Source organism: Clarias gariepinus, chromosome 1 (genome assembly GCF_024256425.1).
Source record: "Clarias gariepinus isolate MV-2021 ecotype Netherlands chromosome 1, CGAR_prim_01v2, whole genome shotgun sequence".
In the NCBI taxonomy this organism is placed as follows: domain Eukaryota; kingdom Metazoa; phylum Chordata; class Actinopteri; order Siluriformes; family Clariidae; genus Clarias; species Clarias gariepinus.
Genome location: NC_071100.1, coordinates 51,870,362 through 51,937,500, shown reverse-complemented (window position 1 = coordinate 51,937,500; position 67,139 = coordinate 51,870,362). Strand labels below are relative to the sequence as shown.

The following is a 67,139-nucleotide window of genomic DNA, read 5'->3' as shown; positions in this document are numbered from 1 at the left end:
ACAGTTAGGTCTGGTCACAGTCGAACAATGTATAATGTGAATGTATATTAACTGTAGAGTGCAAGTAGGGACTCCGGCAGGACTAACTTTGACAGCATAACTAAAAAGGGAGGAGCCAGAAGGAAACACAAACATGAGGGGGAGAGTGGGGAGGACAGCATCTAAACACACCAGTTCACCATAATACTCTACATCCATGAGTCAAACACTGAGACTGTGTCTGAGTCCCGAACACTATTTGGAAGACTATTCCATAACTTTGGGGCTTTGTAAGAAAAAGCTCTGCCCCCAGCTGTAGTTTTAATAATACGCGGTACTGACAAGCAGCCTGCATCCTTTGATTGAAGTAGGCGTGGCAGATCGTAAGACACTAGCAGTTCACTCAGATACTGCGGCGAGACCATTTAATGATTTATATGTCAAGAGTAGTATTTTAAAATCGATGCGAAATTTCACAGGAAGCCAATGCAATGTGGATAAGATAGGGGTGATGTGCTCATATCTTCTGGTTCTAGTGAGGACTCTCGCTGCTGCATTCTGGACTAATTGAAGCTTGTTTAAGCACCTTGTTGAACAACCAGACAGTAAGGCATTACAATAGTCCACCCTAGAGGTGATAAAAGCATGAACTAGTTTTTCTGCATCATTTGGTGACAATATATTTCTTATCTTGGCAATATTTCTGAGGTGAAAGAATGCTATCCTGGTAATATTATCTACATGTGCTTCAAATGAAAGGCTGGAATCTATAATCACACCAAGGTCTTTCACTGTTGCACTTGATGGAACAGAAAGGCCATTTAAAATCACGGTGTGATCAAAAAGCTTACTTCTAGCTGCTTGTGATCCTATGACTAGAACTTCTGTCTTATCAGGATTAAGCAGAAGGAAATTAATTAACATCCAGTCTCTTATGTCCTGCACACATTGGTCAACTTTAGTAAACTGTTTTTTTTCATTTGGTTTTGCTGAAACGTATACTTGTGTGTCATCAGCATAACAATGAAAACTAATACCATGTTTACGGATTATGTTGCCCAGAGGAAGCATGCAAAGGGAAAAAAGCAGTGGACCTAAAACAGAACCCTGTGGAACACCAAACTCAACTTGAGAACATGAGGAATGGTCACCATCTAAATCTACAAACTGATAACGATCAGTCAAGTAGGATCTGAGCCAGGAGAGGGCTGTACCCTTAATTCCAACTACATTTTCTAATCTGTGAAGAAGAATACAAATCAAATCAAATTCAAATTTTATTTGTCACATACACAAACATACACAGTACGAGATGTAGTGAAATGCATTATACGACTGCCATTGACCCTAAAAGAGAATTTAAGTTTACAAAAAAGGAATAAATATAAATAAAAGAATACGATAGAAATTAAATAAAAAAATTAAATTAAACTAGGAAAAAATAGAACTAAAAATAAAAATAGAAATGTGCTAGGAAAAATAGAACTAAAAATAAAAATAGAAATATGATGTGCATAAAAATAGAAATATACTGTACATAGAAATATGATGTGCATAAAAATAGAAATATACTGTACAAATTGAAATATACTGTACTGGGTGTGCAAATATGCATAGAATAAAGTGTCTTTGTGCAGAGGTTATTAAAGTGTCTTTGTGCACTGGTCCAGGATGTAAACGTAAACATGCAGTGTAGTTGTGAAGGTAGGTGTGCAAAGTTATTAAAGTGTCTTTGTGCAATGGTCCAGGATGTAAATGTACAACATGTAGTGTAGATATGAAGGAAGGTGAGCGTGTAATTGTCCATAGTGTTCATGGATGTAAAAAGATTGATAGATTTGATCAATTATGAAAAGATTGTGTTAGTTCGTGGTTGTGGTTGAGAGACCTTATCGCCTGCGGGAAGAAGCTCCTCCTTAGTCTCTCTGTGTTGGCCTTCAAGGAGCGGAATCGCTTCCCAGACCGCAACAGAGTAAACAGTCCGTTATTGGGGTGGCTGAGGTCCTTCACGATCTTCCTGGCCTTGGTCAAGCACCGCTTGCTGTAGATCGAGTGCAGGTCAGGGAGCTCGATGCGGATGATGCGCTCAGCTGATCGCACCACCCTCTGTAGAGCTCGTCTGTCCTGCATGGTGCTGTTCCCGATCCAGGTCGTGATATTTCCCATCAGGATGCTCTCTATGGTGCAGGAGTAGAAATTCCTGAGCACCTTGGAGGGCAGTCTAAAGTCTCTCAAGCGTCTGAGGTGGTAGAGACGCTGCCGGGCCTTTTTTACCACGGTGTTGATGTGACAGGACCATGCCAGGTCCTGCGTGATGTGAACACCGAGGTATCTGAAGCTGTCCACTTTCTCCACTGGGCTCCTGTTGATGACGGGGGTCTGGTAGTTCCTCACCTGCTTTGTACTGAAGTCCACTATCAGCTCCTTTGTCTTACTGACGTTCAGGAGGAGATTGTTTCTCTGGCACCAGTTCTCCAGATTTCCAACCTCCTCCAGGTAGGCCGTCTCGTTGTTCGTGATCAGGCCCACCACAACAGTGTCGTCAGCAAACTTGATGATGGTGGTGGAGCTGGTAGTGGCCACGCAGTCGTGGGTGTACAGAGAGTACAGCAGGGGGCTCAGAACACAACCCTGGGGGGCTCCAGTGCTGAGAGTGAGGGAGGCTGAGACATCCTTACTGCCTGTGGTCTGCCAGTCAGAAAATTGGAGATCCACTGACACATTGATGAGCTGAGTCCCAGGTGCTCCAGCTTGGTGGTAAGTGTGGAGGGAATTATGGTATTAAATGCAGAACTGTAGTCGATGAAGAGCATTTTCACATAATTCCCCCTCCGAGTGTCCAGGTGAGTGAGAGATGTATGGAGGAGATGAGAGATTGCATCGTCCGTGTAACGGTTTGGACGATAAGCGAACTGTAGTGGGTCGAGTGTGTCTGGTAGTGAAGAGATGATGAAGTCTCTGACCAGGCGTTCAAAGCACTTCATCACTACTGAGGTGAGGGCTACAGGGCGATAGTCATTGAGGGAAGCAGGATGAGGTTTCTTTGGGACAGGAGCAATGATGGACTCTTTGAAGCATGTGGGGATCACCGACTAAGATAAAGAGATGTTGAATATCTCAGTAAACACAGGTGCTAGCTGGTCTGCGCAGGCTCTGAGAATACGGCCTGAGATGCCGTCTGGTCCTGCTGCTTTCCTGGTGTTCACTCTCTTGAAGGCTCTCCTCACGTCATGCTCGGTGATGATGAACGCGCTTCCGGTGCTGGCAGTGACTTCCTGTCTGCAGCCGTTAGCGCCGCTAGCATTAGCATCGCTAGCGTCTTTAGCTGCAGCCTTGAAGCGAGCATAGAAAGTGTTCAGCTCGTCTGCCAGAGACACGTCTGCGTTTATCATACCGGATGTTGGTGCTTTATAATCCGTTATTGTCCTTAATCCCTGCCACAGGCTCCTAGAGTCACTCTGTTGGAGTTGTGACTCTAGTTTCCTCCCGTAGCGCTGCTTCGCCTCTTTCACCGCCTTCCGGACGCTGTATGACGCAGCCTTATATGGTTCCATGTCCCCCGATGCGAGTCCCGTGTTGTAGGCAGCGGTGCGAGATCTCAGAGTGTCGCAGATGGTTTTATCCACCCACGGCTTCTGGTTGGGAAACGTTTTAATAGTCTTTTTTTCTACGGTATCATCCGCTAGTTTCCCGATGAATCCCACAACCGCTTCCGTAAACACGCTGACGTCATCGTCGGAGCTGTTTCTGAACATGTCCCAGTCTGCGTCATCGAGTGCGTCCTGTAACGCGGCCACCGATTGGTCCGTCCAGCGCGCGACCTCCCTCTGAACCGGAACTTCCTGTTTCAGCCTTTGTTTGTATTTTGGCATGAGGAAGATGGCGGCGTGGTCGGATTTACCAAACGGTGGACAAGATTGTGCCTTGTAGCCGTCCTTGACCGTTGTGTAGCAGTGGTCCAGTGTCCTTTCGCCCCTGGTGGGGCAGGTGATGTGCTGATAAAAGTTCGGCGCTGCGCGTTTGAGGTTGGCACTATTAAAGTCCCCCGCCACAATAAGCGCAGCGTCCCGGTGTTGTGTTTGTTGTTGTGTGAGTGCCTCATGCAGCTCGCATAAGGCAGTGTCCGTGTCCGCTTGTGGTGGAATATAAACGGCACTGATTATGACCGATGTAAACTCCCAAGGAAGGTAAAAAGGACGACACATAATGGACAGTAGTTCCAGGTTTGGTGTGCAGGAGCGTGTGAGAGGAACAACGCTCGCGCTGTTGCACCAGCTGGTGTTCACCACTAAACACACGCCGCCTCCCCTTGACTTCCCCGAGTCTCGTGTCCTGTCCATGCGGTGAACCGAGAAGAACTCGGCCGGCTGGATGGCGTGGTCCGGCACCGCTGGGTTCAGCCATGTCTCGGTAAAGCAGAGGAGATTGCAGTCCCGAATGTCTCTCTGGAACTTTATCCTGGCCCTGAGGTCATCGAGCTTGTTTTCCAGTGACTGGACATTGGCGAGCAGGATGCTAGGCAGAGGTGTGCGGTGTGCACGGGCTCTCAGCCTGTTCCTGACGCCGGCTCGTTTCCCTCGGGGCTGCCACTTCGCGTCGCGTCCTTTGTTGTCCCTCAGGATCTCACTCGGCCAGCTCGGATCCGGAGTTAAAAACGTCGAATTGTGAGTACATTGTACACCAATAGAAACAAGAGTGTCTCTATCATAACTAATGTACCCCATGGTGGTAATTTTGCCGGTTTTAAAAACGCTGTAAACTAACTTAAAGAACAAAAACAAAGAAAGGTGGTCGGAGCAGTCGTGACGGCAGCCGACCTCACCGGCGCCATCTTGAACTCTTAGAATACTATAGACTCTTGAACTCTATAGTATTCTATCTCGAATACTATGATCAATGGTGTCAAAAGCTGCACTGAGGTCGAGTAACACAAGTATAGTGACACAACCCTGATCAGAGGCCACTAGGAGGTCATTTACTACTTTAACGAGTGCTGTCTCTGTGCTTTTATGAGGCCTAAATCCTGACTGATACAGTTCATGTATGCTATTCCTATGTAGATATGAACATAGCTGTTGTGATACTACCTTTTCCAAAATTTTAGAGATAAACGGGAGGTTTGATATTGGCCTGTAATTGGAAAGCTGACAGGGGTCATGGTCAGGTTTTTTGATTAGTGGTTTAATAACTGCTAATTTAAGTAATTTAGAAACATAACCACTGCTGAGTGAACAGTTAATTACTTTTAACAGGGGTTCTGTTATTGCTGGAACTATCTGCTTGAGAAAATGTGTCGGTATAGGATCTAATTCACAGGTTGACGATTTTGAAGAGGAGATGAGTGAAATTAGTTCATTCTCTTCAAGGGGAGTAAAGTATTCTAGGTTCCGATCTGACATAGCTAGTTTAACATCTGCATAACTTACATTGTTTGGTTTCAAAGCCTCAATTTTTTGCCTAATATTTATGATTTTGTTATTGAAAAAGTTCATGAAATCCTCACTACTGTATGTTGTTGTTGTGGAGATTTCTGCAGTGGTCTTGTTTTTAGTTAATTTAGCTACAGCATTAAATAAAAATCTAGGATTATTTTTGTTATTTTCTATAAGAGTGGAGAGATATGTTGATCTAGCTACACTAAGAGCTTTTCTATAGTTCAGGACGCTCTCCTTCCATGCTATTTGAAATACTAACAATTTAGTTTGATGCCATTTGCGTTCTAATTTCTGAGCAGTTTGTTTTAGAGTGCGTGTGTGATCGTTATACCAAGGAGCGAGTTTCTTATCTCTAATTATTTTTCCTTTAACTGGAGCTACTTTATCTAAGGTGTAACGAAATGTCAGCTCTAAATATTCAGTCACTTAAACGAGTTCTGTGGAGTCAAATGGCGACCCAATCAAAGTTGATAACTGAATGTATGTTTAAGGCGGGAGCGTGGTGCTGTGATCTGATATAACTTCAGACTGTGGAATTGTAAATAAATTTCTTATAATTAATCCGAAGGATATTATTAAATCTAAAGTGTGACCTGCTTTATGAGTGGGTCCTACTACACACTGATTTACTCCTACCGAGTCCAGTATGGACATAAATGCTGTTCTCAGAGGGTCTTCTGGATTCTCAAAATGAATATTAAAATCTCCAGCAATTAATGCTTTGTCTACAGAAACGACTAGGTTTCAGAGGAAATCTGCAAATTCACAGAGAAATTCCGAGTACGGCCCTGGAGGTCTGTAAATGACAATTAGTGGAATCGACTGAGCTGACTTAATATAGTTAAATACACTTATGTTATTATAGAGAACTTTAAATGCATTTAATTAAAATCCATGTTTTTGTACAATAGTCACATTATCATTGTGAATAACTGCGACGCCTCCTCCTCTACCAGTTAACCGAGGCTGGTGTATGTAGCTGTATCCAGGAGGACTAGCTTCATTTAGAGCTACATACTCGTCCTGTTTAATCCAGGTTTCTGTTAAACAGAGTATATCAAACTCCTGATCTGTGATAATTTCATTAACTATAACTGCTTTAGATGCGAGAGATCTAATATTTAACAGTCCTAGCTTCAGATCAGAGGTGCCGGCTGTGTATTCAGTCTGATCTGAGTTTCTGGTATCTATGTTAATTAAATTACTAAAACAGACTTTCTGAGTCTTTCTAGATTTGTTTTTAGCTCGGGGAACAATCCTGTGTATGTGTGTCTATATGTGTGTGTGTGTGTGTGTGTATGTGTGTGTTTGTGTATGTGTGTGTGTGGATGTGTGTGTGTATGTGTGTATATATGTGTGTGTGTGTGTGTATATGTGTGTAGGTGTGTGTATATGTGTGTAGGTGTGTGTATACAGGATGTGTGTAGGTGTGTGTGTGTGTGTAGGTGTGTGTATATGTGTGTAGGTGTGTGTGTGTGTGTGTGTGTGTGCTTTATCAGTTAGTCTGTAATTCAGTAAAATCCTCTTGTTTACGACACACTGGTTTTTGTTGAAGCCGCAATCAGAGGAAGTAAAAGAGCACAACCGTCCGCTCTAAAAGTGGGTGATATAGTGTGTGAGAAAGTGTGTGTGTTTAAGTGTGTGTGAGAAGGTTTCTGAGTGTGAGAGTGTGTTTCAGACAGAAACAAGGTAAGAAAAAGGTAAACTTCTGGCTTTGCTGCGAGGAACAGAGTGTGATTTAGTGTTAAAGTCTAAACTAATCGCTTTAGTTGTTTATTTAATTATAATTATAAGAATAAGAAGAAGAATGCATTTTATTCATAAAGTCGCATTTCTGGTCACCCAAGGTTGCTTTCCAATTTTAGTAAAAAAAATAATAAATGATAACATTGAGAAGTAAATTACATTAAAACAATATTAAATAAAACAAGAGAGTAATAATTTAAAACATTTCATATAAGATTCAGGGATCTGTGAGCAGCTTTACATGTACGATAAACGCTTCTAAATAAAAGGCTCTTAAGTTGAAATTTAAATGTGGTTAGAGAATTTATGTTACAGATTATTTCAAAATATTTTTTTTATATTTTTATTTTATATATTATTTATAGCAGAAAAAGCTGAAGACTGTAAAACTTTCTGATGTTGGATTTTCACACCGGATTCAGTGTAATGTATTAAATATACATTAACAGTTATAAATTATATTATTACATTATATTAATATGTTTAGGAGAGAATTAAAAGATGTAAAATGTGTTAAAAAATTAGAGTTGGGCGTAAACGCGTTATTTCTGGTAAGTGTTTAAACATCAGGAAACGTGTGACCGTGATCATGTGATGTTCTTTATACAGAAGATCAGATTTAAACAGGAGACTCGAGTGCGTTTAAGAGCAAAAAACTGATTTAAACACAATTACATCAAGAAATATTGAAGGCTTTAAGTTGTTTTATTTAATGTGTGTTTAATGAAGAACTTTGTATTGAATTAAAGACATTCTGAGGATTTCACTGTTTCTGTAGTGCTCACAAACTTTTAAACTCCAAATATACCAAAAACTATTTATTATAATTGAATTTTTGTGCCAGTAAAAGTTTCTCATGCCGATGTTGCTGTTGCTTTCAGTTTCAGTAAAAATCTGTTCTGTTGTCGTGGTTTTTGTGGTTACTGTAGAGCGGAAACAAAACGTGAGAAAAGAGATTTTCACTTTAAAGCTCCAGATGTGGACTAGGATTTAAAACGATTTGATGTTGTAATAACACAGCTGTAAAAACTGCAGTGATGAAACAGCAGAGAGACGACAGACTGCTGGGGGACATTAATAAACAGTGAGATGCTTCAGGTCTGAGTGTCACTGTGACGGCGTGTGACTGCAGTCGCTCGGAGAGTTCAGGACTGAAATCACCGTGTGTGTAACCTTTACACAGTGCACTTCCTGTTAACTGAAACCCATTTCACCTTTGACCTTAGAGCTCACGGTGATAGGACTGATTTGTCTCGCTGTCTGGTGTCACCCAGACCAGGACGGGTTCAGGATCTGGTTCCTCTCAAGGTTTTTTCCTCATGAAGTCTCAGGGATTTTTCCGTCACCTCCTGCTAATTCAATTCAATTCACTTTTATTTCTAAAGCACTTTTAACAAAGCTCATTACTGTCTCAGAGACAAACTGATAAAAAACTGATGTAACTTATTTCCATTTTTTATGTTGCTTTGTGATAATGTTCATTGTTAATTTAATTGTATTTGTATATCGCTTTTAAGTTAAACTACATTTGACTGCACATCTCTCACACACACACACACACACACACACACACATGCAATTGCACATGAATGGACACACAGTAGTAGAAACACAGCAGATAATCTTGCTGTCTGTCTCTCTGCAGAATGACGGACGTTGAGAAACAGACATCATCAGAGAAGATGGAGGGTGGAGACGTGGAAGCTTCACTGGCCCCACCTCCATACCCCACCGACCCCGCCTCCATGCAGCCCCCTCCTTATGCCGCCCCTCCCTACCCCTACGGTTTCACAGTCTACCCCACTCAGCCTCTGGAACCGCCGGGTGAAGACGTTCCGCCTCCAGTGCAGGATGTTAACATCCAGGACTTGCCAGCAGGGGGCGCAGGTACCAACTGAACACCTTTTATGATGAGTTTTAAGTCTAATTTCACATAAAATCTGGCATTTTTAATTTCTTATTAAATTGAATGTATAATATGCCACATGTAAAACCAAAAGCTATCTAAGTGAGCGGAGCCCACATGCTCTCCCCTGTCAATCACAGCTACACACAAACACACTGAAATTGTCGTTAGCATGTCTCTCAGTCGTACCAGTGGGATTCAGGGATCGTGATCTCCATGGCAACACATAACCATGTTTTATTTTTTTCTCCAGCTGAAGATGAGATCAGAGCGTCCGCGTCAGCGTTCATTAGTTCAGCGTTTGATGATAAAACTGTGAGAAAAGCCTTCATCAGGAAGGTGAGGACGAATGTGGAATCATCTAAACTCCGCCCCCTTCACCCACTTGGCCCCGCCTTACCTGTATGTGTGTGTGTGTGTGTGTACAGGTGTTCAGCGTGGTCACTCTGCAGCTGTTGGTCACCTTCTCCGTGGTGTGTGTGTTTACTTTCTCGGAGAGGGTGAAGAAAGCTGTTTCGAAGAACATCTGGATCTACCTCAGCTCCTACATCATCTTCGTGGTGGTGGCACTGGCACTGTCCTTCTCCTCATCCCTCACCCGCAAACACCCATGGAACTTAATCTCCTTAGTACGTGTGTGTGTGTATGTGTGTGTGTGTATAACTTAATCTCTTGTAATATAACTTTTGAGCATTTTTTGCCTAATTAAAGTTAAAAACAGAATGTCCTCACAATCCAGACTAACTTTGTGTGTGTGTGTGTGTGTGTGTGTGTAGTCAGTGGTGACACTCAGTTTGTCCTACATGGTTGGTACTGTAGCCTCTTTCCACGACACCCCTGCTGTGATCATTGCGATGGGAGCCACACTTGTGATCTCCTTCACTATCATCATCTTCTCTGCTCAGGTAAACACACACACACACACACACACATACACACTCTGCTCTCAAGATGTTAAAATATGATGATACTCCCCGAGTGATAGTTTAAAGTAAAGTGCTCACCCTAACATCCAGAGATCTGGTTTGATTTCCGGTGATGCCGTAGCCTGCCACAGCCGAGGGCCTGGAGAGAGCTGATTGGTCGAGCTCTCTCAAGGGGGTGGGGTGGGCGAGGGCACTCTACACATCAATCACGGCTCTACAGCCAATCATGGGCATCTATGAGCTCACAGGCGGAAGGAGCGGATAGCGTGTCCACCGATGGTTCAGACGGTACATGGTTGAGAGGAAACACACGAGCGTCTTCAGCCCTTCCTAAGTGGCTATAACCTTAATAAGGGAGCCCCCTAGTGGCAGGGAATTGGACACGACTAAATTAGAGAGAAAATCAGGAGAAAAAAATACTTAAAAAAAAGTAAAATACCTAAAAAAATTAATTAATAAAAATATATATACAGTATATATAATGTGTTTGTGTTTTGTTTTAGACACGTTTGGATTTAACGCTGTGTAACGGCATCCTGCTTGTCCTAGCTGTGGATCTGCTCATGTTCGGGTTCTTCAGTATCTTTTTTTACTCTAACATCCTGCAGGTACTTTATGGCAGTCTCGGAGCGCTGCTCTACGCTATGGTGAGTCACCGATACGAGGAGAGTCGTTTACACTGAATTCTGATTAAACTCGCACCTGGTTTGTTTTATTTGTTTAGATATTTTTACTGCAAATCTGAACGAAGCTTCAGGATTAATTTCTTACAAACCTATGAAGACAGGATGCTTCTGTCTCCATACACAATCTCGTGCTCACGATTCAAAACAAATGTGATACAGTTTAAAATTCTATAACGTCAGTGTAGGGCTGCAGAATATTACACGTTGTATTCCTTTGTTCCTCTTTTTGCAATGGTTTGGAAAAAAAAAACAACCATATAAATGTTGTGGGACGCTGGAAGTTCAGTATAACAGGAGATGTGGAGAAGTTCATATGGAGTCCAGTTGGTTATTGGAAGCTCAGGTAGACTGTAGGAAACTCCAGTCCTGAACTATCGAGTGACTGCAGTCACGAGTCCTCAGAGAACAGCTGTCTGTATCAGCCGAGGACAGGACCGTCTTCATGGTAAAGTGGAACCGTCCCCAGTCACCACACGCATCCCAGACAGACCACGACCAGAAGAGGGACACCAGGACGAATCCGACAGAGGACAGATTGTGTGTTTTTGTCTGGATCAGGATTTGTCTGGTCTGGATCACTGGCAGCTCAGGAGAGACATGTATAGTGAAACAGATAATATTTCACAAAACCCTGATCTAAGATGGGTCTAAGAATGAACATAAATAAATATAAATACAAATATAAAATGATACAGGGAAAATAAATTAAATTTTTACAGTAAATTTGAGTATAAATTTATTTCAGTATTTAAAAACAAGTATATAAGGCAGGATATATATATATATATATATATATATATATATATAGGCAAGTATATAAGTTACTGTATTAAAAGGCGCCCTCTCCTAAAAGAGAGAAGAAAAACACTATATTCTATCCGTCTATTCACTTCTGTTATGGTCTCTCTCTCCATGTGTATCTCTGTCTGTGTCTCTCTGCCTGTCTCTCTCTCCCTGTCTCTCCATGTCTCTTTTTCTCTCCATGTCTCTCTCTCTTTCTGTCTGCTTGATGTTGAACACAAGACTAAAAATCTGTCTATCTCTCTGCAGTTTCTGGCTGTCGACTGTCAGCTGGTGCTGGGGCGAGATAAATACAGCCTGAACCCCGAGGAGTATGTCTTCGCCGCTTTAATCATCTACCTTGACATCATCACCATCTTCCTCTACATCCTCATCCTCCTCGGAGGAAGCTCCAAAAGCTAAACACTTCTGAACATCTCAGTTCTGTATCACGGATTACCATCATTATCGCCTGGTTTAATCACACACACACACACAAACCCTAGTGGAGAGGGTTTCACCACTAACTCCATGCTGGTTTCAGAAGCAGATCTAAAGCTTGAAGCTGGAGGTCCATCAGCGCTGTCACATTTTCTAACATTAATAATCACTTCGTCTGTACAGACAGAGTGTTTAACAGGGGCGAAGAGCACACTCACTGTCTGAGGGTGAGGGTGAGGGGTTGTGTGTGTAGGGGTGAGGGGGGGGGGGGGTGTAGGGGTGATGTTTGCCCTCACCATCCTCTGAAGCTACTGAAACTGGGTTTGATGTTTTCATTTTTTTTCTCATTTTAGAATGATTTTGCGCGCACACACACACACACACACAGTTACACACTTTGTGCTGTTGAACATTACGATGATCTCTTTCTCTCTAACAAGTTAAAAAACTGAAGCAGAGCGACACAGCTGCGTGTAAATCAGGTTTTATTATACAACCTTCACATGTGAACCTCGTGAGGTAAAAACATTAAAACTTTACAATATAAAGAACAAAATATAACTGTAACATGTTTATTTATCTCTTTTTTAAACATGTTTAATTTTATCCAAAACTTTCAAACCTGAACTGAGATTAAACATTTATTTCAGAAAACAAGTTCCTGTTTTATAGCTCTCAGCAAGCTACATTCACACACACACACACACACACACACACTCTCTCACACACACATCTCTAAAAGTTAAAGTTAAACTGGACTCTCAACAGGTACTTCATGCGAACCTGAGCAGGATCGTACACCACATACTCATTATAGAGGAGTGTGTATCCTGCGTCCTGGTCTATGTTGGTTTTCACTCCAGGACCGAGCGGAACCGTCGCACCGTCTCTGCGGAAACCAGAAACATAACATCTTTCTGTTTACACAAACTGCTAAAATTTAAAAAGTACAAATACAAGAAGGTAAAATTCCTTCCCAGTAAATCCACCAGTAACCCCAGTCCGGTTATGCCCTTCCTCTCCGTCCCCCACCAGTTACTCAGCTTGATTTATCCCTTATGAACACTTATAACTACCAGATGATTGATTTGAGCTCTAACAGCAGATTCCTCAGACAAGCGTCTGGACTCACAGTGTGGTGAAGTTGTCTGGGTCCGGCGCGGTCTGGCCCAGGCCTTTGGTGCTCCGTTTCCCAGTAGGCAGACTGGCAGCGTTGTAATCAGCACTCACGAGCTCGTTACAGTCTCCGAGAGCGACCTGAGATCACAAACAGCACACAAATCTCACAATCAAGTGGACGTCATATTTCTCCTTTTCACATCAGTCAGTCATGTCTCTGGCTCCCATAACCTGTGCTAGCTTGCTGTGCTAAGGAAGCTAGCATTACATCGCTCACAGCCTGTGCAAATCAGACATTATGGTTTTGTTAATCAGCTGGAACTCGATCGTCGTTGTGTATAAACACCGTACGGGATTAATCCTGGGTGAAGGTGTTGCTAAGATACGCTCAAACAGAGATGTCACTCGGGTGTCTGCTCAGGACACACACCTCGCTCAGCAACAGCAATCCTTCGGTGTTGTTCACGTTGGGGAAACAGTAGTTGGCGCTCTTAGACGACATGTCAGCAAAATAAATCCCTTTACCGAACTGCAGACGAAAACACACAGCTGTTACATTTTACACCATTACATGTATTTAAATTAAACAACAGCATCACACTTTTTACATCACAGCACTGCTGAACTGTGATTGGTCCATCAGCTCAACACTGTGCACTTCCTGTTAACTCAAACACTTTTCCTGTTGCATTTTCACCCTCAGAGCTCACAGTTAGAATATTTACAGTCTTACAATCCGGTTTCTCTCGAGATTTCTTCCTCATTAAGTCTCAGGGAGTTTTTCCCTCAGCACCGTCACCTCTGGCTGTTCATCAGGGACGATCTGATAAAACCATGGTTTATTCATTTAAATAAAAATCTTAATTTATATCGGGCCATTTTTATTGACATAAACTATTTTTTTACAATGTCCATTGTTATAAACACTACACAATCAATCGAATATTTTCATATATATAAATATAATCAACTCGGGCGGTTCAATGGCCGTTCCTCTATAATCCTACAGGGGGTGCACTCTAAACTATTTACACATTGACACGCAGCACAGCATCTGTGGTAGGTGTAAATTATTTGCAGCTTTGTTTAGAATTGTAACAAAAATATAAAATTGTGACAGTATTCCCGCGAGGGGAATCGGATCGAGACGGGGATGTGGAGTGATCGGATCAGGTCGCCCCGGTGAACCTCGTCCCTGATGTTTATACACTCAGTGTATTTCTCACCATGTACCCAGTGACTGGAGCTTCGGGAGGAGCGACTCTGAGACCCTGACTGAGGATCCCCACCCAGTTAGACAGACGAGAACCGTGCCACAGCAACATCCTGCATACACACACACACACACACACACACATTATCACATGCTTACCTTACAATAATTTATAAGAAGAAGTGTAAAATAGTACATGTCACCTGTTGTGCAGGGAGGACAGGAATTGGTCTCTCTCTCCGGCTCGATCTACACTGAAGACGTCCAGAACAGTCATGGTGTAACTGTTGTGTGTATCCGCGTGTGTCGACTGCAGATATTCTAGAATCACCTAAAGATGATTATAGATTAATTATAGATTAATTTAAACACCAGGGTTAGGGACGCTGAGGATAGACACCAGAGACCGAAAGGGGACGCTGAGGATAGACACCAGAGACCGAAAGGGGACGCTGAGGACAGACACCAGAGACCGATAAGGGAACGCTGAGGATAGACACCAGAGACCAAAAGGGGACGCTGAGGACAAACACCAGAGACCGAAAGGGGACGCTGAGGACAGACACCAGAGACCGAAAGGGGACGCTGAGGACAGACACCAGAGGCCGAAAGGGGACGCTGAGGATAGACACCAGGGACAGAGAGGGACGCTGAGGATAGACACCAGGGACAGAGAGGGACGCTGAGGATAGACACCAGAGACCGAGAGGGACGCTGAGACGCTGAGGATAGACACCAGAGACCGAGAGGACTGCAGATATTCTAGAATCACCTAAAACATTATAGATTAATTTAAACACAAGGGTTAGGGTGAGGGACTGGAGGACAAACACCAGAGACCGAAAGGGGACGCTGAGGATAGACACCAGAGACTGAAGGGGGACGCTGAGGATAGACACCAGAGACCGAGAGGGACGCTGAGAATAGACACCAGACTGAGTCTTAAGTGCAGCAACGCTTTAGTTGCTTTATGCATAGGTGGTGAAAACAGTAAACTGTGTGTGTGTGTGTGTGTACCTTGTACTCGTGTGTTTGTGAGTCGAGAGGTTGAAGGACACAGTTCAGAGCCCTGTAGTGTTTATCCAGTGAATGTTCATCACTTTCTGATCGGGACTGGACCATCTTCACTGCAATCTGTATATCACTCAGAGTCTGGGGAGGGGCGGGGGGCAGGTGTAAGTACTGTGTGTGTCCGCATACATGTGTTGTGATGTGTGTGTGTGTGTGTGTGAGAGAACTTTACCTCCAGCAGAGTGATCTTCTCCTTCAACTCATGTTCAGAGGAGATAACAGGCGGAGATCGCAAACTAGCAAAGAACACAGCAACATGAGGCACGCACAACCACTTCAGCTAGACTACCCTAAATCTGCACGCTCAGTGTTACTGAAAGTTAAATAAACACCAATTTACAGTGTTGACATTATAAACTGATAAACGTTATATTTTAATTAGTAAGAGTGAACATTGTGTAGTGTAGTTTCAGTGTAGTGTAGTGTCAGTGTAATATAATGTAATGTAATGTAGTGTAGGGTTGTAGTGTAATATACTGTAACGTAGTGTAGTGTACTGGAATGTAGTGTAGTGTAGTGGAATGTAGTGTAGTGTAGTGGAATGTACTGTAGTGTAGTGTTGTGTAGTGTAGTGTAGTGTAATGTACTGGAATATAGTGTAGTGTAGTGTAGTGTACTGGAATGTAGTGTTGTGTAGTGTAATGTAGTGTAGTGTTGTGTTGTGTAGTGTAATGTACTGTAATGTAATATACTGGAATGTAGTGTAGTGTAGTGCAGTGTAATGTAATGTAGTGTTGTGTAGTGTAATGTACTAGAATGCAGTGTAGTGTTGTGTAATGTAGTGTAGTGTTGTGTAATGTACTGTAGTGTAGTGTAATGTAATGTACTGTAATGTAGTGTTATGTAGTCTAGTGTTGTGTTGTGTAGTGTAATGTACTGTAATGTAATATACTGGAATGTAATGTAGTGTAGTGTAATGTAATGTAGTGTTGCGTAGCGTAATGTAGTGTTGTGTAGCGTAATGTAGCGTAGCGTAATGTAGTGTAGCGTTGTGTAGTATTGTAGCGTAATGTAGTGTAGTGTAGTGTTGTGTGTTACCCAAAGTCGTGTGGTATGCGAGTGTAAAACTCATTGCAGGCCTCCACAAGCTCTTTATGATTCTTTTTCTTTTTTAGACACTGTTCAATTCTCTTCAGAGAGGAGTATCCTGCTCGGATCTGCTCCACTGTCAGCTTCCCTAACACACACACACACACACACAAAACACAAAAAAACACAACCTCCATTACAAAATGAGACCATACATCTAAAGGAGTTGGAGTGAAGAGCGCACACACACACACACACACACACACACACACTAACCAAGAGGAGCTTTTTTAGTGTCGAACTTCATCTGAAGCACACACTCCTCCATGGCTTTAATGTCACAGATTAGGTCCATGAGAGACTGAAGCTTGACATCCAGCTGAGACTGTTTCATCACAGACGCAGTGGACACCATGTCCCTGCTGTCCACCTGCAGGAAATACATCAACAATGAGTACACACTGCAGCACAGACTCACCATTTAACCCTCCTACAAAAAAAGAAAGAAGGAGCTGTGCCTCAGGTCTGCGTCGCCCCCTAGCGGACAGAGAGTTCACTCCTCAGAGTGTCAACAGAAGCTTATTTATGATTTAAGTGGTGTTTTAAATGCGAGTGTTATTACAGGTTTATAAACATGTATAAATACATGTGTTCTTAACATTGTGTTTTTCTCACTTCGTCACTGCCACCGTAGTCCATGAACAACATGTCGTATTTCCCAGGAACTTTCTTGAAGTTTTCTCGCGCTGTCCACTCGTTTTTGGTCTTAGCAAAGAACCTGCGCGGAAAAATCACATACAATTACAAACACAAACACCAATTAAAGACATCAGATGGCCATATGTATGCGCACCCCTGACCTTGATGTATAGTGATGCGTACTGTTCCAGAATTTTGTGTACTAGACCCGATACAATACATTGACTTCTAAACCAGTTCCTGATACCAATTTTATAAAATCCATTTTAACAAAAAATATTAAACATTTTGGTACTCATTTTATATGTTTTAGTAACTTGACATTTTTTTTCCATTTATTTATTTGCAATAAACTGAATGCAGTGTTTGATTTGGCGAGCTCTCTCTGGCCATATGCTAAAGCGCCAACAGTATCCAAAGTTACAGGGCGTCAGAATTTACGTCACTGGCAGCACGCCTGTTACGGTGTTGCGCTGTTAGGTTTTGTATGAGTTAGGCATATTGGTTGTGTGTTATGTACGTCCCGTGACCCGTGAGCCCCGCCTCTTTCTCTCACGCTGTAATCAACACACTGACGCTGATGATATTTACTCCTTACATATTGTAATTTGGTACCAAATGACGAGACACTTAAGAGTATTTCACTGCATATCGTACTGTGTATGACTGTGTATGTGACAAATAAAATTTGAATTTGAGTATTCAAAAGTATCACAAATCCCCAGAGCCACGCCCTGATATCTGGTGAAAGCCCTTCGCAGGAATGTGGAATCAAACACGGGAATAAATCCGGAGCAGGACGTTCAACACACACCTGAGTCATAGTCAGGGGTGCACTTACTTCTGGACAATTTTGTTCACATTAAGATTTGAACTTTAACTTCTGTACAGTTTTGTTCTGACTTTTATTAAACTTGTTTTAAGGATTTACTTATTTATGAAAACGTCTTTGGCTTTGGCGAGATCATCACCACACGGCTCCAATTTGTTCTGTCCGACGTGTCCCACTGTGGAGGAGCACAACCAGGAGATCAAGGAGAACCAGGAGATCAAGGAGAACCAGGAGATCCAGGAGATGCAGGAGAACCAAGGGAACCGGGAGATCCAGGAAATGCAGGAGAACCAGGAGATCCAGGAGATGCAGGAGAAGCCCAGCGTGGGTCAGACACCAGTGTGATAAATTAGTGAATGTCACATCATTAATAAACACACAGCTGAGTGAGTTAACGTGAGCACTGCAGCCAACGTTCTGATTTCTAGTCAAGGTCAAAGGTCTAGAACGACTTTTGATAAGCAAATGACTTTCGTTAAACTTTCCTATAAAATAAACTAAAGCAACTTACATTCAAGTGTCTGAAAGATTCAAAATACCTCCAAGTTAGCATAAAAGTAATGGCACTGTTTGCTCCAAATTGTTTCTTGGGAATCTAAACAGTTTCAATGTTTAACATTAAAAAGCTTACAGGTGTTAGCACAGATACACATGATCACGCGTGAGAAACATGATTGTTTTTTCTATGACCAAATAATAATAATAATAATGCAGTTGCAAATAACGATGATGGGGCCCAAGCACCTGCGCCACCACCACCCGGGTACACCACGCAACCTGTGTGTCTATTGAGCGTGTTAAGACCTCCAAAAAGCCCCAGATGCTGATGTCACTCAATGTGAGGTCATTTAATATGATGTCACTCAGGAAGATGTTGGCCACTTTTTTAGCAAAGTTTTAGGCCTCGCCATGGCTGAACCATGTGAGATCTCAAAAATCCCTTGGCAATTTTGCATCCCCGATGTCCGTATAAATCTCATAGGAGGAGGACATCAGAATCCGATGGGTGCATTTTGTAAATGACTCAAAATAACTGACTTCCTGTTAAGTAGAGCCCATGACATTCAATGCATGTCAGCGCGATGAGAAGCCTAGAGTCCAAAACATCAGCTGCTCACATGGTGTTGGTAGAGGTGTGTGTGTGTGTGTGTCTGGTTCTCTTACCTCGGCCCCACCTCATCCACACGCTGTAGGACTGGGCGTGGTCGTCCTGCAGCAGCTGGATCAGGTAGTACTTATTATTGTTATACTGCAGGTTAGTCTGGAACCCAGAGGAGCACACGGAATACAGAGAACATGTGACCATTGTCAGTGTGAGAGGAACATCGTTCTGTGTGTGTGTGTGTGTGTGTGTGTGTGTGTGTGTGTGTGTGTGTGTGTGGAGGCACACAGTTAAAAAACCCTTGTTTAACTTGACCTGGAGATAACAGAACTGACCTGGTTTAGCATGACATCATAAACGTCATTCCCTTCACTGTAGACGTGAGCCTGCACAGACACAAAAAACAAACAACAACAAAAACACATCATTTGACATTCAGTTCCATCAACACTACAGCCTCAGCAGTGCACTCTGAGGGAACATGTGGCTCCTATACTGTGTGTAAGGGCTCGTAGATATGCTTTCATACACACTACAAAAGGCACTAAAATAACAGTGTACATATCTTTAGCTACCTGTACAACCAAGTGTACTAGACTTTTATACTCTCACACTACACAGGGCGCTTCATGTCCACTGGGAAAATAAACTCCACCTAGGCTTGTACACTCTTACGGAGGCTCTTTGATGTAATCCACTAGACAGTAGTTGGGTGAAAAAAGTCGATCCAGTGACGCATCACCATTCTTCTGTGTGCTGATTCATTTCTCTTCACACCGACTCCAAAATCTAATTTTTATATATATTTTTTAAAATAAAATTTTTATTTATGCGTGTTTGCATTTGAAGCAGTCAAATGTTGCTGCAGGTGGTGCTTTCTAAACACAGTTGCATGGCACAGCAGCCTGTGTGGTCTAAGAGTTAGTTTATTAAGTTTGTTGAAATAGTAACAAAAATCTGAAACTAAATATTAATATCTAATAGGGATATTTATAAACTCGTGATATCTCTGGGAACTCTGGTTACCGTGATGTCATATCGGGTCGCCCCAGGGGATTCCCCTCCCTGATGCACAGTGTGTGCAGTGACTCCGCCCACCCCTCCCCTGCAGTGCCCCTGGGGGCGGAGCTGTATGATATCACAGTGTGTGTTAGAATCATCACCTTCCCCAGTTTGACTTTGCACTCGGTGTCCACTGGAGCTTTTCCCTTCATCAGTACTGTCTTCACCACTTCTATACACACACACACACACACACACACACACACACACACACACACACACACGTTAATAAATGACACGTGGCAGGTACACTCAGGACACACTTCCTTGGTCTTACAGTAGTGTGTGTGTGTGTGTCAGTAAATAGGAACTTTATTCCAGTATTAGAGTGTATTAATGGTCACACCCCACCTTTACTGTCCGACTCCTCAGTGGAGTCGCCCTTCCTCACTCCTCCTCTCCTCTTTTTAGTGACAGGCTCCTCCCCCTCCTTCTCCTCCTTAATCCTAAGGCCACTCGTCCCCTGACCTGCATCCTCACACACTGTGAGGAGAGAAAGAGGTGTATGTAATAATGTGTGTGATAATGTGTGTAAAGTGTAAATTAAACTGAAACCAATAGAATGGCCTGCGCCACACACACACACACACACACACACACACACACACACACACACACAGTCAGTGTCTATCTAATCATACTCATTAGTAAGCAGCGTATGGCCCCACACACACACACACACACTGCATGATAAGAGGAGCAGATTGTCTCTTACACACATGGATTTATTTCATGTAGTTTGTCATTTAAACATCCCATCCTGACTGACCTTAATGTTTATGAATACATTTCAATTGTAATCTGTTAAACTGTTTTCAGATCTGTGAAAGGTGTAGAGCATTTGATTTTTATTTTAGATAAAGTTTCTTTGGCAGTTTTGTCTGCTTGTGTCCAGGTATCCACCAGAAAATTATATTACAATTATTGGATTCTAAAAATAGAGATTGAGATTTACATGATTGTTGGATGATCTGATTTTATATTTTCTGAAGCTTGGAGATATGATTTTGAGTCTGTTATTATTAAGAAATCCTTTCGTGATAAGAATTCAATGAACTTCAAAGCCATTAGTAAAGCATTTGCCTCTGCAGTAAAAATCAAACTTTGATCTGGATACGTAAACACTGATGTCAAAAAAGCTGCCGTCACTTTATATCAGGATTTTGATCCACCTGTGTATAATGCAGTATCCTGTGGTAATATTTCTGTCCAGGAATTGCTGGTGATATTCATTCAGATGGGTTTGGGATTTTAGTTTTTTTGCTAAATCCAGATAAATTTTAGGCTTTTTGAGATCCCTTAGGGAATCTCTGCTCTAAAGTGTCTGGTCCAAGATGTTTAAGTCCATTTTCAGGTTCTTTAAATGTGTTTTAATACCCACGCCAAGTGGACAGATAGTTTGGTTTCTTTTAATAGATTCTTGGATGTTGATTTGTAAACACTGCTGGATGGCCTGGATTTTCCTTGTTTGTTCTAAGTTTGATTGTATATTGAAATGCCAATTTAATTGTCTATTTTCCAAGGAGGATTCATTAGCGTCCACGTATAGACTTTGTATTGATGTTCTGTAGACTCCTTATGCCAGTCGTATGCCTTGATGATCTACAGTATCCTGGAGGCGAATATACATGATTTCCATAAATTATACTTCCATAAACAAGCTTTAATCAGATCAAAGTTCTATATATACAGCATATTTATCAGAGTTAAACTGTCTGCTCACCTTTTGGTTTTGTATAAAACAAAAATAAAAAAATGAAATAAAGGCTGTTTATAATGTTTCCTTATATATTGTTCCTCTGCAATTAACATGCCACCGTCAAACCGTCACTATGGTTCCACTTTTTCTCTGATGTTATTTTAATTTACTTGTATTAATGATTCATTTCTTTGCGTGTGATTGTTTAGTTTCGAGTGTCCGAATTTTATTGTCAATAAAGAAAAGCATGAATTAGAATAGGTACTTTCCTATTATTTTCCACTAATTCCCTCCCGTTCATTGTGCCCCACCTGTCATGTCTGTATTCCCCACTAGTGGGGCGCCACACACTTTGAGAACCACTGCTTTAGGGGATGGGCTTCTACTAGAATGTTCACTGTCTTTAATTTCTGCATCCTTAATTTGTCTTGTCTTTGAAGTATCATCCATTGATTGAGCAGTACTTGCATTCTCGTTACTTTTATTTGCTTTTTTTGTTCTCAGTTGTTGCAACATTTGGATTTTTTTCCACAGCTCTTCTCGTCATGACCTTCTTCGTCACAATTACAACCGATGTGTTTACTGTTGCACCTAAGAGGATTGGGTACAAAGAGATCCAGTGGAACAATTCGATACCCGAGATATCAGAAGTCCTGTCAGTATCTAAGTTCAAATGATGTTTATTCGAGTTGGGTTTTGTATCCATGTTTTAAGGTTTTCTTTTCATCCTTGTTCAGTTTGACCCTCAGCCAAAGTCTCCAACGAGTCTGAATGTTTTTGTTGTTGATTTATCTCGGACTATTCTCAAAGTATGCTTTGACCAGCTGATCATTTGAATCGAGCCATTTCAACTTCCCGTCCAGATAAAGCAGGAGCCAAAGTGTCGTGTTATAATAATGGAAGCCTCAGCGACACGGGTCGCAACTCACGGCATACGGGTTGTCCATCATAACAGAACTGGTACTGTGGGGATCTACTATTCTTAGGGTCCCTACAGAGTGATGAAGGGTTGTACCAAAAATACCAAGATTGAATAATATAAATATTCAAATGTGTTTGTTTGTGTGTCACACTACTGGGGGTTTATGTGATCAGCCAGCTGACAGAGAACCTATCTGTAACTATTAGCTGTGTGTGTGTGTGTGTGTGTGTGTGTGTGTCAGTAAACAATGTTTTATTCCAGTATTAGAGTGTATTAATGACCACACCCACCTTTGCTGCCCTTCCTCACTCCTCCTCTCCTTTTTTTGGTGACAGGTTCCTCCTCCTCCTTAATCCCGAGACCACTCGTGCCCTGACCTGCGTCATTACTTACTGCGAAGAGAGAAAGAGATGTGTGTGATAATGTGTGTAATAACGTGTGTGTGTGTGTGTGTCTGTGCATGTCTCTCACCTAACTTTCGAATGTTACGGCGGTATTTAGTCACACTGTTGGTCTGCGTCATCTTCATCAGGTCGAGCTCGTACCGTGAGCCGAGGGACACGCGCTTCCTCCCAGCATGCACCGCGCCGTTAATCTCAGCACACTCTGCAGGGGGGTACGACACCCACTGTCCATCATCACCCTGCCACTCCCACTCTACACACACACACACACACACACACGTTGAGACCGAGGTTGGGACTTAGCTTTGGGTCATATTGGGTCTTTGGAGTTTAAATGTACACAAAGTACATGCAAATGCAAAGTCACACACACACGAATATACGCATACAGCGATACACACACACACATTCTGAGTGAGAGAGATCTTGAGAGACCCCCTGTTTCCCCTCAGGTGTGTGTGTGTGTGTGTGTGAAAGAGAGAGAGATCTTGAGAGACCTCCTGTTTCCCCTCAGGTGTGTGTGTGTGTGTGTGTGTGTGTAAGAGATCTTGCCTGTCTCGACCTCCTGTTTCCCCTCAGGTGTGTGTGTCCTGCTGCTCCGAGTTCTCATTGTTCTATAACACACACACACACTGAAGTGTGAGACGCGGTTATAAACTATAATTATATAAGTCAGTCTGTAACTCTGAGCTGCAGTTAATGAGGTTTATTCAGGTTTATATTTAATTAAAGCTAACTCGCTAACTTTCACCCTGAGCGTCGTTTCTCACGCGCTCTTTCGGTTTGGCGCGAGAGCATCCAAGAGCTACCAGGGCCGTGACGTCACTTTGGAGTCAGGAAGTGGTTGTCGTTTTCATTGTTGTTATTCTTATTCTTATGATTATTATTTTCCAGTGTTAAAGCACTGCATATTAGATTAACAGAGTTGTAATCTCGCTAAGAGACTACAAAGTAATAGTGTGTATAATAAGATGTCTGAGTTAGCGTTGTGGAGAATAGTTTTAGTGTAAAGAACTACAAATCCCATAATCCCCGCGCTGGGGGGTCGCTGATCTTCGTTAAAAATTGAGCAGTTTTTCGCGTTTTTTTACCTCATAACAGGCGGTTTTACAGTCCATAGTACCCGGACGGGCTCTCCTGACTTAAGAGAATTTACTAATAAGCACACACTGAATAGCTGTTTATACAAACCGTATTTAAACGTGTGTGTATGCGGCTCATAGGTCGCTTCCTGATTCTTTAAACCAGAAGAAACCCAGGAGGAACCATTTAATACTCAGTGTGTTTCCTGCCGGATTTATTTTGATGCCGTACTTCAGTGACAGAACGTGAACAGAGTGAACTTGTAGAGCTGAGGTTAAAGGAAAATAAAATCAGATATAAAACAAGCTGAATATCGCAGGATCCTGAGAGCGGATGTTACACTTAGACATGTGCTCACTCTATAAAAGGGTGTGTGCCGCGTGTTGGCGCTGTAGAGCTGCTTTCCCTCTCACACAGTCGCAGCGGGTGAGTTTATCCCTTTTTTCTTTATAAAAGAGTGGAGCGGGAGGAGAGTAGTCTGAATTGGGTTCCGGTCACGTGGACCAGCTCACACATCGCACTCATCCGCCAGCCGCGCGTGTTTCCAAAGCCGCGCGCGCCGCATCAGTCAGTGACCGCGCTGTATCGGCGGCTCGTGACGTCTCGTGCTGTAGCGCGCGCTATGGGCCCACCGTGTCTGTGCACGCGCTCATCTGTATCAGATGATGTCCTGTGAGGGCAGCGATTGGCTCTTGTCTCAGACCTTCCCCGAGGTGATTGGTGGAGTGATCACACACTCAGCACGTGACCTCTACAGTGAGCTTCCTCCCGCTCCGGAAAGGAAATAGTTAACTTGTGCTATATAAACCCTGTATGAGCTGAAAATAATCTCGGTCATGGTGTTTATGTGGACGGGCCTGAAATTTAAAAACCCCGAACGTTACTGTAATATTTAGATTTTAGGTTTACGTTGAGCTCAACTTTGTGCTAAAATTAGCAAAGCGGTTTTACAATGTTCGTCTCAGAAAAAAAAAAACCCGTATACTGTGGAGGCTGATGGGAGATATGTAAATTGATCTACAGTGATTGGTTGAACGTGAGCTCTATGTAGCAAGTTAGAGAGATTCAAATGCAAATTTAATTTACTGTATTATAATATTTATGTAGTGTTTAAATAATAAAATACATTTATCTAACACTTCCAGATGTGTTACGATGTCAATACAACATTTATGTTCATGATGAGTTATTGAGTTTTTGTTGTTGTTTGCATTAATTGTGTGTAAGGAATGCTTTTGACAATTCAGTCTTAAGCAAATGTAAAATATGTTCATTGGTTTTCTGAGACTAAGTCCACAGCAGGGTTAGTTTGTGTGGTGTAGTGATGGGTCGTTCATGAACGTTTTGTTCTTATTAAACGACTCTTTAACGTGACTCAGATGAACGAGTGACTCAGAGAGTGATTCGTTCATGTTCTACTGGCCGCGCATGCGCAGATCATCACAAACCCTCCGTAGGTTATGTACAGGAAACAGAACTGAGTAGTTACCGCTCGAGTCTTTCGGCCTTGTGTCACGTGACTCCCATAGACGCTACGCAGTGCAACAGATTCGGAGCAGAAGATATGATGCTGAGCCGCTCATCCTGTTTATTATAATATCTCCTTATCTGTAGTGTAATATTTACATCACTGGAACTATAGACTAAATGTGTTTATGTGGACGTGTTGGGGGTCTGTTTATTAAAAATGTAACATTTTAGTTTATTTCTGATCAAAAGAACGAAATGAACTAAATGATTCAGATTCAAAGAACCGAGTCAGTGAAATGATCTAAACTTCCATCACTAGTGTAAAGCTGCTGCAGCGTCGTTTGTCCAGCCTGAGGGTCCGAGAGCATCTCCACACCGTAAACACCCCGGGCTGAGCAACCTGAAAACACTGCGACTTCCTGAGGAACTACAGAGTGGAGCGCTGTCTGTCATCTACAGTACGCCTTTTTGTTCACTGTTTTTATTCTTGATTGTTTTACTACATTATACATTAATACTGAAGATGTTGAAATTATGGAAGAACGTACATGTATATGGAATTATGTTCTACATAGAACTTTGCTAAATAACTCAGAATATGTTTTATATTTTCTATTCTTCATGAGTAGCACACTCATGGTGTTCTCTCGGTCAGCCCCATGAGGTCGTCACCTGGTTTTCCAACGGTCCTGAAGGACCTCCCATACCTCATTTCCTCTACACTGGGAACCACCGAGAACCGGCCCGCTTTTACACTGGACAGGAGCTCAGCGGGAGCTGCATGATAATACGTCACAGGCCACGCCCACTAAACAGAAACGACCATGGCCGAAGTCAGTTTACTGGTTATTCTCCAAACTAGTATGAAAATGTATTTCAGTATCCAAAAGCAGTTTATTCGACGTGTTATAACCACTGAAAGTCTTTCCTCAGTTTTTTTTAGCTTATTTACTATTTGGTCAGTTGTTCGTGTACTTCCTCATACACTTTTTTTTTCTTAAAGCACTTTCCAATTTCTGCTGAATCTTGGCGAATGTCCAAAATGCCAAAAACGCTTTTGTTTCGTCCGCGCTCCACATTAACGGGCTTTGGGTCTCCGCCATTTTTTTTTATGCTCCCTATAACTCCGCCCACAGTTCGTGACATGACGCGTTCTCACAACTAGACCAGCAGAGTATAGGGGCCGGTTCGGTGCTTATTTTAGGGCACCGGCACCAATTTTTTCTGTGGAAAAGCGCGGCACTGGTTCCAAAATTGGGAACCGGCACGGGAACCAGAGCAGTGGAAAAGGGGTACCAGAGGTGTCAAGTACATGTTGGCTGCCAACTCCATGTTTAGGGGGGTGATTGTCTATTTGTCCAAGAAGGACGAGGAGGAGAGTAATGAAGTCCAGCCATGCTGGTCTGTCCTCAATTTTGACTAAGATACCAACAGTGTCACCATCAAACTCCCCCACACCTACCCCATCTCCATGCTTCATGGATTTGGACTTAAAGCACAGGTTTTCGGTGATCTAATGTCCGTTTCTTTGCTAAGGAAGTCTCATCTGCTGCTTGTTCTTCTGAAGGAATGGTTTCTTTGCCACAACGTCACCCTGAATGCCTGACTTATGCCGTCCGATCTGAACAGTGGATGTTAAAACATGTCTGCCGCTCAGAGAAGCGTTTATGTGAGCTCTAATCTGAGGTGCTGTAAATCAGCGGTTTTTGCGGCCGATCATTCTTATGAACCTCTCCTCTGCAGCAAGGCTAGCTCTTGGTCTTCCTGAGACAGTCCTCATGAGAGACAACATAGCATAGTTCTTAATGGTTTTGGCGACTGCACTTGTGGACACGGTTAGATTTTTTTTTTTGGATTGTCTGACCTTTATTTTTAAAGTAATGATGTTCTGTCTTTTCTCTTCACTCAGCTGAGTGTTCCTTGTCACAATGTGGACGTGTACGGTCGCTGTAGTAGCACTAAGAGCGTTATTGACTCTGTACTCACCCTTCCTCTACGCAAGATGTCCAATGGTCTAAAGCACATTAGGAAGACAAGAAATGTTGGAGTTTAACTCTTGATAAGACTCGGCTGTGAACTGAAAACCGTGCCTTGTGAATCCGATGAGAAAACGGCAGGAGTGCGTCGAGCTTCATCAAAGCTAAATGTAGCTAATTTGGCCAATTTAAAAACTAAAACATATTCTGGGTTGTTTAACACTTTATCGTTTACTGTATGTTTCCATTTGTGTAACTGTTCAATCTCGAACCCTCACAGAGTCGGAGGTGAAGGATCTGTCAGAGAGAGCGCGCAGGCTGACCAACTTCCTGTGGAGCAGGAAGAGAGCGGCGGAGAGCCGCGAGCTGAGAGAGAGAGCCGCCGCTCTGGAGAGGAAGTGGAAGGAGGCGGAGGAGGAGCGAGTGAGCGGTGAGAGGGGAAGAGCTGGACGGGGAGCCTCACTGTCCTCTGGAACACACACTGTTACTTTAAGAGTCAAATATGTGTGTGTGTTTTTCAGAGGAAAACTATGACTCTTCTGAAACACGTATCAGGAGGAAAGTTTTATCTGAGCTGAAGAGGACGACGTACCACTGGAAACCTCTAAAGTACAAACCTTTATTTGTTTGTTTGTTTGTTTGTTTGTTTGTTTGCTTGATCTCTGTGTGTGATTGCTCTCCTCCTCCTGCAGGTACGACGCCGACCTCGGGTTGGTGTACATGGCCGCCAGATTAGCAGGTGGCTACGCTGCAGTGATGAGGGCTCTTAATGAGGTAACACACACACACACACACACACACACACACACACACTGCAGGCTTTAACACACCCCTGTGTAACCTGCAGATAAAGAGGAGAGACTCGTCGTTCGCTCCGCGCTCGCTGCTGGACTTTGGCTCTGGACTCGGCTCGGCCCTGTGGTGACTAAACCGCCTCAACATAACCCTCTCTTTCCTTCTATTCCCTCTATAACCTGTGTGTGTGTGTGTGTGTTAATAAATGTAATTGTTACTGGTGTGTGTATGTGATCAGGGCTGCACACACACACTGGGGCGACTCCCTGATGGAGTACGTGTGTGTCGACGCCTCCGCAGCCATGAACAGTCTGGCAGAAAGACTTCTCACAGGTACACACACACACACACACACACACACACACACACACACACTCATACATTCACATACACACACCCTGAAACACACTCATACACTCTCGGTTGTGACGGTGGTGATGATGATGTGATGGTGGTGATGATGTGATAATGGTGGTGATGACGATGGTGATGGTGGTGGTGATGATGTGATGGTGGTGATGATGTGATGGTGGTGGTGGTGACGATGGTGATGGTGGTGATGACGATGGTGATGGTGGTGGTGATGATGTGATGGTGGTGATAATGTGATGGTGGTGGTGGTGATGATGTGATAGTGGTGGTGATGACGATGGTGATGGTGGTGGTGATGATGTGATAGTGGTGGTGTTGACGATGGTGATGGTGGTGGTGATGATTTGATAGTGGTGGTGATGACGATGGTGATGGTGGTGGTGATGATGTGATAGTGGTGGTGATGGTGGTGGTGATGATTTGATAGTGGTGGTGATGACGGTGGTGATGATGTGATGGTGGTGATGATGTGATGGTGGTGGTGGTGATGATGTGATAGTGGTGGTGATGGTGGTGATGACGATGGTGATGGTGGTGGTGATGTGATAGTGGTGGTGAGGATGTGATGGTGGTGATGATGTGATGGTGGTGGTGATGATGTGATAGTGGTGGTGATGACGATGGTGGTGGTGATGATGTGATAGTGGTGGTGATGACGATGGTGATAGTGGTGGTGATGACGGTGGTGATGGTGGTGGTGATGATGTGGTGGTGGTGATGATGTGATAGTGGTGGTGATGACGATGGTGATGGTGGTGGTGATGACGATGGTGATGGTGGTGGTGATGATTTGATAGTGGTGGTGATGACGGTGGTGATGATGTGATGGTGGTGATGATGTGATGGTGGTGATGATGTGATGGTGGTGATGATGTGATGGTGGTGATGATGTGATGGTGGTGGTGGTGATGATGTGATGGTGGTGGTGATGACGATGGTGATGGTGGTGATGACGATGGTGATGGTGGTGGTGATGTGATAGTGGTGGTGATGATGTGATGGTGGTGATGATGTGATGGTGGTGGTGATGATGTGATAGTGGTGGTGATGACGATGGTGATGGTGATGATGTGATAGTGGTGGTGATGACGATGGTGATGGTGGTGGTGATGATGTGATGGTGGTGATGATGTGATGGTGGTGGTGGTGATGATGTGATGGTGGTGGTGATGACGATGGTGATGGTGGTGGTGATGATGTGATAGTGGTGGTGATGACGGTGGTGATGATGTGATAGTGGTGGTGATAACGATGGTGGTGGTGGTGATGTGATAGTGGTGGTGATAACGATGGTGGTGGTGGTGATGTGATAGTGGTGGTGATGACGGTGGTGGTGATGTGATAGTGGTGGTGATATCGATGGTGATGGTGGTGGTGGTGGTGGTGCTGGTGATGACGGTGGTGATGATGATTGTTTTTGTGTAACAGGAGACAGTGAAGGAGCCGAGCCTCTCATCAAACACGTCTACTTCCGTCAGTTCCTTCCTGTTTCTCCAAAGGTCAGGACACACCTCAGAGGTGCCAATACTTTTACTGTATCATAATACAAGCCTGAAACATTGTTTTTGTTTGGCTAACAGACGTAATCAAACACACAAACATTAGATTTAAAAACATTAAATCAATTCATTTTAAATTCTCAAGCTGTTAATGAGATATTAACTCACCGCAAACACACACACACACACACACAAGCATGGTCTGTGTCAGGACTGCTGGAATAAAGTGTGTGTGTGTGTGTGTGTGTGTAGGTTCAGTCTGATTTGGTTGTTGCTGCTTTCTCTTTATCGGAGTTACCGAATCAGGAAGTGCGAGAGGAGACGCTGCTCACGCTCTGGAGGAAAACACACTCTTATCTGGTAAGTGAAACATCTATACACACACATACACACACACACACACACACGTGCCGCACACACACTATTAGTATTGTAATTATTAATATTCATTAGAAACAAACAACACACTACAACACTATTTCAGATCAAACGTATATTTGCATGACACCATAATACGTCACATAGCCACGCCCACTGCACTACGGTAGAACAGACGCAGATAATGAAGAGCCGTCACTGTGCTGCGGGCGGGGAGAACACCGCGGAGCGCCAAGGGGATAGAAGTGTGCACATAAACCTAAATATTAACGGGAAAGGTTAAAAAAGTTACTGTTAAATCTTTAAACTTTATTTACAGTGGCAGGAAAAAAAAGTTTGTGATTTTTTTTTTTCAATTTGTCATAAAATGTGATCTGATCATCATCCAAGTCAGGAGTACTGACGAATATAATCTGCCTTAAATAATAACACAAAAAATCCAGACTTTTATTAACAACAACCATAAAAATCTCATAGTGCTGGTGGGGAACGTGTGTGAATCCTTTATTAAATGACCTCAAAAATGCTAATAGTAGTCAGGTGTAGAACACAGGTGTTTAATTTAATTCACTTTTATTTTATTTGTTCAGTGATTTTAACATCGGCCATCGTCACAAAGCAGCTTCACACAATCAACAGAACATTATATAAGTGTGTATGAGATGTGAGTGTGTGTGAATCAGAATGATCAGATCGTCCCTGATGAACGAGCCGAGGGTGACGGTGCTAAGGGGAAAAACTCCCTGAGGTGGTAATAGGAAGAAACCTTGAGAGGAACCAGACTCAACAGGAAACCCATCCTCATCTGGGTGATAACGGATAGCAGGGATTGATCTGCACTCATACTGTGTGTTAGGAGGCTGGAAGTTCAGTAGAACAGGAGATGTGGAGAAGTTCATATGGAGTCTGTAGACTGTAGGAAACTCCAGTCCTGAACTATGGAGTGAGGGTTAAGTGTTAGCATACCTGGAGTCTTGTTAAGAAAATGAGTTTGGAGGTGTGGACTAGAGCTACATTGACTGATAAAGACTCAAACATCGTTTGCTCACACAAGAAGAATACACTAATGTGAGACACGCCTCGCCAAAAAGAGCTTTCAGAGGATCTATGATGAAGAATTGTTGAATTACATAAAACTGGAAAGGGTTACAAAGTGATTTCAGAGACTTCAGAAATTCACCAGTCTACAGTTGGGCAAATGGAGACACTTTGGGACTGTGGCTAAATGACCTGAAGAGCAGAACAAAGACTCATCACTGGGGTTAAGAAACAACCCTGAGTGACTGGCAAAGATTTCAAGGCATCACAGGAACTGGATAACATCTGTGTTCATGAGTCTACAGGACGTAAAACACTGGACGAGTAGAGTGTCCATTGCAGGACACCACAAAGGGAGCCTCTGATTACTATACAGGACATCGGGATCGGCAAAATGTTCTGTGCACTGATGAAACCGAGATCGAACTGTTTGGAAAGAACAGACAGCACCACATCTGGTGTAAACAGGACACTGCACATCATCACGAGAACGTCATCACAACTGTAAAGTACGGTGGAGGAGTCCTGTGTGTCACTCAGGCTCGGCCAGACACGCCGGTGAAAACCCCTTAAACGTCCTTCAGTGGACTGAACATGATGCGTGCACAAACAGACAAAAACTCCAAACACCACCTTGATGTGTTTTATTACTCACGTGTGTTACGTCTTACTTACACGTGTTACCCCACAAATTATTCTTTCGCAAATATCTTCAATGTACAGACACGCCCACTTTACACTGTTATTATATGTATAGATTAATGCAGAAATCCAGGAAATTCCAGCTTGGGGCAGATTCAGCGACTGGCCCAAGCCACGCCCCCTTCAACTTACACTCACGCACACACACTCCCTGATCTCCCAGGCAGTATACACACTCATATCTTTGTATTGGCTAGGAAAGCAGTGCCCCATTGCGCCCCCTACTGCACAGTTTCTTCAGGACTCGTATCTAATCTCTATAACTAATATATAACATTCGCTTAATGCCTAATCTTAGCTAGTCAGCTTTGCTAACATGAGTTCACTACGATAGTTTGGCCAAAGTGATCAAATTGTTCACTTGACCAATCAAGTGTACCTTAAGCTCCGCCCCCTCAGTGATGTAGCTCTGCTCATTGTAAACAGAATCCCGTTAGCGCTGTGTGTGTGTGTGTGTGTTTAATCTTTATTTCAGGTTTTAGTGGAGAACGGGACAAAGGAAGGACACCAGCTCCTGATGGACGCACGAGACATCTTACTGAAGGTAGTAACGTAGCGCTTTGTCTCACTGTGTCACTGCATCCATCTCAAAACGTCTTAATACTCTGATAATTTTTACAAACACACCTGACTACAATAAAATAAAGAATAAAGTCAATAAACACAATAAAGCGTTTTTAAACTAAATCGAAGATAAAGAAATTAAGTTTGTTTAAGATAACAAAACAATAAAAATCAATCATTCAATTAACCTGAATATTTGTGTGTGTGTGTGTGTGTGTGTGTTTCAGAGTGAAGATAAGGTGTTGGGTGACGTTCGGAGGCCGGTGGTGTTCGCTCCGGTACGTTCTGTCTCACACACACACACGTCATGTTTCACTACACACCAACACGTTTAATATCTTTAAAGTGATTAACTCTGTGTGTGTGTGTGTGTGTGTGTGTGTGCAGTGTACTCATCAGCAGCCATGTCCTAAATTACTGAAGGAGCCAGTCACACCCTGTAACTTCCTGCAGCCGTACTACCCACTTCCTGTGTCCAGGGTGAGTCTCAGTACCTCTGTCACTTTAAACATAACGTGTGTGTTGTGTTATGTATATATATATATATATATACATGTGTGTGTGTGTGTGTGTGTGCAGACGGGCGAGCCTGTGCAGGAGAAGTTGAGTTTCCTGGTGGTGTCCCGGGCGGGGCTGCAGGTCCCCGAGGCGCTGCAGGGGGGCAGGGTGGTGTCTCCGGTGCGCAGGCGAGCGAGACATGTGCAGTGTGAGGTCTGCTGCTCCGACGGGGGACTGCGTCAGCTCGCCATCACCGCAAGGCATCATGGGAGGTACAGAGCAGAGTGCGGAGCACACACCCCTAGAGTGCTTATTACAAATAACACTAACAAGTCGCGCAAAGTTTGGGACGGAGCACGCGCAAGCACACACACACACACACACACACACAGTTCTGCTGGTGTGAAAGTTGAATGAGGTTTAAATGAATTAGTGATGTGTGTTTACAGAGACGTGTACCGCTGCGCGCGGAGCAGTGATTGGGGCGACCGACTGCCGAGCATACACATGGAGGAGTGAAACACACACACACACACACACACACACAGTTCTGCTGAAAAACTCCTGAGACCCCCGGACAGTTCTCCTGGTTCCTGATGGTTCCTGATGGTCTGTAGTGGAAGTGACAGAAGGTTCTTACGGAATACCTACAGAAGAAACCTGTGCCATTACTTTTTCACACTGGGTCTCTGAAAAGCATCCATGTTTGTCAATTACCCAGAATGCTTTGCTGCACTGAACACACAATAAAACCTGCAGTATTTCCCCAGAGTTTGTTTTTATCGCCACATGTGCTGCACTTAACTGCTTGACTTGCTAGTTAGCATGCTAGTTGTGGTAGCTAATGGTTTAGTTTATACATTTACACAAAAACACAAGTGAGAATATCCACACACACACACACAGTATGAAAAAAACCCCGCACTCAGACCTGATGCTTGTTTACTTTATTCACACGTTAGCGAGCTAACATAACCAGATCTCGTTCCAGTGGAGTACACACACCTGCTACATCATACACTCTGCTAGCATATTAGCAAACAACTTGTTTAACAATCAAGTCAACATGCTAACATGTTAGCGATTCAGAAAGCAGAAACAGGTCACGTATTTACGGCGAGCGTGAGAGAATCTGCCGCAGCGCCGAGGTTAGATCCGGATACTGGAACCGAAATCCCGACTCCAGCGCTCTCCGCGGGACGACCCTCGCACCCTGGGTCAGGATCGCGGCCCTCTCTGGGCCCAGGGCGGCTCTCAGGAGGAACTCAGGGACGGGAAGCGGCGTGGGGCGTCTCAAGGCTCGGCCCAGCTCCCACGTGAACTCGAGGTTGGTGTTCAGAGCCGGAGCGACTCCATTAAACACCGCCGGCCGAGGGGACGCTGGGACGCAGGACGGATCGAGAGAGTGAGCGATGATCCCGGCTAAATCTGACACGTGGATCCAAGGAAAGGGCTGCGACCCCGAACCCAAAGTTCCTCCTAAACCCAGCCAGAACGGAGGGAGCATCTGCTGTATGGCCCCACCCCCGCGACCCAGGACCACTCCTGAGAGGACGACACAACACACAGGGTGTAAAGCGGAGGGGCAGGGGAGGGGCCATACGGGAGACATGGGGTGTGGTATGAGGGGGGGGTGGGGGGTTGGGGGGACGGTCAGTATGGGTCACCTGATCTGATGACGACCTGTCTGGTGTTTTCTGTGGCGTTTCCTGGAAGTCGTCCCACTTCCTCCCACTCCTTCACCAACTGAGACCAAAGGTCAAAGGTCGTCCACTCACTGTCCTCTGTGTACTGAGTCTCTCCATTTGGTCTGTAACATGCTGAGAAACACACACACACACACACACACACCATTTAAACTGCAAACATTCATTTAATACTTGTTTCACAGACAGACAGATTGAGAGAGACAGACAGACTGTGAGAGAGAAAGACAGACTGAGAGAGGGACAGACTGAGAGACAGACAGAAAGACTGAGAGAGAGGGACAGACTGACAGACAGACTGAGAGACAGACAGACAGACTGTGAGAGAGAGGGACAGACTGAGAGACAGATAGACTAAAAGACAGACTGAGAGAGTGAGAGACAGACTGAGAGACAGACAGACTAAAAGACAGACAGAGAGAGTGAGAGACAGACTGAGAGACAGACAGACTGTGAGAGAGAGGGACAGACTGAGAGACAGACAAACTAAAAGACAGACTGAGAGAGTGAGAGACAGACAGACTAAAAGACAGACTGAGAGAGTGAGAGACAGACAGACTAAAAGACAGACTGAGAGACAGACAGACTAAGAGACAGACAGACAGACTGAGAGACAGACTGAGAGACAGACAGACAGACTAAAAGACAGACTGAGAGACAGACAGACAGACTGAGAGACAGACAGACTGTGAGAGAGACTAAAAGACAGACAGACAGACTGAGAGACAGACAGACTAAAAGACAGACTGAGAGACAGACAGACTAAAAGACAGACTGAGAGACAGACAGACTGTGAGAGAGACTAAAAGACAGACAGACAGACAGACTGAGAGACAGACAGACAGACAGACCGAGGCCGGTGATCAGGACCCAGGACTGAGGAGGAGTGTGTGAGGAGGTGATACAGTGTGTTAAGCTCCTGGTGGTGTTTATTCGACTGTTAAACACATCAGCTCTGTAACTTTCACTCCATCTGCACAAGACACACACACACACACACACACACACACACACTGTGGGTTACTCAGCATTTAATACAATCATCTGATAACTCTCATTGTGTGTGTTTGTGTGTGTGTGTGTGTGTGTGTTCAGACCGTCTCAGTGGGTTTAAGATGTTTTCTCCAGCGAGATTCACCACAGCGTCACACACAGGGAGACCAGCTGACTCCAGATCAGCCTGAAAAACCACACACACACACACACACACACACACTTTGTGAAACGTATAGTAAGAGTTTATAAAGTAACTGAATCCAGCCTGAAACACAGAACCTGTAAGTGTTGATGTTTGTAGCTGAGAGATGACTTGTGTGTGTGTGTGTGGACAATTTTATTTACTGACCCAGGTGATCCGACCCACACCAGGGTGCCGTGATATGACCGTGACCTCATGACCTTTAACCTTCAGGAGTCTGATGAGTTCACGGCCAATAAACCCAGACCCTCCGCCTGAAAGAAAACACACACACACACACACACACACACACACACACACACACACACGTACACACAAAGTTACTTTCAGTATTAAACACAGCTCTGATTTCTACTGGATATTTTGGACCATGTGGCATTTAAATGATCTCTCATTACACACACTCAGGAGGTTTTCCTGACACGGTGTGTGTGTGTGTGTGTGTGTGTGTGTGGTTTAATCAGGAATGTGCAGCTCTGTCTCACTAGTTGTTGTCTTTGCCTGGAAGATATAATGTGAGACTTGAGATACAGTGACCTCTGTTGGCCAGGTCGTGTATAACCAGAGATTTCAGGTAAGGAAGTACAAATACTTCGTTACTTTACTTAAGTAGAAGTTTTGGGTATCTATACTTTACTGGAGTATTTATTTTTCAGCCGACTTTTTAATTCTACTCCTTACATTTAAAAAATAGCCTCGTTACTCCTATTTTATTTCATCATTCAAAACACAAACAAACAAAAAAACATCCGGATAAACCGTGCCGTCCGGATGGAGTGAATTTGATTGTGGTTGGATGAGAAGTATAAACACACCATTCCCACACCCTATTGGTTGGGACGCGATCCATCGCACCTGCACATGACGTCACGTCACACACTCCAGCAAGGACGTTTGAATAAAATAGCATTTTCGGTTGATAAGGTTGTGATAAGTAGACGAAGATGTCCGTGATAGAGACTCAAGATTCGAGCGAAATGTCACAACCAAGCACCAGCGAGGAAGGGAACAGCACTAATGTTTATTATAGACGACCACACAGGGGTAATTGTTCCTAAGCCTGCCCTGGGTGCACTAATTTTCCTGTATGTTGCCTCACAGATTCCTGCAGCTGAGCTTGGCTGTACATTTACATTCCAATACAAAAAATACAACAAAAAAACAAGAACAGGTGAGCTTCTTCTGATTGAGCTTTCTTTGTTAGCACAGGGTGAGCCATGACGTGGGGTCGCTGGAGGAGTTCAGCAGTTACGCTATCTTACTTTAGCCATGGTGTATCATGAGCTGTTAGTGCAGTATACAGGCCCGTGGCACAGCCTAAGCTTTTATCCTTAATGCTTTTCCCCCTCACGTTACTTTTACTTTTATACTTTAAGTAGTTTTGAAACCAGTACTTTTACACTTTTACACTTTTACTGGAGTAAAAAGCTTGAGTTGATACTTCAACTTCTAAAGAAGTCTTTTTAAACCCTAGTATCTATACTTCTACTCAAGTAATGAATGTGAATACTTTAGACACCACTGTGCATCACACACACACACACACACACACACACACACACACACACACACACACACCTGATAAATGACACCTTTTATATTCTTTATTATTAGCTTATTAAAGTGACATTGGAGAGGGAGCACTGACCCTGAGGGCCACCAGGGGGCGATGTCGGGTGAGCGGAAGTGAAATTAACAGCCAATCAGCGCGCAGGGGGCGGGGTCTGCCGCAGTGTGGGTAGGAAACTAAATGCGGTGTGTAGAATCTGACCTGCAGTGTGTGTGTGTGAGAGAGAGAGAGAGAGAGCTAAACAAAAAAAAAAAAAGCTAAACAACCTGAGAACACACTGAACAGAGGGAGGAAGGAAAAAAAAGAAAAAAGAAAAAGAAAAATTGACAATTTTACCCAAAGAACCTAAGAATTCACTAATAGAGACACAAAACACAGAGCAGCTGTAGGACATCAACTAAAGAATAAGAAAAACAAGAGGAAACTGAAGAAAAGCACTTTATTAAAATATAAATAAAAGAAATCTATTTCAAAAAGGCAGGTAGGAACTGATATTATTATTTTCAACCTGCTAATATAAATATCCCCTAGCTGCTAGCATCACAGCTAAGAGTGACAGTTACAGAGTGACAGTTACAGAGTGACAGTTACAGATGGCTATTTTTGAAAAATCTGAGGAGTGGAGTTTTAACACACTTGCTATCAGCTACCCAGATGACATAACTACTGAAAATGCCAAGAAAAAATACAAAGCTAAGATTTTGAGAGACTTTCCTGAAACTCTTAGAGCTGATTTTATGATATTAAATGATAAAATAATGAAAGCAGACCTGCTGTTCTACACAGAGCAACCGAATGCCTGGCACACGGCCCTCCTCTCAGCCAATAAAGGCTTGAAGATGGCTGGAAACAAAGCTATGAGACAACTGTACATTGACACCACTCCCAAATTTAACATCAACCTGTATAACAATGGCACTATAATGATTCAGGGACCAGAATCCAGCCTGGCAAAGTTTCAAACTGAATTTAATGAGCTAAAAGCTTTAGCTGAGAAAGAAAAAAACAAAATCCTAACAGAAGCCCATCCCAGCTCAGAGACTTGCCCCCCTCCTCCCCCTGATCCTTCTGCATGTGACCCTCCCCTGCAGCCATCCTCACACACACAGCCCAATCTCCACTCCTCACACTCCCCAAACCCCCCTCACACACCCCGATCTGCAGTGTCTATACAACGCATACAAGAGTGTCTCTCCCTCTTAGAGATGGAGATCATGGAGTTCAAGGAGAGTAAACTACAAGACAGTGAAACAATCCAACAAATGAGAGAGGAGACACAACAGCTTAAAGAACAGACTCAGACCAGAATAGGACAACTGGAAAAAAACATGGACAAGCTCCAAAAAGACAACAAATTCCTCAGAGAGGAGATGTGTACACTTAAGGACAAACTAGAACAAAAAGAGTCTTTGATTATAAATCTTAAACAGCAGCTCAACACCTTAACTGAGATATCCGAACAGTCCCACATTCATGTCAAGAACACCCACACCACCACTGACCCCCAGCCTACACACAACCTACTAGCCACCCAACAAATCAACCAGATCAGTCAGTTAGCTGCCCCACTGACTGGCCAGTTAGCCATCCTACCATGCAGCCAATTATCCGCCCCATCAACTAGCCAGTTAGCCGCCCCATCAACTAGCCAGTTAGCCGCCCCATCAACTAGCCAGTTAGCCGCCCCATCAACTAGCCAGTTAGCCGCCCCATTAACTAGCCAGTTAGCCGCCCCATTAACTAGCCAGTTAGCCGCCCCACCGACCAGCCAGTTAGCCATTCCACCATGCAGCCAATTATCCACTCCACTGATTAACCAATTAGCCGCCCCATTAACTGGCCAATTAGCCACCCCATCGACTAGCCAGTTAGCTGCCCCATCAACCAGTCAAATAGCCACCCAACAGACCAACCAGTTAACAAACCCCCCAACCAGAGAGTTAACCACCCAACCAACCAACCAACCCTCAATCCAGCCCACCAACCATTCACAACACCCCAAGACTGCAATTCTCATAGATTCCAATGGCAAATTTTTAAATCACAGAAAGCTGTTCCCCACACACAGAGTCGCAAAGTTCTGGTGTCCCACCACTGATAGTGCACTCAGGCTACTCTGCCAATCCAAACTTCAAACGCCCCAAAATATAGTGATTCACACTGGCACAAATGATTTGCACTCCAAAGGAGAGAAAGTAGCAGACTTAATGAAAAAGATAACTGAAAAAGCTCACATGGTGTTTCCACAAACCAATATAATCATCTCAACAGTTTTACCCAGAAGAGACTACTCCTGGAAGTTCATCAAAAAAATCAATGAAAATATAACCAAAAAATGCTCCATCATCCCCAACACCACCATTGCACAGCATCCAACCATAACAGATGAACACCTATTTGACCATGTGCACCTACACCAGGACGGAATCAGACTCTTCGCCAAAAATCTAAAGGATGCTGCACTCAAGAGAGACCAAAACAATCCGAAGTTCAGCAGGCCAAAAAACTCCCAAAGTCGAAGACCACCTACTAACAACCACACACCCGACCAACCACCTGAACATAGAAGACATATGACCTACAGCACACACCATTTGAAAGCCCAACACAACAGAACCATCGTCAACAACTCAAAGTCCATCAAATTTTACACTAGCAAAGCACAGACTGCAAGAACCGAATCCAGACCAACACAGAGGCAGGATCCCTGCTTCAGAAACACCCTGTGGCAGAAGGCAACTTATAATGAAGCTCAACCTCTTCCACCCTTGCAGCACCTCTCATATGCTGATATAGTTCAAGGTAAAACACACCCAAACTCAACAGAAATTGGAGAGGTGCGACAACTACTCCAACTAATTTGTAAAATACTTGTATAAGCACTGGAGGGTATCTCTAATACAAGTAAATCCTCTATATACATGTTTATTAGTAATGTCGTTCCAGAATTATATACAAATTTTAAATATTTTAATTCTTCTATTTCGTCTCTACTATCACTAACTTAGTTTAAAAGAAAAAAAAAAAAAATGAAATCACTCTCTATAAGTTCATGGAATGTTCAGGGTTTATGTTCTTCCATTTTGGGAACTAAAACCCTAAATGCAGACTTTTTAAAAAACGCACACCATGACATTTTGATATTGTTGGAGACATGGTGCCGTTCGGACGCGGAGACTCACTGTCCCTCAGGCTACCGAGAAATTATACTACCATCCTTTAAAAGAGCCAACATAAAACATGGCAGAGACTCTGGTGGAGTTATAATTTGGTATAAAGATGATCTTACACCTTACCTGTCTGTTGTAAAAAGAGAGCTCACACATATTTGGCTTCAGCTCAGACGAGGTGTAGTGAACAATGAGAAGAGTCTGTTTATCTGTGCAGTCTATACTCCACCTGCAGAGTCCCCTTACTACAGTCAAGACTTTTTCCACAACCTCCACACAGAAACATGCCATTTCCAGGCTCAGGGAAATGTACTACTGTGTGGAGACTTTAACGCCAGGACAGGTTTGGTAAGTGACACCGCGGATCTTCACCAAAAAGAGAATATATTTAACACACTTCCCAATTTAACCCCTACAACAAAAGAAAGAGTCAACCCAGATCCTGTAGTAAATAAGAACGGTAAGGAGTTGGTGCAGCTCTGTCGAGGCCTGGGCCTGTACATACTTAACGGTAGGATCCCAGGAGACTCCTTAGGTCGGTTCACCTACTGCTCAGCTCTCGGGTCGAGTGTAGTCGACTACGCTCTCACTGACATGGACCCCTCCTGTATAAGTGCCTTCACTGTCAGACCACAGCTACCCCTATCAGACCACTGCCAAATTAATGTCTTCCTTAAAAGAATCCAGCAACAAATTAACACAAAAGAAAACTACAAACTACTGAACCTTAATCAGGGCTATAAATGGAGTCCTAACAGTGTGTCTGAACTTTCTAACGCAATGAGTTCTACAGAGGTTACTAATCTCATTAACACCTTCCTAACAACCGAGTTCCAACTCAATCAAACCAGTGTAAACCTCGCAGTAGAGCAAATAAATAAAATTTACCACATATCAGCAACTAAAGCTAATCTGTGTAAAACAAACAAACACCATAAACAAAAATCCAACACTGAAAAATGGTTTGATGAGGAATGTGAATCTGCAAGAAAACAGCTCAGACAGCTGTCCAACCAAAAACACAAACTACCACAAAACACTGAACTCAGAGAAAAATACTGTGAAACACTAAAGAACTATAAACAGATACTTTATAAGAAAAAACAACAGCACTACCATCAGATACTAAGAGAAATTGAGGAATCCATCAATGAAAACGAGTTCTGGAAAAAATGGAACAGCTTGAACCCGACACACACGCAGGACCCATCGATAAAAGATCCAAAAATATGGACAACCTATTTTGAATCACTTTTTAAAGAAATCTCCCCACAAAATCTTACAACAAATCAAAAAGTCATCCAAAATATACTAGAAAATTTAGAAACCATCATAAAAAATAACCAAAACCCGCTTGATTACCAAATTACACTAGACGAATTGACTGACGCACTGAAAAACCTTAAAGACAGGAAGGCATGTGGTCCAGACAGCATCAGGACAGAGATGCTTAAACACAGCACTCCTGTAGTAAAGAGTGCTGTGTTGAGGCTCTTCAACCTGGTTCTTCAAGCTGGCTGTTTTCCTGACACATGGAATCGGGGGCTTATATCCCCAATACATAAGAGTGGAGATAAATTAGACCCTAACAACTACCGGGGCATCTGTGTGAGCAGTAATCTGGGGAAGGTGTTTTGCTGCATCATCAACGCCCGGATCCAGACCTTCCTTACCGAACACAGCGTCCTGAGTAAGAGTCAGATCGGCTTTCTACCAAACCATCGCACCACTGATCATATTCACACCCTACACACCCTAATCAACCAACATGTTCACCAAAAAAGCAATAAGAAAATTTTTGCATGTTTTGTAGACTTTAAAAAAGCATTTGATTCGATTTGGCACACAGGATTATTTTATCAGGTTTTAAAAAGTGGTGTTGGGGGTAAAGTATATGACATCATCAAGTCCATCTATTTGAACAACAAATGCAGCATAAAACTCGACAACAAAAGGACAGAATACTTCACTCAAGGGCGCGGGGTGAGACAAGGCTGCAGCTTGAGTCCAACTCTGTTTAATATTTACATTAATGAGTTAGCAATGCTACTGGAACAATCTGCAGCTCCTGGACTCACCCTAAACAATACGGAAGTCAAATTTCTGCTCTACGCAGACGACCTGGTGCTGCTGTCTCCTACTGAACACGGCTTGCAGCAGCATCTGGACCTGCTGGAGCGGTACTGTCAGAACTGGGCCCTGACAGTCAATCTGACAAAAACCAAAATTATCATCTTCCAAAAAAAGGCCAGATCTCAGGAGAACAGACACATGTTTACTCTGGGAAACACCACCCTAGAGCATGCGTTACACTATGACTACCTGGGACTGAAACTCAGCGCCTCCGGAGGCTTTGATCTGGGAGTGAATGCACTGAAAGAAAAAGCACGAAGAGCTCTATATGCAATTAAGAAAAGATTCTACAAAACACACATCCCAATTAGAATCTGGTGTAAAATCTTTGATAGCGTCATCGCGCCTATTGCGCTGTACGGATGTGAGGTTTGGGGTCCACTCAGTAAACATGACTACACTCGCTGGGACAAACATCCCACAGAGTCCCTACATGCAGAATTCTGTAGAAATCTCCTCAAAGTTCAGAGAAAAACACCAATTAACGCATGTAGGGCAGAATTAGGTCGATTCCCGCTGATTATAGCCATCCAAAAAAGGGCAGTAAAATTCTATGAACATCTAAAATTGAGTAATGAAAACAGCCTGCAGTACGAAGCACTGAGAACCCAAGAGCTCGGCCCTAAACCCAGTCCCCTCTGTCAGCTGGTCCTGAGACTCACTAACACACTAACCCCTAACACACTGCAGTCTCAGAGCAGCACTGCTCACCACAGTCTCATCAGAATCAGACAAATAACTGATCAGATGAGGAGAGAGTATCTGGAGCACTGGGACAGTCAAACCCAAACCCAGTCCAGACTACACTGCTATCGGGCCCTAAAGAGAGAATATGAATTGGCAGAGTATCTCTTCACCGTCAGAGATATAAAGCAGAGACAGATCCTGAGCAGATACAGGCTGAGTGAGCACCGTCTGGCTGTGGAGACGGGCAGACACAGGAGAACCTGGCTGCCCAGAGAACAGCGACTATGTGCTCAGTGTACGAGCGGTGAGGTCGAGACGGAGATGCACTTCCTTCTTTACTGCCAAAAATATCAACATATAAGGAACACCTTCACTGAGATCATCACGCACAAAATCCCAAATTATTCTAAATTAACAGAAGATGAAAAAATGAGAATAATTTTAGGAGAAGGCCGCACTGCTACCCTCGCTGCAAAATTTATATCCAAGTGTGAGAGCCTGAGAGACAGTGAGGCACAGCGTAACCTGAATGTTCCTAACTAACTAAAAATAATAAAAATAAAATAAGGGTGATAATGATTGTATATCACTAATGTTTAAATAGTTGTTGTTATTGTTGTTAATATTGATGTTATATATTTTTATTATTATTATTATATATATGTATATATGTAATTTTAATTATTTATTTATTGTTTTTTTTTTGGGGGGGGGGAGGGCTATTTTGTTTATGTCTAACTAATATGATATTCTTTCATATCTAATATGTTTATAATGCATAGGTTTATAAATTCAGATTAATGTAATTAATGTTCTATAATCGCTTTGGCAACAATGTAATACTTCTGTTAACATTCATGCCAATAAAGCTCTTCTGAACTGAACTGAACTGAACTGAGTGAGTGTGTGTGAGAGAGAGAGTGAGTGTGTGTGAGAGAGAGAGTGTGTGTGTGTGTGTGTGTGTGAGAGAGAGAGGGAGAGTGTGTGTGTGTGTGTGTGTGTGTGTGTGAGTTAATACGCGCTGACACACAGCGGGACGATGTGACATTTAAACCCGGATTTCTCGGAGTGTTTATGCAGTAAATGAGTGTGAACTCACCGATCAGCACCCGCATTCCGGCAGAGGAACTGATCCTCCTCGAGTCGCTTTAAACACTCGGTGTGTGTGTGTGTGTGTGTGTGTGCCGAGGAGATCCGACGGTTCAGTCCCAGTGAACCTCCTGGGGACCCGGAAGCGCTGTGACGTGGCATGTCACGTGACCGTACACCACCGGAGCCGCCATGTTGATGAGGGTTGAGAGGACAGTGTAGTGTCCTGTGTATAGTGTCCTGTGTATAGTGTCCTGTGTGCAGTGTCCTGTGTGGACAGTGTCCTGTGTGGACAGTGTCCTGTGTGCAGTGTCCTGTGTATAGTGTCCTGTGTGCGGTGTCCTGTGTGCGGTGTCCTGTGTATAGTGTCCTGTGTGTAGTGTCCTGTGTGCAGTGTCCTGTGTATAGTGTCCTGTGGGCAGTGTCCTCTACTCATTAAACTCCCTCAGTCTGATCATTTACTAATCATATTTATTTACATGTATAAGTGGAGAATAAAGTCATTTCTGTAATAAATGATTGTGGATAAACCAGCGTTATGGACGTGTCCGAGTCAGCACCGTACACACACTTCTACATGGAACCTTCAAAATAGTAATTCTGAATAAACTAAGGATAAAATGATTAAACCAGTGATTGTTGCTGATGTGTTGCTGGCGGTGTTCTGCTCATTCCCTCTTTGTAGTTTTCCTCATGTTTGTCTTCATCGTCTTTGTGCTTTGTGATTTCACACCTGCTGTCTTAGTATCTCCCCAAATAAAATAAATTACAGACCGATTTCAAACCTTCCCTTTATATCAAAAATATTAGAAAAGGTAGTATCAGCTCAGATATGCACATTCTTACAGGAAAACAACTATCAGGTTTCAGGCCCCATCATAGTACAGAAACTGCACTAGTTAAAATTGCGAACGACTTGTTTTTAGCTTCGGACCAAGGCTGCATCTCAATACTAGTCTTACTTGATCTTAGTGCTGCATTCAACACTGTAGATCATAATATTCTTATAGATCGCTTACAAAATCACATAGGTATTCAGGGACAGGCATTAAAATGGTTTAGATCATACCTGTCTGATTGATACCATTTTGTAGATCTAAATGAAGAACTGTCTGATGTAATGCCAGTGGAATATGGGGTCCCACAAGGGTCAGTTTAAGGACATCTGCTGTTCTCAATATACATGCTTCCCTGGGTAACATCATTAGAAGACATGGGATTAGTTTCCATTGTTATGCTGATGATACCCAATTATATATCCCAACAAAACCAGACAAAATACCTAAATTGTCTAGATTAACCGAGTGTGTCCAGGACATAAAAGATTGGATGACCGATAACTTTCTTTTACTAAACTCAGACAAGACAGAGATATTGCTCATCGGCCCAAAAACCAGCACACAACAGCTTTCACAATTCAGCCTGCGTTTAGAAGGATGTACTGTTACTACCAGCTCAACAGTAAAAGACCTGGGCGTGATGTTAGACAGTAACTTGTCCTTTGAAAATCATATTTCCAATATCACAAAAACAGCCTTTTTCCATCTTAGAAATATCGCCAAACTTAGGAGTATCTTATCCGTATCTGATGCAGAAAAGCTAGTTCATGCATTCATGACCTCCAGACTGGACTATTGTAATGCATTACTAGGTGGTTGTCCTGCATCCTCAATAAACAAGCTACAGTTAGTCCAAAATGCAGCCGCCAGGGTTCTCACTAGATCCAGAAAATATGATCATATAACCCCAATATTATCATCCCTGCACTGGCTACCTGTTCAGTTTAGAATTAATTACAGAATAGTACTACTTACATACAAGGCTTTAAATGGTTAAGCTCCCACATACCTAACCAGTCTTCTGATACGCTATAATCCACCACGCTCCTTAAGATCACAAAACTCCGGACTTCTGGTAATTCCCAGAATTTTTAAATCTACAAAAGGGGGCAGGGCATTTTCATATTTAGCTCCAAAACTTTGGAATAGCCTTCCAGACAGTGTTCGGGGCTCAGACACAGTTTCCCAGTTTAAAAGTAGACTCAAGACGCATCTCTTTAATCTGGCATACGCATAACTCATTCCATAACGTCATGCTTCAGTACATCTATCCTGAATGGCAACTACGCTAATTCTCTCCATCTGTTCTTTACCCATCCCGAGGAGATTGTACCAGCTTCAGTAGATAAAGGCCAACCCTGTGAGGATCCTGAGGCATCCAGAGAAGGACCAGCTGGATTCTGCTTTATGATGGTTGGAGCTACACATCCTGCTCCCAGTGATCCAGACCTCATCAGAGACATTTCATTCATCATTCATTCATCTATCTCATTATTATCTAGACACATTTTTCTCACACATACACACTTAAATAAATTTTCTTTTTTTAAATATATATTTCTTTAATTTTGAAGCTGCTTTGAGACAATGACCACTGTTAAAAGCACTATATGAATAAAATTGAATTGAATTAACACACACCACGTGTTTCCTGTCAGCTTGACCATGTAACTGGTTTCAGCCAATAGGAAAGTGTCTGTAAGGACAAAACCTTTATTCAGTCTTAAATAAACACAGGAACATTTCCGCTGTGCTTGTATTTATTTAAGGTGTTTCTCCAGGTGTTCGACTCTAACCCTCATCTCAACACCTCAAAAACAGAGTTTCACACTAAAAGTATTAAATATACAGTTTATATATAAATCTAAACCCCAGACTGTGGGTGGAGTCAGAACCACTTCAGACCATAAGAACTGGTGATTGTAATATGCCTACCTAGCTCAGGTACTTATGTGTAACGTTATGGCATAATATAAATTTATTATTAATATAATACAATAAATGTTTACATTAAAAAATCACTCTTGTCTCTAGCCATGGACAAAGAAACTGTTGTTTGTACCAGACTGCAAATGTTTATTTCTGTTGTAGTTTTGGGCATTTCAGCGTGGGGCTCTATGGGAATTGACTCGCTCTTGGTCATTTAAGGAACTGCACGCTTTGGCACCTCTATATTAGCTTCAAGGTCACCGCTTGCTTCAGACTTGGTGCAAAGGGGAGGAGCAGACCAAAAACAAACAGGTGGTTGATAAGTGTGATTTTGGGCGGATCGTACAGGGCTGTGTCCTCATTGGCCAGGTGGTTGTGGGCAGGTCTTATATGGCTGTGTCCTAATTGGCTAGCTGGGTCTTATAGGGCTGTGCCCTGTGTCCATTTTTTACTGATTTTCTGATTGCACCAAAAATAGGCTTCAGTATTTCTTGTATACGTAGATGTAGATGACGTCTGTGTGTCATGCTGTCAGTCAGATTTGGTCTTCCCTGTTTGCATGCGAGTCACAGTTCTTCAGGCCGAGCACTGCCGCTCCTGCTCTGCTTATTTTACGTTGAATTTGGAGCGTTCCGTTGGTGATCTCGAGCGCCGTGCCCTCAAACAACCGGGCCATGAAGGACATACCATCTACGCGAATGTACGAGCGCCCTGCTAGCGCATACAGCACCGGGTTAGCACAGCTGCTAATGAAGGCCAGAGAAGAGGCGGCGGCTCGATAAGAGCGTGAAAAATTGTTCAACCTGTGTGAAGAAAACAAGCCCAGGGGTTACGCCGTCAGTCATGTGACTTATCGTTAGCATCAGTAATGTAATGAGGTTACAGAATACGTACGTTTGGAGTTGAGAATGCGCTGGTGCACACGCAGACACCACCTGGAAGGAAATACAGAATAATTCAGGATTTCTGTATTTAACACACAACAACATGGTCTAATTTTTGTAACCGTTAACCACGGTTGTACTTTGGAGCCGCTACACCAGCCATGTGGGTTATGGGGTAGACCACTCTGAGAATCCCATAAGCCTGTTAGTGAAGTTATTAAGAGTGTCTGTGTAAGATTGTTAGTAATAATAAGGGTTTAATGTTGAATAGCTTCTCATCACACAACTGTGCTGATGCTCCACATTAAAGTGATGTTCCGATAAAAGTCGATGTGGATGTTCCTCACCTGCATGATGTTGATGATGTGGTACGGGATCCAGAACACAGCGAAGGTGATGATGATGGAGAGGATGAGCTTCTCACTGCGCACTCTCCTCTTAAACCGTGTCTGTCGCAGGCGGAGGAGGATACACACATAACTGCTGACGATGATTGCGTACGGGAGCAGGAACCCCACCACCGTCTCCATGCAGAAGTGGATCACCACCTGTTTGTGGAAAACAACATAGTAAGTAATGTTGTTTGTTATAGTGTATAGTGCGTAGCGTGATTGACGTGTAGACGGTGAGATATACGTACATATTTGGGATCTGTGTGCTTGTGAGAGCACACCACCTGGCTGCAGAGCTTCTCTTCCACGTCCCTGAATATGAAAGCAGGGATGGCGAGCGTGAAGACCAGCACCCAGAGCATGGTGAGGACGCTCAGCACGTTTCTCCTGCGCTTGAAGAGGTGAGCATCTTGTGGTCGCAGCACGGTCACCAGCCGGTGCACGCTCATGAGTGTGATGAGCATGATGGAGGCATACATGTTGGTGTTGCACAGGTAGAAAAGCAACTTGCACATGAAGCGTCCAAACACCCACGACTGCTTGGCCAGGTATACGATGAAGAATATGGTGAGGCACATGATGGCACCGTCGGCACACGCCAGGTTTAGGATGATCAGCGTGGTGACTGAGCGCTGACGGGCGCGTGCCAGGATGCTCCATATGATGAAGAGGTTTCCTGGGACACCCAGGAGGAAGACGATGGCAAGGACGAAGGTACCGATAAAGAAAGAGACTGTGGAGTCTGATGGGACTTTATCAGAAGGTGAAGAGCTTGTGGAATTCAGAGTCAGTGGAGATACCTGTGGAGAGAAGAAGCAAAGTGCGCATGGTTTAACCTCATTCAGTACTTTATCAGGTACCTCACTCGATCAATCATCTTTTATACCGCTTTATCCTGTATACAGGGTCGGGGCGGCGTACACCTGGGACAGGGTTCCAATCCATTGCAGGGCACACACATGCACACGCACTCACACACTCATTTCAGGTACCATTTGCAAGGCCAAAAACATCCCTTATCCCTTATTGATGTCCAGGACATCAATTCAATTCAATAAAATTTTATTTGTATAGCGCTTTTAACAATTGGCATTGTCCCAAAGCAGCTTTACACAATCAAAAGAATTATTTAAGTTTGTATGGAATGTAAATGTGTATGAATCAAAATGGTCAGATAGTCCCGGATGAACAAGCCGAGGACGACAGTGGCAAGGAAAAACTCCCTGAGATGGTAATAGGAAGAAACCTTGAGAGAAACCAGACTCAACAGGGAACTCATCCTCATCTGGGTGAAACAGAAAGCAGTAAATGATCTGCATTCATACTGTGTGTTAGTTGGCAGGCAGTTCAGCATACAGCAGTTGATGTTAATTGATGTTAATATGGAGTCCAGGTAGTTATTAAAAACTCAGGTAGACTTGTAGACAGGTAGACATCACCTGACCATCAAAGAGAAACCGCAGACTAAAGAACATTTAGACCTCTTTGAATTCATTTCATGTATCGGGTTTTATAGGATCAGAGCCCTGATGTCCTCCTTCCATCCCACACACACACACACACACACACACAAATACACACACTGGGTTCCTTCACATTTTTGGCAGGCATGAATGTAAAAAAACACTTTTATTTGCTCCTGAATAATCATCTTTAATTACGGACATTATGTCCTGAACAGTTGCGTTAGAGGATGTGTGTGTGTGTGTGTGTGTGTGTGTGTGTGTGAGAGAGAGAGAGAGAGAGAGAGAGAGTATTTAGGTGGGTAATCATTGATGCTTGGCGAGTCAGAACCTGCCGTTCCTCCACGCTGAGCTCATTTCCTCCTGACTGAGTGACTGTGTGGAACTTAGCAGTGAGAAGAAAACACACCTGCGAGAGAACGGTTCTAGGAACCCGCATGAACACCAAAATCTGTGGATGTGGATGAATGTGTAATCTTGTAAAGCAGTGTAGAATTTGCTTCTGTCCTCCACACATCCTCCTGTATACTTTAAATCATCTCTCGGACACTTAAAGCTCCATATACAGCGTCAATCTCATGTTAATTTTTTGCTTTGGTGCCATTTTTTAACAGGACCCAAGTCTGCACCTGGCCACAGGTATGGAGGGGCGATTGCGTAAAAGAGCATCTGGCATAAACATGCCAGTGTGGCTAATACTCCTGTGTGTCAGATGATTACTCCCAGTGATGCCCAGACTTTCTTTGGACTGTGGGAGGAAAACGCAGCACCAGGATGAGAACATGAAAACTCCACACACACACACCGACCCCGAGGAGGGAATCGGACCCTGGACCCTGGAGGTGTGAGGCCACAGTGTTAACCACTACTACACCGTGCCATCAGTGTAGAACAAACTACCTCATCATCACTGGAGATGGGCATAAAGTACCTCTCGTCAGGACATTCATGCCATATAAAACCTCACATATGGCAATGTCCTGGCGAGAGGTACTTTTTCGAGGTTTGGGTGGCTGTAGTTCTGCCTGAACTACAACCACCCAATTCCCAAAAACATGAACTACTACCAACCAAATCACAACCACCTGAACTACAACTACCTGAACCCCAAGGACCTGTAGTCTAACCACCCAACTACCTGAACCACAATTATCAGATCTATAATTACTCAACCACCTGAACTACAACCACCCAAACCTCAACCACCTGAGCCCAGAAACCTGAACTACATTCAGCCAAATCCCAAATGCGTAAACTACAACCTTCTGAACTGCATTAACCTGAACCCCAACCATCCAAACCCCAACAAAATGAATTACCAGCCGAAATTCCAACCACCAGAACCCCAACCAAGTGAACTACAACCACCCAAAACTCCAACTACCTGAACCCCTAAACCCTTTTTTAACCAGTGCAGCTACTAATCTGTCTGTAATTGTCTGTAATTAATAATCGTACCTATTATACCGTCAGTAAGATCGTGTAATATATACATTTCCACTAATAGTTTCACTGTTGAAACAAACTTATACACATGACTTGAAAACACACCAGAGATACAGAGTTATGAAGAAATGGACAGAGGACGATAAATAACCCATAACTCACACATGTGTGTGGATCAGACGATCCACTGTGGTCCTGGGGCCATGACATTTTGTTCCAATCTGCACACGCTGATATCGAAGAAAGAAGTAAAATCCCACTTGATGTAAAGTCCTTCAACAGGAAAACCAAGATAAAATCAGTTTCAGGAAAGATCTGTCTCACATTTTCATCTTCTCTATTTAACTGTCTTACCTTCTGACATCTCTCTCTTCTACTGTCACTTCTTGTCTCTTCTATCTGTTCCCTCTAGTCTAAAGAAGCTTCTCTCTGGTTTGTCTTGTTGCTTTTATTTAGAGAAAGGATTTATATCGCACAGGCCACAACATGTCCAGAGAGAGAGAGAGAGAGATAGAGAGAAAACTTTTTTAAACTTCCCTTAAAACTTCCCTTAAAAATGACATTTACATTTTGAATGCTAATAATAAATTGTATTATTTTTTATAATGCTTTTAATGCTTTATAATGTTATTCACTGTTTCCTATAAACTTCCGTTTTATGAGGAAGAAATAAACAGTTAAACTCAGGATGAATGAGCAGAAAAAGTTTGGCAAAAAAGTACTGAGCTCAGAAGAAGAGCCAATCGCTAGAGAGAGAATTAATGAGGGCAGGAAACACATTCCAAATAAGAAAAGTGGAAATTAAGAAGGATCTAAGTGGACCAATGGTTTAGTATACTTTATTGGGATTTTGTTTTTATTCTGGAGCTAAATCTTGAGTTCAGGTGGTTAATTAAAATATACTCTCGACCAACATCTCACCTTAAACCATGATCACATGACCCTGCATTGGAAATGAACCCTCTGATCGCTCTAACCACTAAGCATCACTTAATATAAGAAACTCGCTCCCTGGTATAACGATCACACGCGCTCTTTAAAACAGACCGCTCGGAAATTAGAACGTAAATGGCGTCAAACTAAACTGTTAGTATTTCAAATAGCATGGAAGGAGAGCATCCTGAACTATAGAAAAGCTCTTAGTGTAGCTAGATCAACATATCTCTCCACTCTTATAGAAAATAACAAAAATAATCCTAGATTTTTATTTAATGCTGTAGCCAAATTAACCAGAAACAAGACCACTGCAGAAATCTCCACAACAACATCATGCAATAGTGAGGACTTCATGAACTTTTTTAATAATAAAATTGTAAATATTAGGCATAAAATTGAGGTTTTGAAACCGAACAATGTAATTGATGCAGATGTTAATCTAGCCATGTCAGATCAGAACCTAGAATACTTTACTCCCCTTGAAGAGAATGAACTAATTTCACTCATCTTTTCTGAAAATTCATCAACCTGTATATTAGATCCTGTACCGACACATTTTCTTAAACAGATAGTACCAGCAATAACAGAACCCCTGTTGAGAATAATTAATTCCTCATTCAGCATTGGTTATGTTCCAAAATCTTTTAAATTAGCAGTTATCAAACCAATAATTAAGAAACCTGGCCTCGACCCCTGTCAGCTGTCCAGTTACAGACCAATATCAAACCTCCCCTTTATCTCTAAGATTCTGGAAAAGATAGTAGCGGAGCAGCTATGCTCATATCTACATAGAAATGGCATACATGAACTGTATCAGTCAGGATTTAGGCCTCATCACAGTACAGAGACAGCGCTCGTTAAAGTAGTAAATGACCTCCTATTGGCCTCTGATCAGGGTTGTGCAACTATGCTTGTATTACTTGACCTCAGTGCAGCTTTTGACACCATTGATCATAGTATTCTTCTTCACAGATTAGAAAATGTAGTAGGAATTAAGGGTACAGCCCTCTCCTGGCTCAGATCCTATCTGACCCATCGTTATCAGTATGTAGACTTAAATGGTGATTATTCTGCATGTTCTCTAGTGAAGTTTGGCGTTCCGCAGGGTTCAGTTTTAGGTCCACTGCTTTTTTCCCTTTACATGCTTCCTCTGGGCAACATAATCCGTAAGCATGGTATTAGTTTTAATTATTATGCTAACGACACACAGTTAAATGTCTCAGCAAAACCTGATAAGATAAACCAGCTTACTAAAGGACATAAGAAATTGGATGCTAATTAACTTCCTTCTGCTTAATCCGGATAAGACAAAAGTTCTAGTCATAGGACCGCATACAGCTAGGAGTAAAATTTTAGATCACACTGTAACTTTAGATGGCCTTTCTGTTCCATCAAGTGCAACAGTAAAAGACCTTGGTGTGATTATAGATTCCAGCCTTTCATTTGAAGTTCATGTTGATAATCTTACCAGGATAGCATTCTTTCACCTCAGAAATATTGCCAAGATAAGAAATATATTGTCGCTAAACGATGCAGAAAAACTAGTTCATGCTTTTATCACCTCTAGGTTGGACTATTGTAATGCCTTACTGTCTGGTTGTTCAGCTAGATGCATAAATAAGCTTCAGCTAGTCCAGAATGCAGCAGCGAGTCCTCATTAGAACCAGAAGATATGAGCACATCACCTCTATCTTATTTTCACTTCATTGGCTCCCTGTGAAATTTCGCATTGATTTTAAAATACTACTCTTGACATATAAAGCATTAAATGGTCTCGCGCCGCAGTACCTGAGCGAACAGCTAGTGTCTTACGATCCGCCACGCCTACTTCGATTAAAGGATGCAGGCTGCTTGTCAGTACCGCGTATTATGAAAAATACAGCTGGGGGCAGAGCTTTTTCTTACAAAGCCCCAAAATTATGGAATAGTCTTCCAAATAGTGTTTAGGACTCAGACACAGTCTCAGTGTTTAAGTCCAGGCTAAAAACCTATTTATTTAATCAAGCATTTTTATAAATAGATTAGCCTTAGGTAAAGGAGCAGATCTGGGGGACTCATGGACGTAGAGTATTATGGTGAACTGGTATGTTTAGATGCTGTCTTCCTCACTCTCATTGATCACTCAGGTTTGTTGACGGTGAGGTGATTGTTTGCTTTACATCTCAGTTCCCCCTCATGTTTGTGTTTCCTTCTGGCTCCTCCCTTTTAGTGATGATGTCATAGTTAGTCATGCCGGAGTCTCTGCTTGCACTCTACAGTTAATATACATTCACATTATACATTGTGTGACTGTGACCAGACCTAACTGCCATCTCTTCTCTTCTTCTTTTTCTCCCCCTCTTTCTCTTTCCTCTCGTCCCCTGTCTCCCCCTCTCTCTCCTTCCCTCTCTCTGTCGAGCTACACATGTTGTTCCCAAGCTGCCAGTGATCCAGACTCCCTCTGCCCTCCGGACCTGTCTGACCCATCCTGGTGCCCCGCTTCTGGTTGAAGATCTCGTCACATGGATGCCCTGTGTGTCTCTCTGGGATGCGTCTGGTGTCTGGAGATGATTCTCTCTACCTAGAAAATGGTTCTGGCCTCGACTGGTGTTGGCAACTGTTTCTCTGGGGACTTGACAGTTCGTTAGTTCCTACAAGTTCCTACAAGTCTACCTGAGTCTTCTATAACTACCTGGACTCCATATTAACATCAATTAACATCAGCTATTATAGCTGAACTGCCTGCCACCTCACACACTGTATAATTTTCTGCTTTCTGTTTCACCCAAATGAGGATGGGTTCCCTGTTGAGTCTGGTTCCTTTCAAGGTTTCTTCCTATTACCATCTCAGGGAGTTTTTTCTTGCCACTGTCGCCCTCGTTTACCAGGGACAAACTGACCATTTTGATTCATAAAAATTCACATTTCATACAAACTTAAATAATTTTTTTGATTGTGTAAAGCTGCTTTGCGGCAATGACAATTGCTAAAAGCGCTATACAAATAAAATTTAATTTAATTGAATCGAATTGATATTTACTGCCATACATTCAATTTAATTTTATTTGTATAGCGAATTTTACAAATGGTCATTGTCGCAAAGCAGCTTTACACAATCAAAAGAAAATGATGGAAATGTGTATGAAATGTGAGGAAATGTATATGAATCAAAATTATTAAATACCTGTTGAGCAGGTGAAGGCGAGGGTGCTGAGGGAAAACCTCCCTGCTTCAGCTGAGGCAGGACTGTCCTCAGTCACCACACTCACCACACACCAACAGACCACACAGGCCTCCATGTAACCTGGACAGGCCAGACAAGTCCAGAGGGCAGAGGGGGTCTGGAACACTGGCAGCTCAGGAGCGTATAGTGAGAAGTAGAGAGACAAGGAAAGGAGAAGAGAAAGGAAAAGGAGAGAGCAGAGGTAAGAAGAGATAACAGAGGTAAAGAAGGTGCAGGACTTTAAGTACTTAGGGTCAACGGTCCAGAGCAACGGAGAGTGTGGAAAGGAGGTGAAGAGGCGGGTACAGGCAGGTTGGAATGGGTGGAGAAAAGTGTCAGGTGTGTTGTGCGATAAAAGAGTATCAGCGAGAATGAAAGGAAAGGTGTACAGGACAGTGGTAAGCCATCAATGCTCTACGGCTTAGAGACAGTGGCACTGAAGAAAAGACAGGAGTCAGAGTTGGAGGTAGCAGAGCTGAAGATGTTAAGGTTCTCTTTGAGAGTGACAAGCATGGATAGAATGAAGAATGAGTTCATCATGTTATACAACCCATGTTAGATGTTTTGGAGATAAAGTCAGAGAGGCCAGATTGAGGTGGTTTGGACATGTTCAGAGGAGAGATGTGAATATATCGGTAGAAGGATGCTGAGGTTGAAACTGCCAGGCAGGAGGTCTAGAGGTAGACCAAAGAGGAGATTTATGGATGCAGTAAGAGAGGACCTAAAGTAAGTGGTGTGAGAGAAGAGCATGCAGAGAATAGGGTTAGATGGAGGTAAATGATTTGCTGTGGCGGCCCCTGAAAGGGAACAGCCCAAAGACAAAGAAGAAGATGGTCACAGTCATATAATTTAGAATGTAAATGTATATTTACTGTAGAGTGCAAGCAGAGACTCCGGCAGGACTAACTATTTAGCCTGGACTTAAACACTGAGACTGTGTCTGAGTTCCGAACACTATTTGGAAGACTATTCCATAACTTTGAGAAATCTACATGAGCTTCAAATAAAAGGCTGAAATCTATAATCACACCGAGGTCTTTTACTGTTGCACCTGATGGAGCAGAAAGGCCATCTAAAGTTACAGTGTGATCAGAAAGCTTACATCTAGCTGCTTGTTGTTCTATGACTAGAACTTCTATCTTATCAGGATTAAGCAGAAGGAAGTTAATTAACTTCCAGTTTTTTATGTCCTGCACATATGTCCCCTGGTTTTGCTGAGACATATAACTGTGTGTCATCAGCGTAACAATAAAAACTAATACCATGCTTACGAATCATGTTTCCCAGAGAAAACATGTAAAGAGAAAAAAAACAGTGAGCCTAAAACTGAACCCTGTGGAACACCAAACTCCACTTGAAAACATGCAGAATAATCACCTGATAACAATCATTTAAATAGGATCTGAGCTAGGAGAAGGCCGTTCCCTTAATTCCTACTACATTTTTCAATCTTTAAAGGTGAATACCATGATCAATGGTGTCAAAAGCCATACTAAAGTCAAGTAACACAAGCAAGAGACGCATAGATCCTGAGTAATACAGGTTGTGTATTTTTATGTAGATATTAGCATATAGTCGCTGCTGCGCTACTACTTTTCCATGATCTTAGAGATAAAATCATGGAAATTGATCTTGAGTTTGAAAGGTTTGATATTGGCCTGTAGTTAGACATCTGACAGGGTTCAAGGTCATAGTGTGACAGTTTAACGCAATGACAGTATAATGAAATTAACACTATTATGGTATTCTATGACTCATGATAGTATGACAGTAAGACAGTATGAAAACAAAATAAAAGTATGACAACATGACACTATAACATGTTGTCATACTATGACAGTGTGGCAGTATGACACTATGACAGTATGATGGATACTGTCATAGTGTCATACTGTCATATCGTCATAGTGTCAAACTGCCATACTGTTATACTGTTATAGTGTCATACTGCCTTAGCGTCAATCAATTCTCATTTGAGAGGTTAAAGATTGATTTTCTCCCTCTCTGTCTCTGTCTCTCTGTCATCATGTGTGTGCACGTGTGTAATTTGCCCTTCACACTCTCGTCTTTACACCCTCCTCCACCCCCTCTCGGCTTTACAGCAGTGATTCCGTTAGTGTGTCGCTCACATGAGTGTCATTAGCGATATTCCTTGCTAATTTTTACGACAAAAAAAAATTTATATGTGTGTTTATTAATGTAAGAGTCGCCTCTTACTTTAGCTTTACACACATTTTTTTTTCATTAATATTTTGTGTTTATTATTTTTATGTATTTATTTTTTGGGGCTGTGGAACGGATAATTTGAGTTTCCATTATATTTTATAGGAAAATCTGCTTTGATTTACGAGTGTTTTGGGAAATGAGCCTGGTTCTAAAAAAATGAATTATGCTTGTAATCCAAGGTTTCACTGTATTGGCAAATGATCAGTCTGTTCCACCGCCATACAGTCATGACGCCATGTCATCTCCATTTCCATCACATTTTTGTTGATTTTAATACAAAACAATCTCATGAACTTTACCAATTTATAAACTTCATCTGCTATTGTTTTGCCTGTGTTTGTGATGGAGAAATATTCTAATACAGAACAGCACACACTCACACACTCACCCACACACACACAAATCTCTGTGCATAACACACCCTCAGTTCAGAAACACAAGTATACACTTGCTTTCTGTGGAATGTTCTTTATACAGAGAGACACAAAAGACACAGAGAGAGAGAGAGAGAGAGAGAGAGAGCCTAAATACAATGTCTCAACAGGTAAATCATCATAAGATTAGAGTATAGACAATCATGCTTTAACACACACACACACACACACACACACACACACACATGCCTTTTCCCTCCACACTGTGCCACATGTGAATCTCTGCCTCATTCTAAGTTTCTCAGCGACAGGACGGCTCAGCTACTGCATCTCATCTCCAGTGGGAACGAGTATTTCCTGTGTGTGTGTGTGCACCCAATTCCTGACTCCTGACTGCTGAGTGAGGTCATACACACATCTCTGTCCATAGAGTGACATCATCACATCATAAACTTCTTACTGCCGTACAGATTCGTGGTTTCTCTGCATTGTGATGATGGGGGGTGGGGTTGGGTGTGTCACCACCCCGCGATCACCTCTCATAAACACCGCCTCTCACCACACACACACCGAGGTCCACTGATCTGTTCCTGGACACACTACTCACACCGGACCGCGCTTACGGGTCTGTGCCCGAGTCCCCTGGGTGAAGGGAGGCGTTATACACTTCATCTAAACCATTCGGCTGTGTGTGTGTGTGTGTGTGTCAGAGAGAGAGAGAGATTTAGTGGATGTCAAACAGTCACACACGAGAGAAGAGTGTGAAAGGTGTGAAAGAGTGGAAGCATCAGAGAGGAGACATGAGGGACACTGAGACAGGAGGGGGCGGGGTCAGGGAGGGAAGGAGTGAGAAAGATATAATGAGATATATAGATGAATGGATAGAGGCTGTGTGTGTGTGTGTGTGTGAGAGAGAGAGAGAGAGAGAGAGAGAGTGTTTATTTAAAGTTGTTCGTCTCAGACAGAGTGCAGACTACAGAGTGTAATGAGAACCAGACCAGTCCGGGGGGAGGGGGGGCAGGGGGAGGGGCATGGGGCGGGGCTAGCGGGGCAGTGGGGGGGAGGGGTTAACCGGAGGAGAGACGACACTGAGGTGTGTGTGTGTGTGTGTGTGTGTGTGTGTGTATAAAAGTATCAAATCTACACCATAGATATAAATCTTTACTCTATAACACACACACACACTCACACACACACACACACACACACACACACACACACACACACACACACACTCATCTCCATAACTCACACACGCCTGTCATTTATTCCCCGTGGAACCTCCCCAGCCAATCAGAAGCCAGAACGGCGGCGGGGGCGGGATGAGAAGCCTGGGAGGGGCGGGTGGAGCGTCTGATTGACAGCCGGAGCGTCCAATAAGAGCAGAGCGCAGCGGAGCGCGAGGAGCTCTGGGACCCGCCCTGAGACAATTAGAGGAGAAAAAAGCGGAGAAAAGTTTTGAGTGTGTGAAAGCGCAGCTCTGAGTGTGTGAGTGTGTGTGTGTGTGAGTGTGTGTGTGTGTGCGGAATTACAATTTATTCTGCTCCATAAACATGCAGGAGAGACTTTAACACCGCGGACTGGAGGAGAGAGAGAGAGAGAGAGAGAGAATAAAGAGACTCGGATTAAAGGAGGTTATGGGAAGAAATAAAGTGCACGAGGAGGAGATGTGAGGAAGAGGAGGATGAAGATCCGGACCTCAGAACAACATCCGGGAACTCTGTGGGATTAGGAGCAGAGAGAGGGAATAAAGTGTGTTGGAGAGACATCAGTGAGACATCAGAGAGACATCAGAGAGACATCAGAGAGACATCAGTGAGACATCAGTGAGACATCAGAGAGACATCAGGGAGAGGAGTGAGGATGAGCTCGGGCTGGGAGGAAGGAGAGCTGGACTTCACACTCATCTTCGAGGAGGAGCAGCAGCTCCAGGACACCACGGGTCTGCATCCTCACTACACATCATCATCATCATCATCATAAACAACAACAACAATAATAATAATAATAATTATACTTTTCACTTTATCTCAGGGTCAGAGGTCAGACTGTACAGAGAGCAGTTTAAGTGCATTAGGTCTAATCTAAATGAGTTACTTATTAAATAATAATATCACTATTATTATTATTATTCAGCATTTTAACAATAACTTTTTAGATGGTGATTTCTTTAATTCTCATCTTTACAATATTCACATTACCTTTGGATAATTAAAACCCTGTGTGATGTGAGACGCAGCCACACACCGCGGTGTTTATTAACGATCACGAGTCCTGCGCTCGCTCAGACGCTGTTGATTAATTCCCTCTAACAGCTGCTCTGACAGTAGCACAGGGTTAGATTAATGCAACACCTCATTGTTTCCATAGTAACAAAGTTCCTGAAGCGTGTGTCACATCAGTGTAAGGAGTCTCCAGTGCAAACACTGTGCAACAGTCACAGGTAAAGCTGTAAGTGTGATCTCCAGCACACAGGAGTTTACTGAAGATCATGTTTACGTAACCAGCAAAAAAAAGAAGTGATGGTCTTAAATAAATAAACAAACAAAGGAATAAATAAATAAGAGGTGTGAGGTGTAAGGGGAATAAAGCACTCTGGGATTATAGAGGGACATAATCAGCTTCAGTAAATCTAATACACCTCACTGAAACTTTCTGTCCCTCACACACACACACACACACACTGCTTGGTTGAGATGTTTGACACGTGAAGGTGGACGTTTCAGCGCTGTTGTTAGACGGGTGTGTGTGTGGGGGGGGGATCGGTGTTGGGTGGTGTTAGCGGAATTTATTTTTGACAAGCATAACCTAGCTAACGACCACCGCTAGTAATTTCACACGAGTTATTGTTTTTCACAATTAACTTCATTACCAACAACAGGACAGTAAGAACACAGAACATCTGGAGGAACGTTACATTAGACACGCTAAAAATCACAACTGTTAGCTACACCGCACTTACACTTAGCACTCTTAGCAAGCGCTAGTTTGAAAAATAGCATGACATTTTAATCCTTATCACACCGCACTTCCTGACTTTTCATACCAGTCTAATTTACTAGTCTAATATTGTCAAGTCTAATTTATTCTGAATCAAGCACTGGTCTGATCAGATCTGATCATGTGACTAATTAACCTCTTTTGGCGCAGCACGGCTAATAATCTCATAGCTAACAATATCTTTAGCAAAATCGAGTTAATGCTACGCAGCTAGCTGTACACCACTTAAAGTAAACTGATGCTTAAAGTAAAAGCTGCACTGTTAAAGACGTGTGTGTGTGTGTGTGTGTGTGTGTGTGTGTGTGTGTGAGAGAGTGTGGTATGTGCTGATGTTGTGTCAGCGAGTGCAGAGCTGAAGTTATATTTGATTCACTTATTTCCAAAGCACAGGGCTTTAGCTAATATTAGCTAGCATGCTATTTAGCTTTATTATAAAATCCTTTAGCAGGCGTAAAGCCCGATAGAACAGAACCTGTAGATTAGTCTAGAATATAAGTGTGTGTGTGTGTGTGTGTGTGAGGAGGGTACGGAACAATGTGGTTTTAATCAGTTGTGCGTGTGAGTAGTGTTAACTGTTGCCATCTGGACCCAGCCCTGCGTTTCTGTTTACTGAACACACACACACACACACACACACACACACACACACAGTTCCCTCCATCCTCCCCTCTTTTCTGCTTCTTTTCATGGCACATACTCCTCTTTCTCTCCCTCCATCTGTTGAGGAATGAAGCTACGCTAACTGACTCCAGCTTTAACCCTTGTTTACGCGCACTCGTCTGCGCGCTCTACTGAGAAACATCCCGAATCCCTTCTTCTCCTCAGCTGATCCTTATTATTCAAGAATCTGCGCTTCTAAATAGAGACAGATATGCTTCTGAGAAACACTTATGAAACTAAATATCGCATTTGCCTACATTTTTTTTGCTAAATTGCTGCCACGCCATTTTTTTTCATTCATAGGCTAACGCATGTATGCTAACGCGCCCTCTCTTAAAGGGACAGTACGAGGAGAAAAACGTCAGTCCTCACTTCAGTGTTTAAAAGCTCACGTTGATGTACGCGTACGTTAACAAGCGCAAACGTAGAGATGAAGGTCGTTACTGTGAAGTGAAATTCTAACAGGCTGATTCTTCTTCTCTCTTATTTGTGAAACTGAGAGCTCCATGTCCAGCACACACACACACACACACACACACACACACAAGTTACACATTTATAAAGAGTGAAGTGTGGAAATGCTAACACTTTACTGAAGGAGTAATACACTATGGGATGTGCTGTAAAACCCTGAGTATCAGGGTGTGTGTGGTGGAGCAAAGTTAACATTATCACACTGAAGTTGATTAGTTTCCTGTAACAGCACGCTCCTGAGCTCCTGTTACCTCCTCTCAGCTACTTACCAACAATTCATGTTTTGTTTATTTCAGAACCATGTGGTCCTCCGTTAAATTTATCCATCCGAGTCTCTGTTGTGACTTACTGTACGTTATAGCAGCGTTACACACTCCTTCTCTTACACACTCTTTATTCTCTCTGCTGTAGTAAATCCTGAAGATTATAGTTACAGCTTTATCTCTAACTGTTACACAGAGGCACTGACACTGGAGACTCCTTCCATAAATCATAAATATGAGGGGCCGTTCGAGTCAAAATGGGATGTTTGACAAGCGTGCAGGGTAATAGAGCACAGTTTGAAGAGTTTATTTCTCTCTATAATCCCCTGCTACACTGCTACACTCTTTCACTAGTGCTTCGGCACCATCAAGGTAGAAAGTTTTCTCAGTACGCCGGAGCCGTGATCGAACTGTCTGCTTCACGTCTGTGTGCCGGCCTCCTAGGAACTCCTTGTGAAAATGGCTTGGAGCGAGGTCGGGACTGTACGACTGCAATGGGCTCCGAGCCACCGCGGCCATTCACAGACTTATGGACTTCTTTAAAAACGTATGCGCGGTTCAAATGTTTTACTCCCATCACCGTACTGTGCTTAAAGTCTTCTTTAAATGTCCATCATTATTACACCTTTAACAGAAATTTCATCACAAGCCTGGTTTATCTTGAACGCCCCTTATAAAGTGGCGTTCCAATTCTGATTGGTCAACAGGTGGCTCATACAATCTGTAAGTTATAGGCACAGATTTTATTCCAGATGTGCTTCCTGCCACAGCCCACCCTTTTCTCCAGGCCTGCGACTGGCACTGGGGTGGCCCTGCGTCTTAGGGGTGGGTATTATGTATATGCATAAGGTTTAGAGCCTAACAGTGACAACCAACACTTGTGGAACTCGAACCCCTTTTCCCTTTGGTCAGCACACACCACAGATCAGTCAGGAGGTTAACTGAATATGGGTTTTTAAACATATGGGTGAGTCTCTATAACAGCAGCTCTGTCAATATGTTTAAAAACCCATATTTCAGGGAAAAGGGGTTCGAGTTCCACAAGTGTTGGTTGTCACTGTTAGGCTCTAAACCTTATGCATATACATAATACCCACCCCTAAGACGCAGGGCCACCCCAGTGCCAGTCGCAGGCCTGGAGAAAAGGGTGGGCTGTGGCAGGAAGCACATCTGGAATAAAATCTGTGCCTATAACTTACAGATTGTATGAGCCACCTGTTGACCAATCAGAATTCAGAACTCAACAGCACTGTGACTTTAGTGTGAAATAGTGCGTTAGAGATCATTGACTGATCATAAACTCTTTATAATGGTCGGTAACGTGATTACTTTCTGTATTGTTCAGCCACCGACAACCAACTGACCTCCACAAACTGCCAGCCAATGGGAATCCTGCCTTCTCCTCCACCATCCAATCACAGGGCAGGCATGCATTCTCCGCCTCCCAGACGAGCACTGGTGAGAGAGTTCAGCGGGACGTATGAGAGTCTTCCGGCCCGGTCAGTCCAGGTGAGGCAAGAACGATCATTTTACATTTTAATAAAGCAGTAAAGCTTAATTTTAGGGCACTAATCGCGGAGACACTGACTAGCCTCTTACTGTCCCAGGTCTCGGAGTCTCGTGTTTTGGAGTGTCCCAGTATTCAGATCACCACCATTTCTCCTGACGATGATTTTACCCCAGAAGGGGGAACTTACTGGGACAGAGACCGTCTCTACTTGCCTCTGCTCGACCCCTTTGGTTATCGGGACAGCAGTATGGGGGCGGGGTCTTTGAGCCCTAGTCCTGCCTCCAGCCCATCCTCTCGTGGTTGGCTAAGCCCTGCATCGAGCTGTGACTCTCTGCTGGTGGAAGATGAGGAACTTAGCGAAGCCACTACCCACTTTTGCCTATCGCCGTCATCACGTCCCACCTCACCCGGGGGCAAAAAACGGAGAAACTCCCCTCTTCCCTCACCAAGCCACTCCCGCAGGGGCAGCTACTCTGAAGACCCTGTCCAATTCTTGGAGATGGGAGACTCCGCCCCTCAATCTCAGGGTCTGATCGAGCTCAGTATTCCTCAGAAGACCAGGAAGACCTCATTGGAGCAGGTCAGGCTACATGACTATAATATCACCTTGATTACGAGTGTCTTGTGTAACAGTGCTAAATAGTGAACTGCTTTGTGCATGGGAAGCTTAACTTATAATGTAGTTCAGGAACTGTTGCTAGGCAACTGGGTCCTATAAACTAGCTCACGTGCCACGTTCATAAGATAGCACGCAGCAGTTACACGGTTACACGGCCTGAAATAAATGTTCCCGTAGATTATTAAAAAGTTGAAGTGTTCAAGTGGAATCTAATAAACAACAAAATTTTTCAGCATAACTTTCATCACTTAGTTTGAGACGACCGATTTATTTTTGGCATAGCCACTGCCCCAGCCCTTTGGTTTGCTCTGATTGGTTGGGGTTAGAAAGCTAAGCACATTCCTACAATATCAACAGCATGCTGTAGTGGTCGTGGTTGTGATGAACTTTATAAACACAGGTCTCCTCCCGAGACGTGGAACTGGAACAGATTCCTGCCCCGAATACCAACTGCCCACCCTCAGACCTAGGGCAACTCAGGAGGGAGCCTCCCACACTGGGGATGGACTACCTCTCTGTACCGAACACCCTTGGCTGGGGGAGAACCCGCGCCAGCGCCCACAGTCCCATCTTCAGGTTGGAGAACACACACACACACACACACAATTTAGGGCACTATTTTTTTTTTTTCACCATTTTGTGATTTGTAACACGCCCACAGCGGGATAGTGATGGTCTTAAAAATTACAATTATTTATTTAAACTTGCAAACGTTAAAGTATAACAGGGTTCTGGTAATAAAAACTAAACACTTCCGCAAAGCACTGACAGAATACACTACAGTGAAACCTCGGATTGCGAGTAACACGGTTTATTTTTATTACATTTTGACTTGGAAAACAAATAAGTCTTGGTTTACGAGTACCGAGTATCATGTATCACGTATGCGCTTCTTGTTTTGACACCGAGCTTCACGTGATCACAACTGAGCCAATGATTTTTCTCTCTCTTGCGGTGCGGAATTGTGGGTAATCGTCTCCCCTGCTGGGTCTTGGTGCTCGTCTCTAACTGGTATAATCATCATCCGTGCACACGTGTTCTGTTTACTATAACATTGTAACCACACGTGTGTGTAAAACATATGTTATTTTGTGTCTGTATGCGTGTGTGTACAGGTACTGTACATGTAAAGCAAAAGCAAGTCTCATTAGAGAGGTAAAAGATCCATTTTCTCTCTCTGTATCAGCTGCTTTTTGAGTCTGTGTGCACGGACTCATCATTGGACACAGTGTCTCTCACACACTCACACGCACACACACCTCCTTCTTCACTCCTACTCTCGCCTTCACACACATGCTCGGTTTTAAAAGAAAAAGTGAAACATTCGCACACCGCGTTACTCACAATCCGAGGTTTCACTGTACTTCTTATGGGGAAAGATTTACGGGCTTTGTTTTACGAGTGTTTTGACATACGAGCCCGCTCCTACAATGAATTATGCTCGCAATCCGAGGTTCCACTGTATTTTGTCTTTTGATTTATGGAGCAGTTGATGCAATACCGCCACCTGCTGGACTGGAGTGTGGAGCAGAAGATTAAAAGTAAATTACTATTTATACCAACCTTTACACACGCAACACCACGATACATAGCTTCACAGTGTTTATAACAGACTGTTAGTAGCTTTAATACTGTATAACCTTTATGAAAACTAACTGCTTGAGATTAGACAGTAATTGTTAGAGCTGCTGTACAGTATTGAGTCGATGGTTTGGTTCGGCGTCCCAGCTGAAGTGTGTCGCGATTATGGCCGTGGTTTGGGACACACTCACACCACACAGCTGATTATCCCTCTGCGGTGTGTGTTATTGTAGGTCCAACGCGCTGCCGCCGCTCGATTGGCCGCTGCCGTGTCAGTTCGATCAGTACGAGTTGCGGATCGACGTTCAGCCGCGTCCTCACCATCGCGCTCATTACGAGACAGAGGGAAGTCGAGGAGCGGT

At 43.2% G+C, this 67,139-nt stretch overlaps 6 protein-coding genes across 10 annotated transcripts in view; 3 read left to right on the top strand and 3 right to left on the bottom strand.

Annotated features, from left to right (window-relative positions):
* The first annotated feature begins 6,989 nt into the window (after positions 1 to 6,989).
* On the top strand, positions 6,990 to 12,466 carry si:ch211-284o19.8 (protein lifeguard 1). Of its 4 annotated transcripts, XM_053492206.1 has the most exons (8): positions 7,058 to 7,103; positions 7,526 to 7,583; positions 8,806 to 9,047; positions 9,320 to 9,405; positions 9,495 to 9,695; positions 9,843 to 9,971; positions 10,496 to 10,639; positions 11,729 to 12,466. In XM_053492206.1, the coding sequence occupies exons 3-8, from the start codon at positions 8,807 to 8,809 to the stop codon at positions 11,879 to 11,881; spliced, it is 954 nt and encodes a 317-aa protein (XP_053348181.1). In that variant the 5' UTR covers positions 7,058 to 7,103; positions 7,526 to 7,583; position 8,806; the 3' UTR covers positions 11,882 to 12,466. The 4 variants fall into 4 exon arrangements, with proteins under 4 accessions (XP_053348197.1, XP_053348206.1, XP_053348188.1 ...); XM_053492222.1 differs by lacking the exon at positions 7,526 to 7,583 and having other exon boundaries at positions 6,990 to 7,114; XM_053492231.1 differs by lacking the exons at positions 7,058 to 7,103; positions 7,526 to 7,583 and adding an exon at positions 6,994 to 7,013.
* Positions 12,456 to 24,903, bottom strand: parp2 (poly (ADP-ribose) polymerase 2). Of its 2 annotated transcripts, none has more exons than XM_053492183.1 (19): positions 24,493 to 24,903; positions 23,604 to 23,665; positions 23,119 to 23,304; positions 22,938 to 23,039; positions 20,378 to 20,509; positions 20,128 to 20,198; positions 19,300 to 19,350; positions 19,027 to 19,123; positions 17,962 to 18,037; positions 17,007 to 17,109; positions 16,608 to 16,761; positions 16,341 to 16,479; positions 15,475 to 15,538; positions 15,249 to 15,383; positions 14,435 to 14,562; positions 14,245 to 14,344; positions 13,449 to 13,547; positions 13,032 to 13,156; positions 12,456 to 12,788 (listed from the first exon to the last, which is right to left on the bottom strand). In XM_053492183.1, exons 2-19 carry the CDS (start codon positions 23,659 to 23,661, stop codon positions 12,635 to 12,637), a joined length of 1,974 nt encoding a protein of 657 aa, XP_053348158.1. In that variant the 5' UTR covers positions 23,662 to 23,665; positions 24,493 to 24,903; the 3' UTR covers positions 12,456 to 12,634. The 2 variants fall into 2 exon arrangements, with proteins under 2 accessions (XP_053348158.1, XP_053348149.1); XM_053492174.1 differs by lacking the exon at positions 24,493 to 24,903 and adding an exon at positions 24,143 to 24,162.
* mettl17 (methyltransferase like 17) lies at positions 24,353 to 34,193 on the top strand. Its single transcript, XM_053492195.1, has 14 exons — positions 24,353 to 24,560; positions 25,924 to 26,062; positions 27,861 to 28,010; positions 28,102 to 28,189; positions 28,273 to 28,354; positions 28,428 to 28,501; positions 28,614 to 28,708; positions 30,176 to 30,246; positions 30,499 to 30,606; positions 32,840 to 32,908; positions 33,156 to 33,206; positions 33,316 to 33,408; positions 33,508 to 33,698; positions 33,876 to 34,193. The coding sequence occupies exons 1-14, from the start codon at positions 24,468 to 24,470 to the stop codon at positions 33,943 to 33,945; spliced, it is 1,374 nt and encodes a 457-aa protein (XP_053348170.1). The 5' UTR covers positions 24,353 to 24,467; the 3' UTR covers positions 33,946 to 34,193.
* A 165-nt stretch (positions 34,194 to 34,358) lies between these two features.
* Positions 34,359 to 45,147, bottom strand: sdr39u1 (short chain dehydrogenase/reductase family 39U, member 1). Its single transcript, XM_053495685.1, has 6 exons — positions 44,990 to 45,147; positions 36,478 to 36,584; positions 36,230 to 36,312; positions 35,984 to 36,105; positions 35,094 to 35,246; positions 34,359 to 34,971 (listed from the first exon to the last, which is right to left on the bottom strand). Exons 1-6 carry the CDS (start codon positions 45,003 to 45,005, stop codon positions 34,538 to 34,540), a joined length of 915 nt encoding a protein of 304 aa, XP_053351660.1. The 5' UTR covers positions 45,006 to 45,147; the 3' UTR covers positions 34,359 to 34,537.
* A 2,250-nt stretch (positions 45,148 to 47,397) lies between these two features.
* ltb4r2b (leukotriene B4 receptor 2b) lies at positions 47,398 to 52,331 on the bottom strand. Its single transcript, XM_053501232.1, has 6 exons — positions 52,287 to 52,331; positions 52,095 to 52,205; positions 49,272 to 49,823; positions 48,979 to 49,179; positions 48,642 to 48,682; positions 47,398 to 48,550 (listed from the first exon to the last, which is right to left on the bottom strand). Exons 2-6 carry the CDS (start codon positions 52,140 to 52,142, stop codon positions 48,283 to 48,285), a joined length of 1,110 nt encoding a protein of 369 aa, XP_053357207.1. The 5' UTR covers positions 52,143 to 52,205; positions 52,287 to 52,331; the 3' UTR covers positions 47,398 to 48,282.
* Positions 52,332 to 60,171: 7,840 nt separating this feature from the next.
* Positions 60,172 to 67,139, top strand: part of nfatc4 (nuclear factor of activated T cells 4) — a 13,046-nt gene continuing 6,078 nt past the window's right edge. The window contains exons 1-5 of the mRNA XM_053505009.1: positions 60,172 to 60,612; positions 64,413 to 64,576; positions 64,675 to 65,157; positions 65,597 to 65,772; positions 67,011 to 67,139. The exon at positions 67,011 to 67,139 is cut by the window's right edge and continues 34 nt beyond it. Coding sequence (XP_053360984.1) covers positions 60,534 to 60,612; positions 64,413 to 64,576; positions 64,675 to 65,157; positions 65,597 to 65,772; positions 67,011 to 67,139 — 1,031 coding nt within the window. The 5' untranslated portion in view covers positions 60,172 to 60,533. The remainder of the gene's footprint in view (positions 60,613 to 64,412; positions 64,577 to 64,674; positions 65,158 to 65,596; positions 65,773 to 67,010) is intronic.

Coding starts and splice junctions, on each gene's coding strand:
- si:ch211-284o19.8 (XM_053492222.1), top strand. CDS start 8,807: ATGACGGACGTTGAGAAACAGACATCATCAGAGAAGATGGAGGGTGGA. Junction 9,048..9,319: donor CTTGCCAGCAGGGGGCGCAG/GTACCAACTGAA, acceptor TTTTTTCTCCAG/CTGAAGATGAGATCAGAGCG. Junction 9,972..10,495: donor TCATCATCTTCTCTGCTCAG/GTAAACACACAC, acceptor GTTTTGTTTTAG/ACACGTTTGGATTTAACGCT.
- parp2 (XM_053492174.1), bottom strand. Junction 23,040..23,118: donor CCGTAACATTCGAAAGTTAG/GTGAGAGACATG, acceptor CTCTCTTCGCAG/TAAGTAATGACGCAGGTCAG. Junction 19,351..20,127: donor GCAAAGTCAAACTGGGGAAG/GTGATGATTCTA, acceptor GTGTCTGTGCAG/GCTCACGTCTACAGTGAAGG.
- mettl17 (XM_053492195.1), top strand. CDS start 24,468: ATGTTACACTTAGACATGTGCTCACTCTATAAAAGGGTGTGTGCCGCG. Junction 30,607..32,839: donor GGAAAACACACTCTTATCTG/GTAAGTGAAACA, acceptor TCTTTATTTCAG/GTTTTAGTGGAGAACGGGAC. Junction 32,909..33,155: donor CACGAGACATCTTACTGAAG/GTAGTAACGTAG, acceptor TGTGTGTTTCAG/AGTGAAGATAAGGTGTTGGG.
- sdr39u1 (XM_053495685.1), bottom strand. Junction 36,313..36,477: donor GTGTGGGTCGGATCACCTGG/GTCAGTAAATAA, acceptor GTGGTTTTTCAG/GCTGATCTGGAGTCAGCTGG. Junction 35,247..35,983: donor GGTCCTGATCACCGGCCTCG/GTCTGTCTGTCT, acceptor TGTGTTTCTCAG/CATGTTACAGACCAAATGGA.
- ltb4r2b (XM_053501232.1), bottom strand. CDS start 52,142: ATGTCATGGCCCCAGGACCACAGTGGATCGTCTGATCCACACACATGT. Junction 49,824..52,094: donor CGTCTGATCCACACACATGT/GTGAGTTATGGG, acceptor TTCTCTCCACAG/GTATCTCCACTGACTCTGAA. Junction 49,180..49,271: donor AGCACACAGATCCCAAATAT/GTACGTATATCT, acceptor TTCCACAAACAG/GTGGTGATCCACTTCTGCAT.